This window comes from Oryza glaberrima, chromosome 8 (genome assembly GCF_000147395.1).
Source record: "Oryza glaberrima chromosome 8, OglaRS2, whole genome shotgun sequence".
In the NCBI taxonomy this organism is placed as follows: domain Eukaryota; kingdom Viridiplantae; phylum Streptophyta; class Magnoliopsida; order Poales; family Poaceae; genus Oryza; species Oryza glaberrima.
The window spans coordinates 4,902,774-4,963,721 of NC_068333.1; the positions used below are offsets into that span (position 1 = coordinate 4,902,774).

The 60,948-nt window shown below is 40.3% G+C and overlaps 5 protein-coding genes and 3 non-coding genes across 11 annotated transcripts in view; 4 read left to right on the forward strand and 4 right to left on the reverse strand.

Moving 5' to 3' along the window:
- The window catches only part of LOC127783357 (photosystem II 10 kDa polypeptide, chloroplastic), a 1,760-nt gene extending 1,433 nt beyond the window's left edge, over positions 1–327 (reverse strand). The window contains exon 1 of the mRNA XM_052310613.1: positions 64–327. Coding sequence (XP_052166573.1) covers positions 64–199 — 136 coding nt within the window. The 5' untranslated portion in view covers positions 200–327. The remainder of the gene's footprint in view (positions 1–63) is intronic.
- A 1,733-nt stretch (positions 328–2,060) lies between these two features.
- LOC127782141 (KH domain-containing protein At4g18375) lies at positions 2,061–8,060 on the reverse strand. 2 transcript variants are annotated; one of them, XM_052309212.1, is made up of 8 exons: positions 7,864–8,060; positions 6,739–7,322; positions 5,532–6,032; positions 5,209–5,448; positions 4,856–5,137; positions 4,701–4,756; positions 4,221–4,311; positions 2,061–3,634 (listed from the first exon to the last, which is right to left on the reverse strand). In XM_052309212.1, exons 1-8 carry the CDS (start codon positions 7,880–7,882, stop codon positions 3,503–3,505), a joined length of 1,905 nt encoding a protein of 634 aa, XP_052165172.1. In that variant the 5' UTR covers positions 7,883–8,060; the 3' UTR covers positions 2,061–3,502. The 2 variants fall into 2 exon arrangements, with proteins under 2 accessions (XP_052165172.1, XP_052165171.1); XM_052309211.1 differs by having other exon boundaries at positions 4,662–4,756.
- Positions 8,061–19,180: 11,120 nt separating this feature from the next.
- On the forward strand, positions 19,181–22,646 carry LOC127781347 (cold-responsive protein kinase 1-like). Of its 3 annotated transcripts, XM_052308291.1 has the most exons (8): positions 19,181–19,411; positions 20,450–20,498; positions 20,855–20,952; positions 21,053–21,159; positions 21,256–21,466; positions 21,547–21,784; positions 21,873–22,023; positions 22,132–22,646. In XM_052308291.1, exons 3-8 carry the CDS (start codon positions 20,895–20,897, stop codon positions 22,474–22,476), a joined length of 1,110 nt encoding a protein of 369 aa, XP_052164251.1. In that variant the 5' UTR covers positions 19,181–19,411; positions 20,450–20,498; positions 20,855–20,894; the 3' UTR covers positions 22,477–22,646. The 3 variants fall into 3 exon arrangements, with proteins under 3 accessions (XP_052164251.1, XP_052164250.1, XP_052164252.1); XM_052308290.1 differs by lacking the exon at positions 20,450–20,498; XM_052308292.1 differs by lacking the exons at positions 19,181–19,411; positions 20,450–20,498 and adding an exon at positions 20,517–20,767.
- Positions 22,647–25,475: 2,829 nt separating this feature from the next.
- On the reverse strand, positions 25,476–29,389 carry LOC127781277 (NAC domain-containing protein 21/22-like). Its single transcript, XM_052308211.1, has 3 exons — positions 28,959–29,389; positions 27,637–27,935; positions 25,476–26,186 (listed from the first exon to the last, which is right to left on the reverse strand). The coding sequence occupies exons 1-3, from the start codon at positions 29,152–29,154 to the stop codon at positions 25,800–25,802; spliced, it is 882 nt and encodes a 293-aa protein (XP_052164171.1). The 5' UTR covers positions 29,155–29,389; the 3' UTR covers positions 25,476–25,799.
- On the forward strand, positions 28,049–28,123 carry TRNAV-AAC (transfer RNA valine (anticodon AAC)). Its single transcript has one exon. It is a non-coding gene; the product is annotated as a tRNA-Val (tRNA).
- A 16,618-nt stretch (positions 29,390–46,007) lies between the features above and the next one.
- On the forward strand, positions 46,008–46,093 carry TRNAY-GUA (transfer RNA tyrosine (anticodon GUA)). Its single transcript is given in 2 exon segments — positions 46,008–46,044; positions 46,058–46,093. It is a non-coding gene; the product is annotated as a tRNA-Tyr (tRNA).
- Positions 46,094–51,942: 5,849 nt separating this feature from the next.
- LOC127782917 (uncharacterized) lies at positions 51,943–53,130 on the reverse strand. The gene has a single exon (XM_052310197.1). The coding sequence runs from the start codon at positions 53,001–53,003 to the stop codon at positions 52,392–52,394; it is 612 nt and encodes a 203-aa protein (XP_052166157.1). The 5' UTR covers positions 53,004–53,130; the 3' UTR covers positions 51,943–52,391.
- A 7,169-nt stretch (positions 53,131–60,299) lies between these two features.
- TRNAR-CCG (transfer RNA arginine (anticodon CCG)) lies at positions 60,300–60,372 on the forward strand. The gene has a single exon. It is a non-coding gene; the product is annotated as a tRNA-Arg (tRNA).
- Positions 60,373–60,948: the final 576 nt, after the last annotated feature.

Sequence of the window (60,948 nt, forward strand, 5' to 3'; positions counted from 1 at the left end):
ACTCAACAATAATCAGCAAAACATTCCGAAGTCTGAATTCTGAAGAAAGTTTCAGTTTCAGACCGTAGGGCTTGTCGGTCTTGATCTTCTTCCCACCGCTGCAGACGATGGCGAAGGAGGATCCCCGGCGGGAGATGGACGGAAGGCCCTTGGCCCGGGCCGGCGCCACCAGCGGCGAGGTGATCATGGATGTTGCCATCCTCAGCTTCAGCTCAAATTTTTCTGCACCTCACTCTCACTGTTCTACCTGATCTCTGATGGATGGATGGATGCAAAGCAGAGGTGAGAAGCAATGGCAGCTCAATATAATTGTGGCGCCAAAAACCTTTGGTGGCCAGTCACCCACAGGATGGTGGATGGGGATAATGCCAGGGTGCACAGCACAGGTGTGACCGCCGGCGCGCCACGTGGCGCGCCGCGTATGGTCCGGTCCTGATATGGCAGTGCCAGAACGTTATCCTCTGGGGATTTTCAGTGGACATGAGTAAATTTGTGTTGGCACTGTTTTAGCAGGGGAAATTATGTGGTGCCTGGATTGGACAGATGAGCTATTTACCATGAAAAATCAACAAATATATCAAGAAACAGTGAAAGAATCAGTCAAAACATGTGGTGCCAATGGATGCCATTGCAATCTGTATTCTGGAATGTTCTGATATGAAGGTGGATGAAGAACTGGATGTTAATTTGGCCATGTACATCCGAGTTTGGATATAGAGGCCAGGTTTTAATCCATTATCTAAAAGAACTGAATGTTAATATATGGTCACTAGCTAGGGCATCACATTCAGATGCTACTCAAATTTTTACTCCAAATCAGGAACGAGGGGACTTCAGAAGGTAAGAATCTGGGTTTCTCTGCCAAAGATGGTATTATTATTACTATCAAGGGGGGAAATAGATAAATTCTGAGCCTGTGACAATACAAGATAAGGTAAGTTATTTTCTTTCTGACTGGGTAATTTCAGCCACTGGCAATTATCCTATCCAGCAAGGAGACTGAAATCCATGGCTAGCATAAATTTTCTTCTTTTTCTTAAAAATAATAATAATAAAAGCACTCCCTCCGGTTTCATTTTAATTGACGTTTTGGACAATGACATGGTCTACAAGATACATCTTTGACCTTATTTTTCTATTATAATATATATAATAAATAAATGTATGTTTACTTTTATTATAATATTTTAAAAGACAAATCTATATATGTTGTTATAGTTCCTTTAAACTAAATATTTTTAAAGTTATTGATAGTCTAAGTTATAAAAGTTTGACCTCAACCTTGTCCAAAACGTCAATTAATATGGAACCGGAGGGAGTATATTTTAGGAGAAATAGATCAAATCCAGTTGTCTGGACCTCCTTGGATATGTACCCCACCCCCAAATCCCCAATAGAGCAAAGCTCCTCAGTATTTACCTCAGGTTTGCTTCCATCAGCAGCTGCTCTGTAAACTCAAAAGTCTGAAGAAGGGATTCATACGGCGCTCATTTCGATCAAGATAACAAGTCGTCACCGTAGTCAAATTTCCAAAATCACCGGAGTAACTGTTATTATTATACGTTTTCTGAAATATTTAGCTTATTAACCTGAAAAGCATAGATTTGTCTCGGATAATGCTAACGTGACAATATGAGTTTACCAGTAGTTGCAAATACGTCATACTAAATTTTTGCAGTGAAGGTTATTTTGTGTGCGCGCAGCAACAGTCGAAAGTTCAATTCTGAAACCTGCTAATGCCCAAAACAATATCAGTAGTAACCTGCAGTTCATGCATGATGCAGCATCGATGAACTGATATCAGTAGTAACCTACAAAAATTCATACATATCATGCATGATGAGCAGAGTCAGCTAGCCTCTTTTTCGTTTTGATAACTAGTTTCTGTGCATCTCACTAGCTTATGTTTGCAACTTTGAATATTGCTTTCACATAACATATCACGGAGTAGTTCTGTTAGTAATGTTTGGTTCGAACCACAGAAGATAAACAAAGATAATGACATCATATTATCTCAAACAATAGTCACGTTCGTAAACACAACCCATAGAATATATCGGTTTACAACCAGATGCGAATTGCTCAAAATTGCATAGCATGGACTAGTCCAAGACAACAGTTTACCAACAAGACCACATATTCTGCATTTCAGAAGAAAACCGTTGAAATTTATCCTCAAGAATACAGAACATGCGAATGCCACTCATCTACACAAGGGTGAAAAAAAATCATTGGCTATTTGCTACAAAAATTCAGAATCTCGTATCCTCTATTTACAAAGGAGACTCCAACTATTACGTTGCACCAGTGGCAACTGCATCCCCTAACCATCTAAAAAAACTGCACGCCCTAGTCAATGTACTCATGTTGTCAATTGTAACTCTTGCTTGAGTACAAGTTTGTACCCAGTGTTGCTATGACCAAAATTGCCTACTATACACAGTTGATAACAAACCAAATCTGAGAACATGCCAAAGGCTCCTGCCAAAGATGAGATTAAGAAATTTGAGCCAAAAAAACATTGAGCAATGGAACCTATCTGGAAAATGTAGGGCCTGTGTGGTAGGCCATGGCTCTAAAATCTGAATTGAAGTGGAAGTTCAAAGGAGATGACAGCTAAGTGAGTTATACTAAAATAATTAACTTCTCAAGTTAAATATTAGCGTAGTCCTTATATCCAGCGGAAACAATCGCAAGCAATATGCAGAACACCAGAAATTCTGTCTGCATATTGTGATTGAAGAGGTTGGCAAAGATTATACACAAACGATTATAGCTATGAAAAACCCATCATAGGACATGGGGTATTTGAAAAGAAAATGAAGCTTTGGTTCTGAAACAGAACAGTTAGAAAAAGGAACTATCCCCCCACACTAACAATGGAAGGAAACAGCCATCACTGCAGAAAGGACATAATCATGAGAAGGAATCAGTCATCACTCCTGAAAGGACACAATATGGAACTAATCGACTGGGAATATTTGAGCATGCCAAACAAGGCGACCAAATTCTTGTGATTGAAGAATTTGGCAAAGAGCATATACACATGTTCATTGGTAAGAAAAATCCACCATAGGGACATACTGCATTTGAAAAGAAAGGAAGCTTTGGCTCTGCAGCAGAGTAGTTAGAAAGAAGAGTTCTTCCCCTGTGGTAACAACTGAATGAATCAGCTATCACTGCTGAAAGGACACAATCATAAGTTAAACCACGATGAGATTGAACTAATCATTTGAGAATCATTTGAGATTAACCGGGTATATTTGAACATGCCAAATAAGATGGACAAGGCAACACAAATAGGTCAAGGTTGAGAACCTAAGGAACATAGAGTGCTAGGTTCACCCTGGGAACACACTTGGATAAGCATGAGATTCATCGAAACTTGTGTGGACGGGTATTTGATGCTCTTTCCTGGACCCAAGGAAATTATGGGATGGCACGAGAAGTTGAAAGGAACAGATTGAAGTGTCCAGCTATATTGAAAACTATAACAGGAACCTTAAGTAGACATTATGAAAGCTTTGATCAAATTCTCTGCTGATTGCTTCTGTTCAGTGGTGCCAGATATGCGAGCAACATGGTCATGACGAGACGATTTTGATTCAATAATTTCAATGTGAGCTCCAGAAATCTGCAATGGTACTAAAAAATTAAACATTGATGCAAAGGAGAGAAAACAATAGGCTACCTATAAGGCTTTATTCCCCTAAATTTATAAACCCACTGAAGATGTCAGATATACCAATTGCACTTTCATAATTTTTGTCCTGTTAATCCCGCTAACAGATTATCTCCTTTCCTACAAAGTCCACTTAAATGAGTGCAGTCTTGCAATTGTATAAACACACATCATACGATGCATTCTAATCATTTTAATAAAACAAGCAAAAAGATCAACTTGTGTTGAGTACTGGAAAATGGAACATATATTCATTTAAGAAAATTAATATAGTATTCAACTCACTAATAGACGAGATAAAAAGAAGCAATATAAGCGTTTGTGCTTGTCACCATTTTTTAAAATCTACCCCTTTCTCTAGACGCTGAATCCATATCAAATATAGAACAAAGTAAAAGTTATTACTCCCTCCTTCCATTAATGTATAACGTGAACTAACCAACATCATATATTAGTGGAAAGAGGGAGTACATTCAAAACGAGGGGTTCATTTATGTTGCAAAAGGAAAGATAGCACCAATATGAATGGCAAACTAACCTTTCTAATGTTGTCCAGGTTTGTGCCATGTTTCCCCATTACTTTTGACAGGCCACTAGCAGGAATAGTCATTTCCATATGTGGAGGACGTCTGACCAATGGTAGTTAGCGAAGAGGATTAAAACAGGAAGGATCAGATACCAAGTGCTCCCTCTGTCCCAAATTATAAGGCCTATATTTTTTTGCACGGTCTTCAATAACATACTTTAACCAGTATTTTATTTCATTCTATGATCCCAACAAATATGAAATTAGCAACACATGAAAGTACTTCAAAATATGAAGTGATATAACACGCATAATATTTAGTATAGATATAGCTAGTATGATTATTAGTCAAAAGATACCGAGTTTGATTGTACTTAAAAAGGGGCACCCTATAATTTGGGACGGAGGGAGTAATAATTAAAACGAATTATTAAATGGAAGAATAAGCAGTACTTGAGATCAGGGTTCATGGGAAGTTCTGTTCCAACATACCCTCCATATCCCTTTGATGCATATGACGAGACTGCTGAATAGCCATCATCTATAGCCTGATGGAAAATTATCATTGGCTAAGCTGATATCAAAAAATTCAATATAAAGATCAAAGGAGAAACAAGTATAATTGAAGTTAAACTAAAATGGTGTACCTGCAAGGAGCTGTACCCATACAAACTGCTATGCGGATATACTTCCAAACCACGTTCTATGTCACCCCTATGATCATAGCCCAGGGGAGTGATCTGTTGTCTGTAAGGTAATAATGCAGGCAAAGGATAACTGCTTGCATACAAAGGATCAGTAGTGGCAACAGTTAGCTTCCCATCTTTCTCAGAATTTTGCCTGTCCACACTGTCCCTCAAAACATCATCCCTGAGTCTTAAAACTATCTGTACAAGAGCATCACGCAGATTTTCCACTTCTCCAAACACCTACATGCAATGACAATTTAGACCCAAGCTATCACAGTAACAGACTCTTTTTAAATGGTAAAATGAGATACCTCGACAAGCTCATCACTGGAAGATGCCTTCCGTGGTTTTTCACCCTTTGATATGTAGATAGCTGCCTTAGTCTTACTCCGCATGTCATTGACAATCGAACCGCCCTTGCCAATAAGACAGCCTATTACCTTACCTGGAACAAGAAGGCGAAGATTCATTTTACCTTCATTGTCATCATTGATCTTCGATTGCAGAAGCAGAACAGCTTCCACTGCTGCAGACTTAGCATCATCGGTGGCCTGAAACAGAAGGTAACACCCCAAATAAAACACCACACTGTAGGGCAGAACCAACATAACTTTAGAAGGAAGCGTGATCTAACCTCATTGGATGTAATGGTGATTATACTTTCCTCTCGGTCATTTTTTGAGTCATCAACATCTATCCTTGCACCACTCTCTTTCCTTATACTCTTTATGGTCACCCCACCTTTACCAATAACCAACCCAATCTTGCCAGCAGGGCATAAAACACGCAATACTAGCTCCCCAGAACATTTCGGTGTATTATAAGCAGGAATTACAGGAAGCACAGATTGGTAAATGGGCAGTCGACTATGAGCATCAGCCGATACTGTAAGTTCAGGAACATGAGGTGTTGACCCTAAGATTGATAGACTTGGATGTCCAGAAGATATGGCAGCATCAGAGGGTGAGTAGAAGTTACTAGATGGGTAAACAGGAAGCTCAGAAGGAACTATAATGCTTGGACGAAGGTCTGAAACAGAAGTTTCAAGAGGAATGGTCTCTTTTGATGGGCACTTGTAAATGATGGTTGATACTGCAAATAGTGCCTTTCTGACAGCTCTAGCATCACCGGTTATCTGTTTAGCATATATACATTACACATAGCAATTAAAGAACATATATATGGAAACACATCATGGATATTGCAGAAAGTGGAACTTAAAAAGAGTGGTTACAAATTGTTAAGCATGATACAGTATAAAGGTGTGTACAACACAAAGTATGATAAACAAATAAAGAACAAAATCTGATAGAAAGGCATTTAGCTTCAGAGCTGCATTTACTGAACAGATTGTAGGTATTCAAAATATTGTACTGGCATGTTGTAACTAATAAGATCTTTATTCTTTTTATATGTGTTGGTGGTGACTGCAAGCTTTACACCAATCCTCTCACTCCATAAGTTATATGGCTCTGAATAAACTTAGGCATGTATATTGTTTGCAGGATCTTTTCTTTAAAAAATGGATTCCTCGCAAATGTCTATACGTAGGTGGCTAATTGATCTTATGCAATGATGTATACAATTTCATGTTCGAGCGTAACTAAGTTTTACATTTTTAAAATTTACAATTTATAGCATATTTGTTTGGCAAATGCCATAATGCATGGTCACTCACAAACAAAGAATATATATGATGATATTATTACAAGTCGTATGAAAGTCAAGGAAATTACTGCAAATATGCTGCTCAATATCCTCAAACTGTTCAATAATTGTTAATCTCCTATTATGTTGGCAAATGATTTAAATTAAGAAAAGTAAAAGATGAGAGAAATTACCTGAACAAAATTATCAAAGCTCATAGCACATGAATGTGTAACTTCATTTGGATCTTTTGGGCTCACTTTAATAAATGCTTTCGAAGTTGACCGAAGCCTCTTGATGACAGCACCAGACTTTCCTATGACACTTGCAGATTGACTAGCTGGTACAAGGATATTTGCTTCTTCATCATCAGAGTCCCTAGTGATTGACAGAGCATCAACAATTGCATCATGTACCTTGAGTAATGCATCTTGTGCTGTGCAAACAGGCTCCCTGTCATCGTCGTCATTAACATCTAGGTTTCTATGCTTGACAAAACAATATACCAAAATAACCCTCTTGTCTGCACCAGGGTGAGGGTCGACAACCTTGACTTTAGCACTCGTCTGTTGTCGGATAGAGTTTATCACCTTGCCGTTCTTGCCAATTACATTACCTATTACTCTGTCCGGACAGAGTATGCGGTAAACAACCAATTCATCATTACCAGAGTTTTCCTGGGCACGTGGCACTGGCCTCCTCTTTTGGTCCCTCCTTTCTTCTCTGTCATGGTCCCTGTGTTGCTGAGGGCGTTTGCCAGTATGCCTCATTTCGTTAACTGCAAAAGAGGATGCAGGATAAAAATCATATTTTTAATGAACTGCAAATGAAAAATGCAGGCTTAAAATCATGGGACGCATTATAGATGAACAGAGAACATCAAGCAATTAAACAAGTTGAATTACTAAGCGATGGATGTGGCAGCCGCAGCAAGCAAAACACGACAAGAGCTAGTCGAAACGCGGAAAACGGGATCCGGTCTACGGATTAATCATCACAACAACAGGATTAGAGTTACGGATTTATCAGAGAAGGATGACGTTGTCATGGCAATAATAGCACCCCCAGTCTGCCTGCAGCTAGCAGGAGCAAAAGCTGAACATGATGTTAAAAAGAGTGAAATTCTACGGGATTTGCACAGCACAGGAGAGGCCTCGGAGCAAGAACCTAACGCTTGAGATTCCAATGCCCAAATCTCCTCCAATCCGCGAGTCCACGCAAGCAAGAATGTTTCGACTGACTGTCCCATAAAAAAAAGAAGACGAGGCGAGAGAGGCGATAAATGCATCGGCGGGCGATTGAAGATCGCGAGGACGTACCGAAACCGCCGCCACGCATCGACGGCGGGGGTGGGGGTGGGGGTGGGGGTGGGGGGAGGAAGGGGAGGGGCACTTCGGCGGCGAGACTGGATCGAGGAGGAGCGGAAACCCTAGGGAGGAAGAGGATCGAGTCGAGGGGAAGCTCTGCTCTGCTCTGCTCGGGTCGTCTCTCTCCGTCTCCGTCTCCGGTCTCAGCCTTCAACTGCTGCGTGTCACGCTCACGGACCAAGGGTTTCGTTATCTACGACTACCAAGTCTTCTGGGCCCACTCGTCATTGGAACCATTTTTTGGGAGGATTTTTTGTGTTCTTGAGATCACACAATCACTTCATTAAGCAAGAACAGAGATTATATGGAATAAATTAATAAACCCAGTACATTGCCAGAAGACAGAAGCTGAAAGCAAAGAGCTATCCTTTTAAAAGGAGGATTAACTAAACTAAAGAAGCAACTTTTCTGATGAAACCGAGCAGCAGAGAAAGAAGCAAGTCAACAGGGAGCTGCGGCATTGCCGCAACAACTGTTTCCTTGGGCCTCATTGGGCGTGCACTCCGCTTGACAGGCTGGTAATCCTCTTCGGCTGCCTCCACGGAAACGGCACAATACAGAGGTTTTTTTGCTGAGCCGTAGAATTTGATTCACCGGACTCAGCACAGGATTTTCACGGAGTTCATCATTAAATCTGAGGAGCTCTAACAACAAGCCTGTCAACCAAGGTCGCACAGGAAGTCTGAGCTCAACCCGAATGACAAACCCCCATATAGTTTATGCTGCAAGGGAACAAAAGAGAAGACGAATCCGAAGTCCAGCCAACCTTCAACATAAAAGAGTTTGAATGGCCGCAAAATGATTTCTGAACTATATGAAAATATGAAAATATGAAAAAGGGAGGATCTGAACTGACCATAGAAAAGGGAAGTCATTGGTGCCTATCAGTTTGTGAGGATCAAATCCTATCTTATACTATATGAAAATATGAAAAAGGTACAGCTCACTAAATTCTAAATCTAAATATACAAAAATAACACTCACCACTACTCCCTCCGTTTCACAATGTAAGACTTTCTACCATTGTCCACATTCATTTTGATGTTAATGAATCTAGATATATGACTTTCTAGCATTGTCCACATACATATAGATGTTAATGAATCTAAACACATACATATGTCTAGATTCATTAACATCTAAATGAATGTGGACAATGCTAGAAAGTCTTACATTATAAAATGGAGGAAGTAACAATTATTACATTTAGGGGCTGTTTGGATCACATGGACTAATTTTAGTCACTGTCACATCGGATATTGAGACACTAATTAGAAATATTAAATGTAGACTAATGACAAAACCCATTCCATAACCATGGACTAATTCACAAGATGAATCTATTGAGCCTAATTAATTCATGATTAGACTAGGTGATGCTACAGTAAACATATGCTAATTACGGATTAATTAGGCTTAAAAAATTTGTCTCGCGAATTAGCTCTCATTTGTGCAATTAGTTTTATAATTAGTCTATATTTAATACTCCAAATTAGCGTCCAAACATCCGATATGACAGAAACTAAAGTTTAATCCCTCGATCCAAACACCACCTTAAACATCATGCAAGCATGGTATGTTATTTATAATTTTATAATTTATTAGATTTTAGAGCTTTGAAATGTAAGAATGTTAAATCATAATCCCACATAATTCACATAATATTTCAATATATTTTTTTCATTATTTTCTATAGTATACTATATACCTATATAGTTAATTCACACACAGTTAATGTTATTTCTCTATTCTCTCATTAAGTCATATCATATCAATTTTTTGTAGTCCTTAAATAACTAATATATGGTCCAAATTATCATCCTCATTTTCTTCTCTCATTAAGCCATATCACCTCAATTATTTTAGCTATTAGATGATGTCATCTCGATCGGGCTCAGGACATGCTAGATAGTTTGATCCCGCAACTAACAAGATGGAAAGAGATCTATGATCAAGGAGTCGATTAGCCAATAAGTCGATGTGATGTAGCGAGGTCAGCTAATGTCGATAGGATTTTGATCAATCGACTTTAAGTTCTATGTAAACTCAAATAATCAGATAGATAATTAGATTCATGAAATCATTGGCTAGAACCAAAAATATGCATAATCATCACTGAATCGTTCTTTATCAAAAACAATCATAATAGATCGGACCGGACCGAGGCAATATAAGATTGAAGTTGATTTGAGATATTTCATTAGTGAGTATAGGAATCTGAATATGAGTTGTGCGGCACTTAGAAACCGTAACAACTCATTAGCTAAAACTCTGATGAAATATTGCATAAAAACATATTGGCTTAGTAGAAATAATAAACTTATTAATAACAATCTAATTGACCGGACCTAACCGAGATAGTATAAGATTGAAGATAATAAGAAAAACTTATTTAGCTGATAGATCAATTTAAAACAACAATGTGATTAGAAGAACATCAACTTAGTCAGAATATCGGACCTAACCGAGAAAGTCCTAGCTAAGCTAATACGACTCTAATCAACAATGTAGTTAAAGGAATCAATATATCTTATAGGCAATGCTTGCATCAACTTAGTTAGAATATTGGACCTAATCGAGGATGTCATAACTAAGCTGATACGACTCTAAACAACGATGTAGTTAAAGATAGAATCAATATATCTGATAGGCAATGTTTGCATCAACATAGTTAGAATATCAGACTTAACTGAGGAAGTCATAACTAAGCTAATAAGATTATAAACAACGATGTAGTTAAAGATAGAATCAACAAATCTGATAGGCAATGCTTGCATCAACTTAGTTAGAATATTGGACCTATCCAAGAAAGTTCTAGCCACGCCGGTACAAGCGAAGTTGACGAAACTTACTTCCTCGCTGGAGATCAAGCTTAACCAATGCAGCCCAACTCGATAGCAAGGCCCCAAGCTTGATTTGGCTAGAGATCAAACATAACCGATTAGCCCTGCTCGAAAACAACCTGTCGAAAGGTTGGCGATGCACCCAAAAAATTATTATATTGATATGTGGATGCCCTAACAAAGACCCTGGGTGTACATGTTTATACCCTCGGGCTGATACAAGCCCTAATCGGACATGAGATAGGATTTCCTAACAAAAAAAAAAGGAAAATAACTCATCATGCCTATTTAAGAGATATACTTAAGAAAATATAAAATTGTATTGCCGCGGTCTTCACGATTCCTCCTTTAGCTCAACTTGATCTGAATAAACTTTCATCTATGAAAAGACCTTGATGTGGACTAGAGCGGGGGTGAATAGGTGTTCCTAAAATTATCACAACTTCATAGCATATTAGAATGATGCTATGAAAATATAAAATTGTATTGCCGTGATCTTCACGATTCCTCCTTAAACTCAACTTGATCTAGATAAACTTTCATCTATGAAAAGACCTTGATGTGGACTAGAGGGGGTGAATAGGTGTTCCTAAAAATTATCACAACTTCATAGCATATTAGAATGATGGGAACTTTCGGTTCAAATCGGAACTTCCGGTGTGGAATTGGAAGTTCTGGAAAAACGAAAAAGTTCAACAGATAACAGAATAAAACAATAGTTATGAACTTGTAGCTCAAACAAAGAAAATGTATATGAATCAAAATGTGAAAATAAGGTACCTAAGCAAGATAAGGTCATGAACTATATCAATTAAGCATACAAGTAGATCGGGTAAAAGCAAGCTCAAGCACAATATGAGAGAAGGTAAGAATGGGCAAACCAAGAAAGGAGATGTGTGATTTGTTTCCGGAAGTTCGGATTCACGGATCCTATATCTCTTTAAGGGGCCACAACGGCCGGGTCTCTTTCAATCCTTTCCTCACGAGATTACACAAATGTACTTATCAATTTCACTCTTGATTTCTTCCCTTACAGAGGTGAAATCGAAGCATTCACAAACTTTCCGAGGCACATCACAACCTTGGGTGCTCACCGGTGACGTCTAGCCGTCTAGGAGATCTTAGTCCCCAAGAGTAACAAACACAATCGAAGATTTGTTTGCTATGAACTCAAGTGCTCAAAGAATGAAGTGAAGCTCACTAGTTCTCAATTTCTCAATCTCTCAAACCAACTCTTTCCTCTTCTTAAATCCCTCTCACAAATAGACACTCAAATGCAGAAGGCTATTCGGCTTTGGATGTATCTAATTTTGTGCAAGAACAGTAGCCACTCAAGGAGGGATGAAGGGGTTTAAATACCCGAACCCCTCAAAACTAGTCGTTTGAGGCAACGATTCCATTTTTAGAAAGTTCCAAAATGCATTTTTGGAAATATCCAAACATCACCAGAAAGCAATTTCACTTTCGCAATCATTTTTCAGAATTTCTGAAACTTTTTTGAGTTTTTCGAAATTTTTCGGAAAATCCGAAAAACACCAGAGAGCAAAACGACCATAAATTTTTACAGGGAAATCCATTTTTTATGATCTTGGACTCTATGGAAAGCTTACTCAGAAGACTACCCAACTCAACCAAAACCAAGGTCTAAAACCATTCAAAGGATAGGTTGAATTTTGTGTTTCTCTCAAGATAGCACTAGGATAGGTCACTTTGAGCACCGAGACATACACAAACACATCGACGTTGTATCCCTCTTAATAGTATGGTATTCCTATACTCAAATGTAAATAGGAAGAGAACTATACCAATAAAAATATCTCCATGCTATCTTTCTTTCTTTATCTTAAAGAAATGTCAACGCCGAAACAGTTTCACCTTATATTTTTCGAGTGAATGATATGAGCTCCTTGTAACTTTGAATGGCCTCACACAATCCATCACGATAAAGCCATCAGACGCTCTTCACCATCGAATTTGGTCCTTCGGTGTCAAGCCCCTTGCTTGACCTTCACCGCCGTATGGTCCATCGCGGCTGAGCATCGCTTGCCCTTTACCGTCTTGTCATGGTAGCCACTTCGTACCCTACATCTTCAATACCTTCACTTTATCATCATTGATATCTTTAGATGTCATGGTCTCTCTTGAGCATGAACACCTTTTCCAATTCATGGGACCTATTTCTCTCATTCAACTCAATATAATTGTTAGTCCCATTCGGTTGTCAACCTCCACTTGTTGAACAATTGATCGTATGTATAAAATGATATGAATAAATGATCAGTATTAATCAAAACCACAAGTGCCATATTCAAATGTATGCTCAAATCTAAATATCCCAATTAAATGACAGTGAATACCTTACATCAAATACATGCATAACTAAAGTATAGGATTTGCTCCTCCTAAATATATACATACAAAATATTTGTGTGAAGCAAGAGTACTCATAAAAAGATATGAAACATTGGCAGCTCATCCTATACAAGAATAGAAGGCATTTTTATCAATGCAAACATTCATCATCTCCATGTTCTCAATGTAAAGAGTCTAAGTAATTAAGAGATAAGACTCAAACAAAACATTAGTATCACATGCATATGTCAATCACATGAAAATATTATAGGAATATTAACATGTGCATGGAGAGAACGAATGACACATATAACTTATCTCTGAACACTTCATCCTTGTTGTGATTTAGGTCCACCATCAACGAATATTTCTATCTCAACTCATATAAAGTCCGAGAACCAACCTCTCACAATTTTCACTTTCATTTCCCATGTGAGACTAGACAATGAAATGTTTATAAAAATATTATTATCATATAATTAGATTTATCATTAATCACAAAAAAACAAATTATGACACTTAACTTTCAATCTACCAATCAGCTTCTTTCCTTAACCGAATCTACTAAAGAATCATATCATTTGTTTTTGAGAGGGTACAACTCAAGACGCACACGAACACACACTACACTCACACCACAACACACGCACACACACGCGTGCGCGTCCCTAACACACACTAGGATTGAGATTGGAGGCCTAGAGTCCTAGTGCACGGGAAACGTGTAGGCCCACTAAACACACATGCGTGTGTGTACCCCTTACCTAATCGGGACTAACCGAAGTCAGTCCTAAGAAAGCGATAAAATCCGGGTGCAAAACCCGCACCGAGCGGCCCTCGAGCACGGGTGGTGGGCGCTCCACCAAGCTAACCCATCCACCGAGCCGTTCGCGAATCGTATCAAATTTTGGTGTTAACACCCACATTCCTCAAACGTTACATCTGAGGAACCTCATCTGTCATCGGTCCTTAAGGCCCAATAAAAATGTTGGAACGTGAGTATATTTTAGTGGCTGATAATTTTGGGAAGCTACTCTTTATTGCTTATGGCACTTCATGAAAAATTTATAATGGTGTTTGTTTGAGTAGGCATTATTGTAGGATTTTCAGAGATATTAGTTAACTTTCCATGATGTTTTAAAAATTTCAAAAAACATAAACCAAAGGGGCCTACGATTATCTTATGGTAATGTTTACAAACTTTTTACCTCTCTGTTATACCTATAACAGTTGTATCATCCTGAAAGGTACCTCACAAAATTCACCCTTGGATTTGGTACTGTGTTTGGATCTGTACACATCCTATCTTACTATAAAAGTTGATGTCCACTAACTCCTAAAGCTCAATATGCAAGTATGCCACATCATCACCCACTAGCAATTATTATTTAGAGTATTTTAAATCACATACAAGTGTACCACATCATCACCCACTAGCAATTATTATCTAGAGTATTTTAAATATCATGTAAATAATATGCAAGTAATGTCAAATCATTATCTCCATATCATTTTTACATTATTTTAACATATACACATACCATTTCTATAATATATAAAATGTATTCACCTACATATCCCATGGCAAAGCACGGGGTATCAGCTAGCTATACTAATTTCAGTGTTCTTATTGTCTTTACATATCAATATTTATTGTTTGTTCAGTGACATTCTTAGAAACGGAAAGAGGAATCAATCACATACTTCCTCTGTTTTACAATGTAAGTCATTTTAGCATTTCCCACATTCATATTGATGTTAATGAATCTAGACATATATATCTATCTAGATTCATTACCTTCAATATGAATGTGGAAAATACTAGAATGACTTACATTATGAAACGGAGGAAGTAGCTAGCTAGGCTACGACAAAGGCATTGGAATTGACAACGCAAAAGCTTAGACCCATCTAGGACTAAGCTTTGTAATTAGGCATATTGTCAAATTATTGTGGCGGTTAATGTTTTTATGTTGTCTTTTAGTAGTAGAGATTTATGCTGTCATGGTGATCAAGACCCTTTAGATCTGGTGATGTGGTCGCGGCACCATTCTCACCAACTGAGTTAGCTGACAAAGGTGCCGTCAATGTTCGATGGATACATGAATAAATTATTCTTAGCATGTTTAAGGTTTGTTATCTATTCCTCTGCATTTTTTATATCCAATTCCCTCCACGGTAATTAATTATTTTTAGGAGTGTTTCAGTGTGTGGTTCAAGAACTATTTTAGTATTGATTTTCATTTTGCCGAATATCTGTTAACAAATTTATACACGGGAATTTAGTATATTCAAAGTTTATACGTCTAAAAGTCTCTATGCAAGTATAAAATATTGGTGTATAAAGTTTTATGTATAAATATTTTATCTATAAAGTCTATGTCTATAATTCTTTTGATTGCCCGCACTCTGTTCGTGGTCTCAAATGCCGACTAGGAGAAAACATCCTCCCACCATCCCATAAAAATCTAACCTACAAATCTAATACTACGAATGTGATATATTCTAATACTACGAATCTGGATATACCTACGAATCTGCTCAAGGTACAAGCAAGAGAGAAAATTTGCAATCGCACGTACACTGTTTTGTCTTTTTCACCGCGTGCTCGTGATGTGCGTAATCACGCGCCCATCAGATCAACCCCTCAATTAGTCTTGCAATGAAGAACGAAAGGCAATAATTGATACTCCCTCTACTTTTGATAGTCATATTTCCAAATATGAAAACTTTATTTTTGATAGGCATATTTCAATCCAACAACTTATCATCTTAATGACTTTCTTGTATTTAATGCGTGACTCTCCTTTCTTTTACATAAGATTGGCTACATGGGCATCGAGAAATGTAAATATTAATGAATCGCATGTTTACGAGGAATGATTAGTAGCATGTTTAAATGGATGATAAGTAGAATCACTTATCCTTGGTCTGTGTGCCAAGATGAAATATGACTATCAAAAGTAGATGAAGGGAGTCCTAGGTTTCTATTGGTTTCCGAATTTATCCCAAGTCGCCGGAACTACATGTAAATTTTAATGTTAATGTTACTGTATATGATTTCTAGCATGATTTTCCAATGGTTTGTATTAGTTTGTAAGTCTTTCGATTATGACTTGTATTGTGAAGTCTTTGGGATAATAAGTAGTGGATTTGCATATGATTTTCAAATATCTTGCATCGGTTTTATATTTCATAACATATATCGCCATAACGTGCATTGCATGTGTATGATTACTAGTAATAAGTAAAGTACAATCATAAACGTTAAACAAGGAAAGATAAAATGCTCCCTTCTAATATTTTCATAAAAAGAGGGAAAAGAAAATGAGATAGAAAGAAACAGAGTTAAATTTTGCTATGGACCAATAAAGGAGTCAAGGAGAGATCTTGTATGTGATTCCCAGTTTTGTACACAAGTGATGTGAAAAAAAAAAGGTTGAACCCAAGGAAAGACTTGAATATCAATTATTTCCCCTGGTTAGGGCGTTCGACAAGGGTCGAACCCAGGCTGGTGGGGTGCATGCCAGCGTCCCCTGCCACTGCGCTACACCAGTGATGTGATTCCCAATCTCAAGACTGGAATTGCACTCACATGATCTTAGGCCTTCAATCAAACGCAATAACTTTATAGAATTCGATTGGGATTTTCATATGAATTAGTTTAATTTTAAAAAAGAATCAGAAGAAATTATAATGCGTTCAAAAGAAAATCCTAGGGTGGACGTGAGAAGAGAAGACTTTCTTTTTCTCTGCAGTCATTTTCTTATATGACTTCTTTTATGACTCCGACAGTTGGACAATTCAATACGAGGGAAATCAGGGCCCCAACATGACTACGCTCTGTTGATGCATGTGCATATTTATTTTCACATTCCCTATATTAGGGGGAAATGATAAAATGATTGATCTATTGGTGGATATGTGAATGTATCACCTCATGAGAAAGATGGCAGGACGCCAGAACCTAGTAGAAATATACTGTGTATATATATATATACACATGAGTGATCTTTAGAAAGTCTTTACATGAAAGAAGATAATTAATTCTAGGGCTTGTTTGGTTTGTAACCAAACTCAGCCACGCCAAAATGATTGATAATGCCACATCTGTTTGGTTTGTAAAGAAAAATTGACATTGCCAAATTATTTATTAATTGTCTTTTGGTTGAATGTTAAAATTGGCAAATTCTTACAATCGCCAAAAAGAAAATGACAAGGCTAGGATTGCACGCGGAAGCCAACGATCCAAAGAAGCCCCTAGTCCTCTAGAATCACTATGTCCCCATATATCTTCTTGGATTTTTGACAGTTGTTTATTTCGTGGATATAAATCTTGCAACATGGTGAGAACCTCTCAAGTAATCGTCCGTACTTCAAATGGACGTATTATAATATACACTCCCCGTTTTATGTTAGACTTTAGTCAAAATCAAATTACTTCAAGTTTAACTAAGTTTATAGGCAAATGTAGTAATATTTACATTTTCAAATTAGTTTTATTAAATTAATAATTAGATATATTTTTATAATAAATTAATCTTGTATCGAAAATATTGCTATTTTTTCTATAAATATGGTCAAACTTGACTTTGATCAAATCAAAACATCTTATAACCTAAAACGGAGGGAGTATTGTCCAAAAAAAAAAAAAGCTAGATAACCTAGCTTTTACCTATAATATATGTGTAACCCCATACCAACTTTTTCGAAACACAAGATCTCATCATAGAAGCACTCCAGCCTCTACAGGCCAAACTTATTACAGGTTTTAACAGCAACTTGCGTAAAGCAAAAAAAATAAATGGTGTTAATTATATATAAAATTGCAACAAGTTTTGGCCTCTGCAACTTCGAAGAGATTAAAATCTTCAAAAGTACAAAACAACTTGGAATGAAGTCATGAGACCACGTTACTGTCGAGCCTCCTATTTGCCCTTGTGTGCTACATGGATCACATACAAAAGTTCAGCAATATGTGATACAGTATAATACTACTCCTATCATCGATCACAGTCCACAAAAGACAAACAACATGAAGCCTATAATACTATGTGCTCCCATTCATCATACCCGTATTTTCTTAACTGTCATTATTCTTGTTTTAATTTGCAGCAACCATCTGTGATCTGCCCTAGGGCCACGTGATAATTACACGTCGGCCACGCGCGAAAATACCCAAATCCAACCATTTTTTATCACTAGTATTAGGCCCGTTTGAGTACACTAAATATTAGGATTAAATACAGACACATAAAACGAGAAAACTATTAGTACATAAAACGAGAAAACTATTAGTACATAAGTAATTAAATTTAATTATTTTAAACTTGAAAAATTAGTTTATCTAACATTTTTGAAGTAGCGTCTATCTAAAATGTTTCCGTACCATTAAGAGCTCCTTTGAATCATAGCATTGGAAAAATGGAGTAATAGAAAAAAACACAGAATAGGAATCCAAGTGTAGTAAAATAGAGAATTGTAAAAACATAGGAAAACACACATGGAAGCGTATGAGAGAGATAGATCCAAAGGAAATTTTCCAAGAGATTTGAGCTTTTACTAAGTTTTCTCTAAAATCTATATACAATGAGCCATTTCATATGAATTTTTAGAGGTGAAAACGGTCGGAAATGGTCACAAACGGTATCATTATTTTATTATTTTTTAAAACAGACAAAAATGGTTGGGAAATTTCCATATTCACCAATGCCAAGCAGACAGAAATTGGAAAAACTAAATTTTAAAAAGGTAACCATCAGTAAAAATATTATTATCATATTAATTTTACGGAAACGATATCGATAAATTTCATATGATTCGGAAAGCTTAAATCTTTTAATCAAATGACCATATAGCAAAAATTTCTATAAAATCTGAATCCTATAAAATTCATACATAAAATACTTTAATTTAAAGGGGCGCTAAGCAATTTGAAAAACGCGCTAACAAAGATGGAGATAAAATTTGTACGAGCGAAAAGAACTACGGATTACAACTGCTGATGGGCTCCCATTTGCTAGAGAGAGAAAGTCACTATCCAAAAAAGCATATATAGAGAGAGAGAGAGAGAGAGAGAGACTCATAGGGGAGGAGACCGGCAGAGGAGTAAAAGTCAACCATTGGCTACACACCCACACCCCACTATAGCTGGATGATTCGCGGAGCTCACCAACGTCGCCACGCCCTCTCGCCGACCTCCTCCTCCTCTTGCCTCCTCCGCTGAGGCAGCCAGTGCGTGCGCCGCGCGGGCAGCGTCGGCATTAGAGGGGTGGTGGCGGGCGGCGCGCCGACGGAGACGCCAGGTGATTCTTCTTGATTTGAGAGGGTGTGGTTGGGTTTCTATTTCTTGGCATCCGCGAATTTTTAGTTAGTGGGATGAGAAAAGGGGTGACCTAGTTGGTTCGAGATCGAATCTTTTTATATAGCATCTCGGTGGAAGAATGCGGGTCTCTCTGTTTGTTGCTGCGGGGATGATCTCTGACGACCACCATTGATGCTGATGCAGTCCTCTGTTTGTTCGAGAATCTGTGTTTGAGGCTGCCTGGCTTTGTGATTCGGATTGAATTCGCCTCCCTTCGGGGTTTCGTTTCTTGGGTTCTCGCCGCAGAATTTGTCGGCCTCAGGGGGAAAAAAAGGGTTTGAAGTGATCTTGATTCTTGAATCATTATTGTGTGCTGTTTTGCCATTTTTGCTGAATTTTTGGTCGGTGATTGTTCTGCAAACGCTCAAGTTGCGTAGGAGCTGGAATGCTGGATGTATAAAATGATTTTTCACCTTAGAAACATGATTAGTGGATTAGTAGCATGCAGTATGAACCATTTAACTCGGTGTTTCCCCCCTGATTGAGTAATTGCCTGAAACGAATGGGAGTACTTCTTGCAATGTTAAGGAAAAAAAAAACTGTAACTTTCAGAAAAAAAACTCACTCTGTATTTTCAGTACATGGGTCTGATAAGATTCAGATTAGTACAGAGTTATTAATGGATAAGTAACAGGAAGTATGAACCATTTAACTCGGTGTTCTCCCCCTGATTGAGTGATTGCCTGAAATGAATGGAGTACTTCTTGCAATGTTAAGAGAAAAAGAAAGAAACTGCAACTTTCAGAAAAGCTCACTCTGTATTTTCGGTATATGGGTCTGATAAGATTCAGATTAGTACAACGTGTGCTTTGATGAGAAATATACACATTTGTTCGGTATGGATCTGAAGGAGTGCCCACCTTGTGCCTGTCAACTGGATCCAATCCCCTTTGACTTTGAAATAGATATAAATTTTGCCAGCTGTGGCAATTGCTGGAATTGATTTGTAAATTGCTCCCTTTGTTTGGCTGCCACGCAGGGTGTGGAGGAGGGTCTGACCCTTCACTTGGTGGTGTGATGTCGGTTGGGTGCGCCGATGAATTGCATTGACTGGTTTCACCATTATGTTTTTTTCCCTGTACTCCACTGGACATGCTTTATTGCAGTAAACTAGTGATGCAGCAAGTTGATTAGATAGTGTAGAACTCACTAACTAAAGAATTTTATATTACTAATGCTGATGCCAGTTTCTTATTGTGTGGTCAACCAATTTGTTTTCATGGTCAAGTGGTACTGGTAAACGGACATACATTTGTTTACACAACAATGGTTGTGTGACATGAGACTACTTATTACAGTAACTCTGAGTCTCTGACTGGTTGTTCCTCATCACAAAAAAAAAAAAAAAAAAAAAACCGTTTTGATGTTCCTCTTTCTTCTGCAGATATTCAGCAGAAGGCGCTTCCTCTGTTTGATTTGCAAAAATGGCTTGCTGCTTTATGTTTGGGAACGATACAAAACAAACTAGTGAAGGTGAACAAGGTGGGCATGTCTTCATTTAGTTCTATAGTCTCTTCTGTATACAGAATGCTCCTCATTCTGATACATTTGTTGACTTGCAACTTGTTTCTGGCGGTTTCAGGAGAAAAAGCGGTCAGGATTTTTTCTTACAATGAGCTGAGAAGAGCTACACATGATTTTAGTGGGGCGAACAAGATTGGTGAGGGCGGCTTCGGTTCTGTGTTCAGGGTAATGTACCAAAGCCTTTGGTCGCTTCAACTAAGTCTAATATCCATTCTATATTACATCGACCTCACTTGCTTAAAATTCATTTTGGTTGATCAGGGAAGGCTCAGAGATGGGACAATAGTTGCAGTAAAGGTGCTCTCTGCTACTTCAAGGCAAGGCGTCCGTGAGTTCATTAATGAACTGACAGCAATTTCCGATGTGATGCATGAAAACCTAATTACGTTAGTCGGCTGCTGTGCTGAAGGGTCTCATAGGATCCTTGTATACAATTATCTTGAGAACAACAGCCTTCAACATACACTACTAGGTAAAATACTGGTCTACCTAGTCTGTCCTTGCTTAATCAAGACACTCTTTAACAGTAACCTCACTCACATGGCAATGCAGGGTCAGGCCGTAGCAACATCCAATTCAATTGGAGAGCTCGTGTCAAAATCACTGTAGGTGTTGCCCGTGGGCTTGCATTTCTTCACGAAGAAGTTCGTCCTCACATAATACACCGGGACATAAAGGCAAGCAATATTCTTCTCGACAAGGATATCACCCCCAAAATATCTGATTTTGGGTTGGCCAGGCTCCTCCCACCAAATGCGACTCATGTGAGCACCCGAGTTGCAGGAACAATGTAAGTTTAACCGTGTTTAGGGGGTCTTTTGGAAATTCCTGCGTAGATATTCCCCATGTTGTCTTACTCTGTCCTTTTATTTTATCAGAGGGTACCTAGCTCCTGAATATGCACTCAGAGGACAAGTGACTAAGAAGTCAGATATCTACAGTTTCGGTGTTTTGATCTTGGAAATTGTCAGCGGCAGATGCAACTATAATTCTAGGTTGCCTTATGAAGAACAATTTCTGCTTGAGAGGGTAAGCTCTACCATAATACCATACTAAAGAATACTGATAATTATTATGTTTATGCATTGACGTCCGGACTCCAGACTAACCTGTAAAGGTTTGCCGGTGCTCTTGCAGACATGGACATGTTATGAGCAAGGGCATTTAGAGGAGATTATAGATGCAGATATAGAAGATGATGTGGATGTCGAGGAGGCATGCCGGTTCTTGAAGGTTGGACTACTATGCACTCAAGATGCGATGAAACTCCGTCCCAACATGATCAACATCGTCCGGATGCTGACCGGAGAGAAGGATGTCAACACAGAAAGGATCACCAAGCCCTCTGTTGTTGGTGACCTGGGAGACCTGAGAGGTAGCAGCCAGCAGAGACCAAGTGATCCACAGTCTCTCCTGATGAGATCCTTTGCCACCACTGACCCATCCACATCATCAGACACGACTACACGATCATCGCTATGAAAAGAAAAAAAAAAGAACTTTGTATCAACCAACTTATTCCATTTGTAAATTGTTATGCTAGATAGAGAAAGAGGCTGTTATGATGCACAGGCCAGAGATGTAATTTGATCTTCCTTATCTGAAAAGATGAGAGGTTTGTGCTGGGCTGATGGATGCCGCAGTGGTGAAAATTTGGCATTTTTCTATATCTATGGAAATGCCACAGCCAATAGCGATTTTGCATTATTCTTTTTTTTTTGTTCTTTTGTTCTTTCATCATATGTAAACTAGTCAAATGCCATGTACTGTACTGGAATATAACTAGTCAAAACGCACTCGTGTGTGCGCGTAATATTCGTGGCACCAGGCATCAGGTGCTTCCCATAGTAGTTTCTATGTGTTATAATATGTGAAACAGAATTGACTAACATTTTCCATCAGTGCTACTTTGGCTCTCACTTGTACTCCCTCCGTCCAAAATAAACCCAATCTTGATGAGGATGGGATATTACCTAGGATAACGAATTTGTTCAGATTCATTGTCATAGGTTATGTCCCATCCTTACCAAGGTTGGGTTTTTTTTTTGGACGAAGGAGTAGCGTTTAAGGGGAAAAAAAGGAGTGTAGACAGACTAAGATAAGTCAAAATGTGGCCTTCAATGCTAAGTAGTTTGACAAACAAAAAGCAAAGCAAAAGGATAGCACGTAAAACAGCTTTCACATTGCAGTGCTAGAAGATGACTTTTCAGGAATTATTGAAATGTCAAAAGTGTGACCTCTCGAGAGGAATTTGACCCTACCCACCAAACCAGAGGCCAGGGCATATATGAGGCAGGAGACGCGAATTGGAAGAGCAATTTAACACAGTTTTGTCTTTTTCGGAAACTTTAAATTCAAAATATGTAATTAAAAAAAAATCTTTTTTCTGTGTGTTCTTCTGGATCTTTATCTCCATATACAGTCCAAATCTAGGATTCTAAACGCAATCCTTAGATCAAATATTGAATTCAATTGCACATTCCAAATCAATCTCCAATCTGAAATTCTGTAAAGTTCTAAATTCCCTGTTCTTCTTGTTGGGCTGAATCTTTTCCCAAGCCAAGCAGCCCATCCATCCTTTTTTTAAAAAAAAAAATTGCTTTCCAGCCAGAGGCCCACTGCCTTTTTCCTGGCCCAGCCCAAGCCTAGGAAAATTGGAATTGGAACAGTGTTCAATAATTTATATTTTATACTCCCTCCGGTTTCATTTTAATTGACGCTTTGGACAATGACACGCTCTACAAGATATATCTTTGACCTTATTTTTCTATTATAATATATACAATAAATAAATGCATGTTTACTTTTATTATAGTGTTTTGAAAGACAAATCTATATATGTTTTTCTAGTTTCTTTAAACTAAATATTTTTAAAGTTATTGATGGTCAAAGTTATAAAAGATTAATCTCAATCTTGTCCAAAACGTCAATTAATATAGAACCAGAGGGAGTACATATTTTGGGTAAATGATCCATGAAATGGTTGCATTAGAAACTAATGTGAGTTTGACGCATCCCATTTGATATCTTTGTATCCAAGAATCAACAAATTCTATTCCGCATTTTTGGCAAAATCTTTCATCTTCGTTTTCAGCTCCGCTCGTTCGAGAATTTCCACAAGCACAAAATCTGCTTTTTATGGGTCCAAAGATTCTTTCGCAAAACAATCCATCTTTTTCTCGTTTATCGGTTTTAAAATGAAAAGTGGAGGGCCTTGTGACTTTGCCAACGACTTACCCATTAGGTTGCGTTTAGTGTTTTGTTAGTCCAAGCCTTTATTTGTTGAGGGGAAACAAGACCAATTTGAAGTTGTTGGTGTTTATATTGGTCAATCATAAAATATAAATAAGAAAAGAATTTATATTTATTCCGATCAGACTTTTTCCCTATTAACCTCGAAGTTCTTCTGAGATACAAGGAAATGATTCAGTTCTAGAGCCAAAGATCGTATGATAACTGTGATTGAAGATTATTCTGTACACTGTCACACTATTTTCAGATTATATGTAGCAGTTAAGGTTGAGAAGAATTCAACTTGATTAACTTATCAGTACAATGGATAATGTTGATGCAACCAACATAACTACTTCTACAACAAGTTGCATGAATAAATCATTGTTAGCAAGTTTATATAGTTACTTGAAAAGTTGGCAATCATAGAAACCTGAATGTTTAAGTGGCAACTTGGAGTAAACAAATACTCTTGGACAATCACATCCTTTTCGAGGGAATGTTTACGACATTAATCTACTACTTCAGTAATCTGATGGAGCCATCTGAACAACTCTAGAATGGATCAAAAACTATGGTATGGATCAAAACAAGAGTATTTTTTCTAGGTCATGCAACTAGAGAGCCCTGGCAACTTGCAGGTAGTTTATCAGGAAAGAATGTTCAGAGAAGCATCGTTAGCCTGAAGATCATTTCAGGCAACAGGAACAGTTAGAAATCATGTAAAATTCAGGCTTGCAAATCGTCATGGTGGGTCACTGAAATGTGCAGGTTGACAAAACAGATGATGAGCACTCAAGAACACTCCCAAGAACACACAGCTTGAATTCGATGACTTGAAGGTTGTCAAACATAAACCTTCTGCAGGCACATGGTGCACCATAATTTTGTGGCTGCAGAGTTAGTGTGCTGTTGCAATGAACCTGAATTAAAATCAGAGTATGTAATTTTAAAAAAGTGATTCTTTTGGTGTTACATGGATCTTAATCTTAGTCCAGTTCAAATCTAAAATTCTAATCCCAATCCTCAAAACAAATATAAAGTTCAATTATACATCCCACACCAATCTCTAATCTGAAATTCAGTAAAATTATAAATTCCCTGTTCTTTTTCCTAGGCCAAATCTTTTCCCCAGCCAAACAGACCATACATTATTATTAGCTTGTTTGCACTAAAGGCCCACAACAAATGGTCAAGCCCACAAAAAATGGAAATGGAACAGTAAATGGAAGTCAAATGGTGTTGAATGGTTTATCCACACAATGCCTGTCTCTGAAATCTTCATTCATCTGCAATGACAAATACATCTAGAGAGTAAAGAGAAAGGGATAACCCTTTTCTGCAATCCTATGTACAGATTCTACACCAAGCCCTTTTCACTACTCTACTGTGTATGTCACACCCCTAATCAAATTTTCCAATCAAATACAAAATGTATGCACAGCTACTACTCCAGCAGAGGAAAGAATATGTCACCTCTTTACAAGTTATTTGCCACACTGCATTCAGTAGTAATCGCTATCTAGCAAGTAGCAACAGAAACATCATCAATATCAATATCAAGATCAAGATCATTATTGGGGGTTCCACATCTGTGACAGGCCACTCTCCTGTCCCCAATCTGGGGAGAGCTCCAGCTTTGCAGTGTTGCTGTTGTGCAGTACCCTGATGGCCTTCTTCTCTGCAGAGGTGTCCATGGCCAGCAGGTCCCCAAAGCTGATGGAGCCCTTCATTGGCAATGCCGGCAGGCCGGAGAAGCAGGACACTTGCTCGTAGCTCCCGACCATCGATGGCGTCGTCATCGGTGCGCTATCGAAGGCGATGTAGGCATCGATGAGGGGTGGGAGCGAAGGCGTGGCAGGCAGGTCTAGCTCATTGGGCAGTGTGACGGCCTCTTCAGATGATGGGCTTGGAATTGTTTGTCTGGTCTTGTAGAACACCCTGCATAGCACCCAGTCCTCCTGTATTTTGTTTTCGTGTAATTAGGTGATGTTCATGTTTAACATGGTATTAAGTGCAAATGATCTATGAAAGGTTAAAATTGTAATAAGTAATAACTGTAACTGAACATTATTCTGTAGAGAATCAAATCATTTTCAGGTCATATGTAGTGGTTAAGGACAAGAAGACTTCAAATTTCATTAACTTATTAGCACGATGGATAATGCTGATGCAACCAACATAACAGACTCTGCAGCAAGTTGCATGAGGAAATCATTGTTGGCAAGTTATATAGTTGCTTGCTGAGTTAGCAATCATGGAAGCCTGAATGTTTTAAGTGTCAACTTGGAGTAAACAACCACGATAAGACAGTCAAATCCTTTTGGAGGGAATGTTTATGACATTAATCTAGCTCAGTAATCTGATGGAGCCAGCTGAACAACTATGGACTGGATCAAAAGAAGACTAAACTTTTTGTAGGGTCATCCAACTAAAACTAGAGCCCTGGCAACTTGCAGCTAGTTTATCAGGAAAGAATGTTGAGAGAAGCATCGAGTTAGCCTGAAAACGAACAGTTAGAGACCATATTGTTACAAAATTCAGGCTTTGCCAATTGCCATGGTAGGTGACGGCAACACGCATATGATGACACAACAGATGATGATGAGCTCACTGGAGGTATCAACATGACAATAAAAAAAGTCTAATTTTTTCCCCTAAAAGCTGATTTTTTTTTTCTATTTGTAACAGAGCTTTCTAAACATGTATAATCTGACAGTGAGACAGGTATTCTCACTGTAGCAAACAGAAACATCTACAGCAACCAATCAATCTTTTCATTTCCCCCTATCTTTTAATAAAGTTCATGACAGTTTGTGAAAACAAAACAGAAAAAAGAAAAGAAACTCAGCATCATCTTTTTTCCCCTAAAAGCTGTTTTTTTTTCTATTTTTAACAGAGCTTTCTGAACATGTATAATCTGACAGTGAATTCTTTGACAGGCATTCTCACTGTAGCAAACAGAAACATCTACAGCAACCAATCAATCTTTTCATTTCCCCCTATCTTTTAATAAAATTCATGACAGTGTGTGAAAACAAAACAGAAAAAGAAAAGAAACTCAGCATCATTTTTTTTCCCTAAAAGCTGATTTTTCCCCCTATTTGTAACAGAGCTTTCTGAACATGTATAATCTGACAGTGAGTTCTTTGACAGGTATTCTAACTGTAGCAAACAGCAACCAATCTTTTCATTTCCCCCCTATCTTTTTAATAAAACTCAGCATCATCTTTTTTTCTTCAGTAAAAAAAAAAAGAAAAATCAGCATCAATCTTCTTCCTCCGAACATGAACACGAAAACGGCGTGCTCTGATCTTGTCGGATCCACGCAATCCGAACGAAGAACAACAACAAAAAAAAAAAAAGAAAAACAGAAGAAGAGAGAAGAAGAAATTCAGAATCTGTCTTCACCTTGAGGTGGAGAGGCTGCGGTTCGAGCCGGAACTCGTGCATGACCCACTCGGTCTTGCGGCCCTTGGGGGCGCGGCCGCGGTAGAAGACGAGCGTCTTGCGCATGCCGACGGCGGCGGCGGCGGCGGAGGAGGAGGGCTCGCCGGAGGAGATGGAGGAGCGGCGGGTGATGGAGCGGTCCTTGCCGGTGGCCTTCCAGTAGCCGGAGCGGGTGGCGCGGTTGGTGCGGTGGCCGGTGGCGTACTTGCGGTCGCGGAGGCTGAAGAAGTACCACTCCTTGCCTCCCACGCACGCCGCGTCTGCAAACAATGGCGGCAGAGAATTGAAAGATCGATTGGAAAAGACAAGAGAAGATGATCATGAACAGATCAGACGAAGATCGAATTGGGAAGAGGAGATGATTGAACAGCTCGGTGTCGTGGTGTAGTTGGTTATCACGTCAGTCTAACACCACTGAAGGTCTCCGGTTCGAGTCCGGGCGACGCCATTTTATTTTTTGTTTCATTGAAGTATAAATCTTCGTGTTATGTTTTATTCCATCTTTTTCATCAAAATCTGAATCCGTGTTTATGTTTTATTCATCATTTTCATTTTTAATTTATCTCTTCTTATGTTTTGTTCCATCTTTTTCATCAAAATCTGAATCTGTGTTTATGTTTTATTCATCATTTTCATTTTTAATTTATCTCTTCTCTTCAATTCAAAATATATGATTTTATTCATCATTTCATTTTTCTTTTATCTCGTATCTTCAATTCAAAATATATGATTTTATTCATCATTTTCAATTTTTTATCTCTTCTCTTCAATTTAAAATACATGAGAAATTCTTTTCTGTTACAATTTTATCATCTTTTTTCATCAAAATCTGTGAGAGGCCACTTTTGTGTTACCTTTTTCATCATTTTCTTCAAAACCTGTGAGAAGCCACTCTGCTTCACTTTGATGGAAATTCTTCTTTATTTCCAACTTTTGAAGATAAAAAACTAAATCTTACAATTTTTTGCCATCTTTTTCTTCGGAAAGAGTCCATCTCTTTTTTTTCTTCAAAATGAAAAATGTCGTGAAGGAAAAGATTCCATTTCCCAGAAAGAAGCTAGATAAACAACACGAACCAAACAAACACCACCAATAATTACCCCCAAAAACCTAAGAACAGGGACCAATCAACAATACCAATAATGGAATTTAAATCTTCTTTCTCGAAACGAATCAACCAACAACATCCCAACACAAGAAAATATTCCTTCCCCCCCTCTTTCTTTCTCCAAGAGAATCAATAATCAATCGATCGATCAAAACGCATATAAGCATATACAAACCTGGAAGGTCCCATGGCTCGCACTTGTTGAGGTCGACGTCGACGATGGCGACGCCGCCGCCGCCGCCGTACACCCCTCCTCCCCGGCCGCCGGCGGCGAGCTTGTGCAGGAGGTAGTCCAGCACCAGCTCGTCGTCCCTCGGGTGGAACCTGAACCCCGGCGGCATTCTCGCCTCCACCATGCCTATGAAACTCATCTCCTCCTCCACCTCAATCACACCAAGAAGAAGAAGAAGAAGAAGAAGAAGAAGAAGAAGAAGAGAGAATAGCAAGCTAATGGCGAGCTCGGCGGCTACGCGTGGTAGCGGTATTAATACTACTCTCGCCGGTCAACTAGAGCTAGAGGCTAGTATATAGCAATAGCAACTGATGGGTTTTTCATGGATAATATGCAACTTGCCGGGTTTAATTTGGGAGTGTGCTTACGGATTAAGGATTTGGATGTGAGCTAATTATATGCTACTAGTACGATTCTGTTGCTGAATATATAAACCGGTCTAAATGGTTTTCAATATATATTGCTTGTTGTTTCAGGGTTGCATTGCATTGCATGAGCTGGAGCTGTTAATTAGTAGCTATAGCTCAGTCAGGTCAGAATGGAATGTGCGTATGTCACAATCCATTTTTATATTTTACATGATGGTAATTAATAATATGTCCTAATCATTAATGACTATGATATAGTACTCCCTCTGTACTAAAATATAACAACTTTAGCCTTTAGGATTTGTTTTAAAATATAACAATTTCTCCACCAACATTCTATTCTCAACCAATCACAACCCTCCACCATTCAATTTCCTCACCAATCTCCACTTCTCAACCAATGATAATCTTCCACAATTTTTTTTTACATACTTTCTTAGTAACCGTGTCTAACTCTAATACTTATATTTTAGGACGGAGGTAGTACATATTTTCCTCTTTTTCTCTAAAGATATATAATTCATCTGCCCTAAAAATATAACAACAATTTAAAATTCAAAATTTGTTCTAAAATAACACCTTAGTTAATACTTGCAAAAGGTAAAGCAAAGATCAAAATAAATTCCATTATTAAAAAACTTGTACTATTAAACTACCCACGCTACCGCATGGTTATATTATAGCCCTAATTAATCTGGATCTATACCTCACTCATCCCAACAAGGCAACCAATTTGTTTTACTACTCTTCTTACTATTGGTGTCAAAGATTAAAATTTACTACTACCTCCATCCTAAAATATATATATCAGATGGGACACATATATACAAGTATTACGAATCTTGCTAAGGAGTCTGTCTTAGTCTGAATTTACAGTATTAGAATATGTTCTCTCTAATTCTATATTCTTATATTTCGGCGGGGAGAGAGTATATTTTAGAACGGACAGAGAGTACAAGATTCCATATTATCATTACAATTTTGGCTACTAATGCGTGAGGGCCGCAACACATGCATGCATATAAATTGGTCAAGCTATGGCCTATAGCTACATTAAGATTAGATTTGGGTGGAAGAATAGTAAGCATAGATCGGTTAGCTGAAGGGGTGTGTGATCGATGGAGCTGGCCATAATTAATAAAGAGCTAGTCAATCTATATAGTATAAAATTTCAAATATTCTGATAAGGAACAATTAATTGTTCTAAATCATCCTTCGAAATGAATATATATTCTCGTAAAAAAATGAAGATATATATTTTATTCACATTATGACCTTTCAAGCTCGAGGGGAGTTGAATTGTACATTATCCTCACGTGTCCACGCACAAGTTTGAGTACACTTGTACTTGACGACTTTGGACGCCTATGTCTTCTTTTTTTATTCTAATAAATGAACTACCAAGTTCTTATTTTTTTTCTACATGATTATTTATTAATTTACACAATTATATTATTTTTACTATATTAATAATCAAGATGAAAAAACAACATATTTCAATTCCTCACATACATACCAATTAATATATTTCGGTTTCTAGCTGATAAGCCAAAAAAATGTTATATATAAGCTAAAAAAATAATTTGTGAACAAAAATCTTATATTTATTTTATGTAATTTAAAAGTCAATGCTTAAAAATAAACTAAGCTAAAAAAGATTCCAAAATCAACTCAAAAAATTAGTTTTAATATTTAGATTTTGGACGCGACTTACAAGCTGAAAAGCAAATGACAGAAAGTGCTGGTGAATACTAAATATAGTAAGAAATAAAGAGAAGTAACAAAAGAAGATAAAGTCACCAGCTAGGAATGAAGTAAACTGCGCTATACCTGTTCTTGTCAAAATTAGGTAGTGTTGGCCAGATCAAACAGATGGAGCCTTATGCGTACGTGGAGATGCATGCATCTTCACCGATCGTAAAACCACCTAATTAAAAGTTGAAATTGAAATAGTATGGATATACTCAGTCACACCTTAAATTTTCTTTTAGGAGAATTCCAGAGCTTTCATTAACCTATAGGAGAGAACAATATAATTAGTACATGACTACATGAGAACCAGCCTACGAGAGACAATTGAATGATTCAAGAAAGCTGTATACTCTCATCCAACCAGCCTAGTATAGACCAACTAAAATAGCTATAAACCAACTAAAATAGCTGCCTTGGCACAGCAAGGGGTCAACTACAATTAATCAACTGAACTAAATTTGAGGTGGTTGTATATGTACATGAATAGATAAATTCAAACTAGTTAAGCTGCAATTGGGATCTACATATATATAGATACTTATATGTATATGTAGCAAATTTGTACTGAAAATCCTGCGGCATGCAGATGCAGATTGATATGCATGCATAGTAATTAACTAATTATTGATATGTACAATGTTGTAAACTATTACATACACCATCTGTTTTTAATAAACTATACGCCGTTGATTTTCACACATACATTTCACCATTCATCTCATTAAAAAATTTACATAATTATTGTTTATTTCGTTGTGGTCCGTTTTACTATATATAAAGACACTTTTATGACTTGTGCATTTTTTATTTGTACAAAACTTTAAAACTTTAAATAAAACAAATGATTAAACATATATATGTCTAAATGTTAACAGCATCGTATATGGGAAAACTGAGGGAGCACATTCCAGGCAAAGAAAATTATTCAATACTCCCTCCAGTTTCATTTTAATTGACGTTTTGGACAATGACACGGTCTACAAAATATACCTTTGACCTTATTTTTCTATTATAATATATACAATAAATAAATGCACGTTAAATTTTATTATAGTGTTTTGAAAGACAAATCTATATGTTGTTCTATTTTCTTTAAACTAAATACTTTTGAAGTTATTAATGGTCAAAGTTATAAAAGTTTGATCTCAATCTTATTCAAAACGTCAATTATTATGGAACTGGAGGGAGTACTACTTTGTATATATATATATACGCAATGCGTATGTATGCGTACATGTGTAGCATACGCTTGTTTGGGGAGCGTGCCGTGCCGTGCCGTGCCGTCCGGAATACGGTATTTAATCGTCGTCGTCGTCTCTCTCTCTCTCTCTCTCGGATCATATCAGTATTCAGTTCAGTTCAGTTCGCTGCAAGCCTCTCTCTTTATCATGCCATTAGATCAACTCGGCCCAACTGCTCGATATCGATATATCCATCGGAAATTCGATCGGAACGATACATATATATATCATCAATAATTTTAAGCAGCAAAAATGTTTGCGGCAGAGGTTAATTTGGACGTCATAGTAGTGCAAAAGATAGGGGAAAAAGACATGCATGTTGTGCATTATTGATAGGGCTGAATTTATACCGCACGTACCACATTTATTGAGGTGGATATTAATTTAAATTGGTGGCACAATTTTCTGGTCTTAATTAAATAGGTCGTTATATATATATGGAGCATGTCGACAAACAAGTAATAAATTGTTATAGTCAAATTTGTCGCCAAATGAAATGACAGAAAATTTTCTATGGTTGGTGTGGAACTTGTTGATATATATCCCTTTTCAGACACTCGAGAAATGCCATTATCTCTCTCTCCATTACACTATTTGCATCCTTGTCCCTTTGCCGCTCCACTAAGTCAAAAGTTGGTTATTGACCGTCAATTAATAAAAACACCAAGAATCATGTAAAGATCTAAAAATAAATGAAAGTATCATTTATTCTTTTTTTTAAAAAAAAGTATGACAACTATATCATAAAACGCGTGTTCCATGTGGAAATATTCTCCTTAATTAGCCATGCAACCTCTGGTGGACAAGTTCTCCCATCGCCTCCCTCCGTAGAACGGTAGAAGGGTCAGCTCACCAACTTAGCCGGCTGTTCTGTGCTGTGCTTATACAGTCTCTATTTCGATCCATGTCTCCATGGCAATCGTACTACCAACCTGGGTCATCAAGTCAATTGATAAGAAGCGCCACGCTTTCCTGTGGTCGGGGACGGATTCGGTTTAGGGTGAGCGTTGCCTTGTGTCTTAGACAAATGTTTGCCGCTCTAAAGTCGTCGGTAGCCTGGGCATCTCGGACTTGCGGACGGCGGGTTTCACTCTCCGCCTGCGCTGGCTCTGGCTTCAGCGCTCCGTCCACCCCTACTAGGCCGACCTCAAGGCCCCCCTTGAGTGGACCGTCTCTGACATGTTCGTGGCCTCCACCTTTCTCGTGCTGGGTGACGACGAGTCGACCCTCTTCGATCTGGTTGGACCAGTGGATTCAGGGCCGCTCTGTGACCTCCCTGGCTCTAGATCTCATCCTAGTGGTGTCCCCTCGCCTTTGGGCAACGCACACGGTAGCCTCCGCTCTTGTTGACAACTCCTGGGTGGGCCACATCCGTGGCGCCCTCACAGTACCCGTCATCTCCCAATTTCTGGTAGTATGGGATGCGGTGCAACTCGTCCATCTCTCTCTGGGCACTGGGGATTGTATTGTCTGGCGCTAGACAAGCGACCAGCATTACTGCCCTGCCTTACCTTACCACACCTTCTTCGTGGGGCATCACTTTTTCCCTTGCGTCGATCTGCTTTGGCAGGCTAAGGGCCCTGTCAAGTGCAAGCTTTTCCTTAGGCTTGCGTTCCAGCAGCGTTGCTGGACGGCATATCTTTTGCATAAACGCGGCATTGACAGACACTTGGCTTGCCTCTTCTGCACTCAGGAGCTTGAAACAACGAGCTACATCCTACTCGACTGTGTATTCGCTCGCCAAGTCTAGTATTGCATCCTATCTCCCCCTCCCATGGCGATTCTCTATAGGTTTGGTGGCTGGCAACTAGAGTTTGCCTGCTTGCGAATCTTCGCAAGGGCTTCGACTTGTTGGTCCTTCTGGTGTTCTGGTAACTTTGGAAAGAGCGGAACGCCAGGGTTTTCGATTCTTTCTTTCGTTGATCTCAATAGTTCTGGGGTTCATCCACAAGGAGGGTCCTCTCTCTACTCTCTCGCTGGTGCCGCCTCGTTTCTGTTGGGAGTATGTATGATTAAGCCATCCAATTAATTACCACTTCTGTTCTAACATACATATGCCAATAAAAGAGAGATCACCAGGAATTATGCATTATTAGCTGGTCAGCACTCACAGAAGTCTAATCGCGCACATAATAATTAATTAAATTAAATTCTTCTTTCCAAAGCTTTAATTAGCTTCAACATTGATCCCCACTACTCGATCGATCGACGACGTACTCATCTTATCTCGCAAGATAAACGACGGCGACGGCGACACCGGCCGGAAACTGACCGCCGGCCGGCCGGCCCTCTCTTCACGTGGCATGTCACGTGCCCGCCGGGCGACGTGTTGCCGCCGCGGCCGCCCGATCGGCCGCCGACGGCCGGGACATCGACGGCCGGTCGCCGTCGAGGGCCCCGGCAATGCTGGTGCTGAGATTATTAAATACTGGACGAAAGGGGCCTCGTCTTTTATCTGAAACCAACTCCTAGTGCTTATTGGCTCCCATTATTGGCTGCACTTGCACATGAGATGAGATGAGATGAGATGAAAGATGATGAGATGAGCAGATGTGAGACATCGACGAGATGGGACAAGACAGATCGATATGGATGGTTGGATGGATGGATGGAGATGCTATCTTAATTTTACCTACAGCTTTCTTATTGGCTTATTAGCCGTAGTTAAAATTTAAATTTAGGAAATTATTATTGGAGTTGATTTTGAGAGTTTTTTTTATTATAGTTTATTTTTCAATATTAACTTTTAATTCGCTAACAACACATGTATAAAAGTTTTTTGTCTAAATATTTTTTTTGTTAATTGCGACATTTTTTTTCCATGGCTTGTTAGTCGTAGAGCAAATGATGGATTGTAGCTACTCCTTTATCCCAAAATATAAGTATTTCTTTTTTATTGTTGTTTAGCAAAATACAAAGATTAAGAAAAAAAACCTCTCTTTCAGTCGCCTCAATGGTCGAATTTTGAATTGCTTAGATTCCATTCCCAAGTACCCGATTGTCCAAAAATATATGAATTTCTATGCATTAATAAAATAAATGCCAAAAATACTTTGTGGTACAAATTATGAGTTGTAGAAATATTTATATTTTAGTACAGGGGAGTAACCATGTACTATTGGAAATAAAGGCCTTGTTACGGTGTTGCTACTCGAGCTTAATTATCAGATAATTAAAGTGTGTGTTAAGGATTTACTCGTGGGTACGGCCGGGATCAAGGCTAGTGGGTGTGGTGTGTGCGTATGTGTCTTTCGTGTAATCTAAAAGACAAAAGAATATATATTCACGTATATATTTGGATCTACTCCAAACATTAGCTCAATGTTTGATTGAATGACACATAAATCTCATGCATGCATATTGGATAAAAAAAGTTACGCACATACATATAATTATTTCCATATACATGCTAAATGGCGAAATTTTAGAAAGGTCACAAAATTCTAATGTAGTATCAGGTTGTAAGGAGTTAATGTAGGTAATTGGAAGAGTAAAGTACACGACCGGTCTTTAAAGTTGGAGCGAGTTGTCACTTAGGTTCATGATGTTATAAAACCGGCCCCGAAATCATATCGGAAACCAAACGTGGAAGAAACACCATAGAAGATCCAAACACGATGACGACACCGAGGCACGATATTTGATAACGGAGTTCAGCCGAGGCCTACATCTCCGGGGCACCGATTATGGGTGCTCCTCCCCGATCCAGTATATTACAGCGTATCAGAGTTACAACGACTCACGGCAGGTCGCCGCCGGCAGCCGCTCCCTCTCGCTATGCTATGTCGTCATGCGGTTACAACAGGCACGCCCCTCTATTTATGAGAGATCCTAGGACAGAGTCCGACTCTTACTCTAGTCCTATACCTAGTATAACTCCAAGTCCTAAACTGTAACGGACTATGTACACATATTCGACACACATGATCTTGAAAAATCGACATTAAGATCCGTGATCTTGTTTAAGTGACTCATTGAGGTCTAAAGGACCTCTAACCGGGTTGACTGGCTTACGTGGCCGTCCAGAGTGGTAGCATATTTGCATTTTGCCCCTGCATCCGATCCAACCCTTCTTCCCCAACTCTTCTTTCATTGTGATTTCTATGGTTTGCGGTTGCACGGGCAATTGGGGTGTCAGTGGAGACGCGACGGCGGCAGTGACGATGACAATGATGATGAGGAGGGAGGCGGGTACAGCGGCGGGTTGGCGAGCATGCGCAAAGAGGGTGAAGGGCGGCGACCAGGGGGAGAAAGGCAAGGGATGGCGGCCAGCCCTTCTCGCCGTTGCTTGTGGCGGCCGCAGCGGGACCTGCAAGCACTGGGCGGGCCACCTCGAGTACTCGGAGTTGGCCGAGTCGAGGTCGCCCCAGGCGAAGGGGAGCGGGAAGGGCGAGAAGGGTAGTGGCGGCGGCTGGCCTGCAGAGTGGGGCGGCGGGCGGCTTCTAGGATTTTGGAGGGTTCGACTTGCGGTGGCAAGGGCGAGATGGTGTCGGAGAGGGTGAAGGGGACGATGAAGGGGTTCGACGCCACCAACGGGTTCGGACAACGGCGGCGAGGACCTCTTCGTCCACTAGTCCTCCCTCAAGTTAGACGACTATCGGAGCCAATGATTAGCCCGGTCAGAGGTCCTTTGGATCTTAATGAGTCACTTAAATAAGATCATGGATCCTAATGTTGATTTTTCAAGATCATATACCTAAGTGACGGCTCGCTCTAACTTTAAAGACCAGCCATGTACTTTACTCTAATTAGAAATTAGTTACTAGTACTAATCCTACTTGGTTTGACTAGTTGTTACTAGTACTACTAATTGTACTTTGTCTCACTAGTTAGCTAGATATCATTGCAGCCATGCAAGTATATATGCATGCATGATGATGGTGAAAAAAGCATGCAGCAATTGTTTGTTGGGTTCTGATGATTAGGTGCACTGCATGCATGCCTAGTCGTTGTCGGAACAATTCCACCGAGTTCGATGCTTTACATACTTAATTCATGTACTGCATGTATATGATTCTCTGAAAGGATGAGATTATATGGGAATAATGGATATGTATTGGAGTATCGCTTTCATCTGACATCTGCATTATTCCAATCGGTTAGTAAAAAAAGGCTAATTAATTAACTAATAAACTGGTAATAATACATATATGAACTTCTCTTTCCCTTTCGATACTGCTAAAATATATTTTGAGGGTGAGACGACGTACGGATGCTTGCATGAACAGTAGGCAGATCTTGACATGACAAATATCTTGTCTTAATGTTGCTACTATTGGAGATTATTGTGCAGATAACAGATGTTGACACAGTATCAGACTAAACAAAAAAACTACCACTACATAATTAATTAGCTACATTAAATTACCTTGAAAACAATGGGGAGTTCATTCTTCCAGCTGAAAACCCAGCAATTAAATAAACTAGCTAGAACGAGACAGGTTTAGTATGCCAATTGTGCTAGCTAGTTGCTTGCTAAATTAAGAGCTGGTCAAAGTCAGCAGTTGATCAGAGATCACATACTAGTAGCTGGGAAAGTAGGTCTAGCTAGGTACTCTCCCCGGTTTCATTTTAATTGACGTTTTGGACAATGACACGGTCTACAAAAATATATCTTTGACCTTATTTTCCTATTATAATATATACAATAAATAAATGCATGTTTACTTTTATTATAGTGCTTTAAAAGACAAATCTATATATGTTGTCATAATTTTTTTAAACTAAATATTTTTAAAATTATTAATGGTTAAAGTTATAAAAGTTTGACCTCAACTTTGTCTAAAACGTCAATTATTATAATCAGAGGGAGTACATACTAACCATCACAAGTTGATGTGTCCACTTGAACAAACTCGTGTCATTATATATGCCTCGATCTAACACTGTCAAACAAACGTAAGCAAAAATTCCGATCCATCAGAATTGTATTCTTTTCCCTCCATTTGATCAACACTTGATCAAATAACGTCTTGATGTGATCTTAAATTACATGCAAATTTGACACTGTCAGGAAGTAGTCAATATGTGCTTGTTGGCACCTAGTTATCCATTTAATCCATGCATGCATGAATTAATGTAATTAAGATGGATGCAACATGCATAGTGGATGACAGATTAATTAACTTGACACTTGGCAGCAATGAGGCAATGCATAAATCAGCATCAGCAGCTGTGATTGCATGGGTCGATCTTATGATCAGTCTTGCAAGGAAAGTGTTGGAATTAATGAATGGGCCTTAGCCCACTCGAAGATTAATTCTTTGGAAAATCACAAAAGCCCACCTCATGGGATGGCATGCATGTGGAGTTTAGTACCACCTTGCTTATTCTAGGAGAAGGGGACCTCCTTAAAAGGGAGGATGCCTTCCTAGCCATTTGAAGCATGTGTGGTGGAGAGAAGAGGGGAAACACACGCGCGCGCTCGCTCGCCTCGCCTCGCCGGACCGGGCAGGCGGCGCGCGTGCACGACGTACGCGTCGAATGGTTCGAAAAATTGGCTTCTCACCCTTGCGCAGATGCAGCCTCCTTTTGCAGTTTTGTTTTGCTGCAAATTCGGATTCGTTTTTGTTTTGGAAACGTTCCGAAAAATCCGGTGTGTGCAAACGGCATGGAGTCCGGATAAGTTACGCGCGACTTATCCGGTTCGGTTACGCGCAGTAGAGATCGTGCGGGCGCCCTGATCAAGCGACCCTTCTCTATATAAATCGACCCGCCGTCTTCACGCAACACACGCGAAATCAATCTAGGGTTTGCCTCCTACTCTGTACTGCGCCGTCGCTCGTAGACTACTCCATCTCGCTCGCCGGCGTGCACCGGCGATCGGGAGAGCAGGTCTCCGGAACCTCTGTCTTCGACGTCCTGCACCGGGAGAAGACGGCAATAAGGTTTTTGGGAAGCGCTTCGCGCGACTGCTCCCTGTTCGTTCGCGACGGCTCGTCTTCCTCTTCGCTCGCGTGTTTCGTGCCTTCGTAGACGCCTGCGAAAAGTTTCGACCAAGCAGCCGGTCTTTCCGTCACCTCGGTACGTGTTCAATATGTTGCGCATATTTGATCTGTTCATGTTATACTGTGTAGTTTACATGTGTAGATCTAATGATGCGTTTATGGTAGTTTTCATCTGTAATGTCATGATTTATTTATGGAATAGATTAAATCATTATATGCCTATAATCTCAACAATCCAAAAACCTTATTATAGGCACTGTGATTTTACTATGGCTGGTTTTGCCGATGCACTGAGGCCGGATAAATTCACCGGTGTGCATTTTAAGAGATGGCAGATCAGGGTCACTCTGTGGCTGACAGCTATGAAATGCTTCTGGGTGAGTACTGGCAAACCTGAAGGAATTCTTACTGCTGAACAGCAGAAACAATTCGAGGAAGCCACTACTCTCTTTGTGGGATGCATTCTTAGCGTTCTTGGCGATCGTCTGGTCGAGGTGTATATGCATATGACCGACGCTAAGGAGTTGCGGGATGCACTGAATACTAAATTCGGTGCTACTGATGCTAGCAATGATCTGTATATCATGGAGCAGTTTCATGACTACAAGATGGCTGACAACCGTTCTGTAGTCGAACAGGCTCATGAGATACAAACCATGGCTAAGGAACTCGAACTCCTTAAGTGTGTCTTACCCGACAAATTTGTGGCCGGGTGCATTATTGCGAAATTACCTCCATCTTGGAGAAGTTTCGGTACTGCACTCAAACACAAGAGACAGGAATACTCCGTTGAGGGGTTGATAGCATCTCTTGATGTTGAGGAGAAAGCTCGGGAAAAGGATGCCGCGTCTAAGGGCGATGGTGGGCAGTCTAGTGCCAATGTTGTGCACAAGGCCCAGAACAAGAGCAAGGGGAAATACAAAGCTCAGCAGACTACCAACTTCAAGAAGCAGAAGAAGAACAACAACAATCCTAATCAGGATGAGAGGACTTGCTTTGTGTGTGGTCAAGTTGGTCATCTGGCTAGGAAGTGTCCACAGCGCAAGGGGATGAAGGCACCTGCAGGGCAGACTTCTAAGTCTGCTAATGTGACTATTGGCAACACTGGAGATGGAAGCGGGTATGGTAATTTACCTACTGTTTTTTCAGTTAATCAGTCTACTAATTGGTGGGTTGACACTGGGGCCAATGTACATGTTTGTGCTGACATCTCATTGTTTTCTTCTTATCAGGTCGCACGGGGTTCCACCGTCCTAATGGGGAATGGGTCACATGCTTCTGTTCATGGTGTTGGCACGGTAGATCTGAAGTTTACTTCGGGAAAGATCGTGCAGCTGAAGAACGTGCAGCATGTCCCTTCTATCGACAGGAATCTTGTTAGTGGCTCCCGTCTGACTAGAGACGGATTTAAGTTGGTTTTTGAGTCTAATAAAGTAGTCGTGTCTAAACATGGATATTTTATTGGTAAAGGCTATGAGTGCGGAGGCCTGTTCCGCTTTTCCCTTTCTGATTTCTGCACTAAGTCTGTGAACCATATTTGTGGCAGTGTGGATGATGAGGCTAATGTTTGGCACTCACGTTTATGTCATATTAATTTTGGTTTGATGTCTCGGCTTTCCAGCATGTGTTTAATTCCTAAGTTTTCCGTTGTCAAAGGTTCTAAGTGCCATAGTTGTGTGCAATCAAAGCAACCTCGCAAGCCTCACAAGGCTGCCGAGGAGAGAAACTTGGCACCACTAGAACTCCTACATTCAGATCTTTGTGAAATGAATGGGGTGTTGACGAAGGGTGGAAAACGATATTTCATGACGTTGATTGATGATGCTACTAGATTTTGCTATGTGTACTTGTTGAAAACGAAAGACGAGGCTCTAGACTATTTTAAAACTTATAAGGCAGAAGTTGAAAATCAACTTGACAGAAAGATAAAAAGGCTTAGATCTGATCGTGGTGGAGAGTTTTTCTCGAACGAGTTTGACTTATTCTGTGAGGAACATGGCATCATACATGAGAGGACGTCTCCCTATTCTCCCGAGTCTAATGGGATTGCTGAAAGGAAGAACCGCACACTGACTGACTTGGTGAATGCCATGTTGGACACCGCGGGACTGCCTAAGGCATGGTGGGGGGAGGCATTGTTGACCTCAAATCATGTGTTAAACAGAGTTCCTAACAGAAATAAGGACAAAACACCATATGAGATATGGATTGGGAGAAAACCATCACTTTCTTATTTGCGCACATGGGGGTGCTTGGCGAAAGTCAATGTACCAATAACGAAGAAGCGCAAACTTGGACCTAAGACTGTGGACTGTGTCTTTCTGGGATATGCTTATCATAGCATTGCCTATAGATTTTTAATAGTTAAATCCGAGGTACCGGACATGCATGTTGGTACAATTATGGAGTCTCGTGATGTTACCTTCTTTGAGAGCTCTTTCCCAATGAAGGATACATATAGTGGTTCGAACCAACCCTCTGAAATAATTCCCAGTTCAATCACACCACCAGAACAAACTGAACATACACATGAACATGTCTCTGAGGAGGATGTCAGTGAAGCTCCTCGAAGGAGTAAGAGACAAAGGACGGCTAAGTCTTTTGGTGATGATTTCACTGTGTACCTCGTGGATGACACTCCTAAGTCAATTTCAGAAGCATATGCATCTCCTGATGCAGACTACTGGAAGGAGGCTGTCCGTAGTGAAATGGATTCCATTATCGCTAACGGGACTTGGGAGGTGACAGAGCGACCCTATGGGTGTAAACCTGTGGGGTGCAAGTGGGTGTTCAAGAAGAAGCTTAGGCCTGACGGTACTATTGAAAAGTACAAGGCTCGGCTTGTTGCTAAGGGCTATACTCAGAAAGAAGGCGAAGATTTCTTTGACACTTACTCACCTGTTGCTAGATTGACCACAATTCGTGTGCTACTTTCCCTAGCAGCCTTACATGGTCTTCTCGTTCATCAAATGGACGTTAAGACAGCTTTTCTTAATGGAGAGCTGGATGAGGAGATCTATATGGATCAACCTGATGGGTTTGTAGTTGAAGGTCAAGAAGGCAAAGTGTGCAAATTGTTGAAGTCTTTGTATGGTCTGAAACAAGCTCCTAAACAATGGCACGAGAAATTTGACAAAACATTGACATCTGCAGGCTTTGCAGTCAATGAGGCAGATAAATGTGTGTACTATCGCCATGGTGGGGGTGAGGGAGTTATTTTGTGCTTGTATGTTGACGACATACTGATATTTGGGACAAACCTTGATGTGATAAATGAGGTTAAATCATTCTTGTCTCAAAATTTTGATATGAAGGATTTGGGAGTAGCTGATGTTATCTTAAACATTAAGCTAATTAGAGGTGAGAATGGGATTACACTCTTGCAGTCCCATTATGTGGAGAAGATTTTGAATCGCTTTGGCTACATTGATAGTAAGCCTTCTCCAACACCTTATGATCCTAGCTTGTTGCTTCGCAAGAACAAGAGAATTGCTAGGAATCAACTGGAATACTCCCAAATTATTGGCTCGTTGATGTACCTGGCTAGTGCAACTAGGCCTGATATCTCCTTTGCTGTGAGCAAGTTGAGCCGATTTACCTCTAATCCGGGAGATGATCACTGGCGTGCGCTTGAGCGAGTAATGCGCTATCTGAAAGGTATTGTGGAATTGGGGCTTCACTATACTGGGTATCCTGCGGTACTGGAGGGTTATAGTGATTCTAACTGGATCTCTGATGTGGATGAGATCAAAGCCACTGGTGGATATATCTTCACACTGGGTGGTGGTGCTGTTTCATGGAGGTCTTGCAAACAGACCATTTTGACGAGGTCAACCATGGAAGCAGAGCTGACGGCACTGGATACTGCTACTGTTGAGGCAGAATGGCTGCGTGATCTACTAATGGATCTGCCTATTGTTGAAAAACCGATGCCGGCTATCCTTATGAACTGTGACAATCAAACGGTAATTGTCAAAGTGAATAGTTCTAAGGATAATATGAAATCGTCTAGACATGTGAAAAGACGATTGAAATCTGTCAGGAAATTAAGAAACTCCGGAGTTATAACGTTGGATTACATCCAAACAGCGAGAAACCTGGCAGATCCCTTCACGAAGGGACTATCACGAAATGTGATAGACAATGCATCGAAGGAGATGGGTTTGAGACCTATGTGAGTTATACTATGGTGGTAACCGAGTCTATGTGATCGGAGATCCCGTGAATTAGATCCTGGGAAGAACAAATCATTAGTAAACTAGAGGAGAGTACCAATATATACCCTCTCCAAGTGAAGATGCATGTACTCTCGTGAGCTGCAAGGCAGGTTGGCTATGCCTTAATGAGTTCTGTTGGCTTTAATTAGCGAAGATGTTGTCCTGCAGAACATTCTTGAAAGAACTCACCTTTGTGAGCTTGACTGTTGGTCGCAGTCTATGAAGATCTTGGGTGAATCTTCTAGGAAGCTTACTAAAGACCTAGGAGTATGACTTATACGCTCCAACCGAGGGGTAGTCTACAGACGGTCTAGTACCAGATAAGACTTTGAGTGAAACTTGCTTGCACAAGACTTGCAATTCAAGGCGTAGTCCATTGTTCAAGTTGTGAGTAAGTGTAGCTTGGAGTTCTATGTGGATGTTCAACCTTAATCGGTCTCCATCGAATCGTTGGTATATAAACAGTACATTGGAAAAGGCAAATCTCAGTGGGATTTTGAGATTTGGTGGGGGATTGTTGGAATTAATGAATGGGCCTTAGCCCACTCGAAGATTAATTCTTTGGAAAATCACAAAAGCCCACCTCATGGGATGGCATGCATGTGGAGTTTAGTACCACCTTACTTATTCTAGGAGAAGGGGACCTCCTTAAAAGGGAGGATGCCTTCCTAGCCATTTGAAGCATGTGTGGTGGAGAGAAGAGGGGAAACACACGCGCGCGCTCGCTCGCCTCGCCGGGCCGGGCAGGCGGCGCGCGTGCACGACGTACGCGTCGAATGGTTCGAAAAATTGGCTTCTCACCCTTGCGCAGATGCAGCCTCCTTTTGCAGTTTTGTTTTGCTGCAAATTCGGATTCGTTTTTGTTTTGGAAACGTTCCGAAAAATCCGGTGCGTGCAAACGGCATGGAGTCCGGATAAGTTACGCGCGACTTATCCGGTTCGGTTACGCGCAGTAGAGATCGTGCGGGCGCCCTGATCAAGCGACCCTTCTCTATATAAATCGACCCGCCGTCTTCACGCAACACACGCGAAATCAATCTAGGGTTTGCCTCCTACTCTGTACTGCGCCGTCGCTCGTAGACTACTCCATCTCGCTCGCCGGCGTGCACCGGCGATCGGGAGAGCAGGTCTCCGGAACCTCTGTCTTCGACGTCCTGCACCGGGAGAAGACGGCAATAAGGTTTTTGGGAAGCGCTTCGCGCGACTGCTCCCTGTTCGTTCGCGACGGCTCGTCTTCCTCTTCGCTCGCGTGTTTCGTGCCTTCGTAGACGCCTGCGAAAAGTTTCGACCAAGCAGCCGGTCTTTCCGTCACCTCGGTACGTGTTCAATATGTTGCGCATATTTGATCTGTTCATGTTATACTGTGTAGTTTACATGTGTAGATCTAATGATGCGTTTATGGTAGTTTTCATCTGTAATGTCATGATTTATTTATGGAATAGATTAAATCATTATATGCCTATGATCTCAACAGAAAGGACATCTGCCAGGAAACTAAAATACATATCTGCATGACATTAGTTAATTAGATGATGAATTGATAAGTAAATATTATTAACAATAGTCAAGAATGCCCTAGACACATATACACCTCGGTGTCCAGCGAGGCAGTTGTTTGTTCGTTGTGTCAACAACGCACGTATAAATAAATGTGATCATGAGTCGTCATAGCCCAACATATTTGGCAAACGAAGAACTAGTACGACATGTGTCATTTTCTAGCTAATTAATGAGAGACCATACGATATTGCGTGCCAATATATACGTGGGAATTTATATACCAGGAAGCAATCTTTGTTGAATGCATACATATATTCTTAATTACAAAAGTTATAGTACTTCAAATTCCTACATGAGTCAAAACCATCATTGAATTTGAACAAGTATTGCCAGTTTTGAGAGGATTTCAAAGACGGGCTGTCATCTGATTTACAGCAGAGATGAATTGTTAATTAAAGGACGACAGTAATATATATAAAATTTTTATAGAAATTTTAAAATGAATTATTATAGCATTAATCCTTAGGATCCACATACTATATCTCGAATGGGATTAATTAATCAGTGTATATGCATGTAGTTACGGTTGTTATTATGAAGTTGTAAGAAAAGTGGAACAAGAAATCAGTACCCAATGATCAACACCATAAATTTGTAGGTCCAACAACCCATTTAAGGGGGAATAAGAACTTAGGGGTAAAAAAAATATCCGCTATTTTCTTATCGTGAAAATTATTGTTTTTAACAAAATATTTTTTTCCCACTCTTGACTTGACAAGAAGGTTAACAATATTGACCTTGGCTTTAATTAGGCCACTGGCGCTGTGGTTGATCCTCAACGACTCTACCAGCTAAAAAAACACATGTTGAATGGAGCGAGACCAAAAACCTGGCTTCGTTAGGGAGGAAAAAGAGAAAATGACAACGTATGATACTATTAAATTTTCATGGGAAACTGAGAATTAAACCGACCTTAGCTCAGTTGGTAGAGCGGAGGACTGTAGTATGTGCAGATAAATCCTTAGGTCGCTGGTTCGAATCCGGCAGGTCGGAATGTTTATGTTTTTTTGTTTTTTGTTTTTTGTTCTCCGTGAACCGGCTTTGATCAGCGTGGTGCCAGTTGGCCCGAAAATTTGGCAAAATGGCCTTTTGAGGAAACTTATTTAAAGATTGAACCGTAGAAAAAAACTAATCGCAGAAATGAACCTTCTCAGCGTTACTAGTATTGGCGCTGGGATTCTAATCGTGGCACAAATTTACCAAATCATCCGAACCCAGCGCTATACTATTCGGTGTTGAGGTCTTCACAGATAAAAGAATGAGCATATGCACTTTCTTTTGAAAAACTCAGCTGTGCTTAGTGCTGCGCAACGGCACAACCTCAGCTTGTCACCAAAAGAGGTGCTGGGTTTGATCTCCAGTCTCCCCACACTTGTTATTTTTCTCCTCTTAATATTTATATGGAAAGAAAATTAGTCTCCTAACTTTTTCTCTTACTATCCTAATATTCACAGGGAAAGAACATTACTCTCCTAATATTTATATGGAAAGAACTTATAGTATACTTATTTTTTCAAAATTTTAAAATTCAGAACGAAAGAAGTTTACAAACGCCATATATTTTTTAGAAAAAAAATCAAAACAAAACTAATTTAGTTCTTTTATTTTTAAATTAAAAACAAATAAATTTACAACAAAAGTGGGAAAACGAAAAAACCTAAAAATAAGAAAGAAGCAAGGACGCCGATTTATAGGTATTAATACAAACATTATATTATATAATTTAAGTTCCAAAATTTTCCATATAATATACTTCTTTCATAATTTTCTATATCCATAAGAAATAAATTTCCAGATAAAGAGAGAAAACGAAAGAAAAAGCTAGATAGGAGAAAAAAAAGAGAAAAGAATAAGGGATAAAAAGAGGAAAAAAAATGAGAAAAATAGTTAAAATAGGAGGGAACGGGGCTTAAACCCGTACCTTTCATTCCACAGCTATAGTACCTCCACCGCTGAGCCAAGATGAGTTTTCTGAAAGTGAGAGCATGTCCATGCTTTTCTCCTAGATAGTATGACATGTCCATATTTTTCAAAAGAAAGTGCATGCTCAGTCTTTTATCCCGTGAAGACCTCATTGCCAAGTAGTTTGGTGCTGAGTTGGGATGATTTAGCAAATCCTCACCACCTTGGAATCTCAATGTTAATATTAGTGGTGCTGTGATGTTATAGCTCAGTGCCATCGGGGTTGGCCTTTAGCAAAAGGTTCATTTCTGATTAGGTTTTGCCACGGCTCAATCTTCAAATAAGTTTTCTAAAAGGGTCATTGTGTCAAATTTTCGGCCAGTGGGCCTCTTACAAAAGTGACAATTTGTAGTTGGGCCGTTCTTGCAGATTGGGCCTTGGACTCGGAATTGCTTGACTTAGAAAGTTTTATGGCCTGTTTAGGATTTCTGAATTACATTTTTCCTGCTTTTGAAAATACACCCGTAATTTGAGGTACCCTAAACTATAAGCAAAACAAAAATCTATTTTGGCCGTTTGGGATATGAGATAAAAACAGAAAATCTACTACACGGTGTCACGTTACAACGGGATAACCGGATAAGTTCTCCTCTGCCTTATCTCCTTCCCTTCCCCTCCACAAACTCACTCACTCTCTCTCTCTCTGGATAAGGCCGAGAAGGCCAAGAAGAAGCCGGCCAGGAGGAAGGGGTCATCGTCGTCGTCTCCGGCGGCCGAGGAGGACGACGACGGCACGGTGTTGGTGAGGTCAAGGGAGGATCGGGGGTGATCTCGCCGTGCCTCCTTGATGGCATCGACCGCCCGCTGCGGCGCCACCTTTGTGCGCACGCTCTACTTCATTCACTGGCGCTCCCCGTTGATGCCGGCGCCGGGGCCGCTCCCCTCCTCCCTCACGCTCCTCGCCAAGGTCTCCATCGCCCGATTCTCGCAAGCCACTGGTGCCGTCGTCCTTGCCCAGTGCTCCTGCCGCCTCCTTGCCAGTGAGCGCAGGTGGATACTCCGTTGCCACCACAGAAGTAGAAGAAGTCGGTGGTCCTGGTACTTCGGCCGCCGCAACACCGGCGGCAACATGCTCTGGAACCTCTACCTCCTCTTCTTCGCCATCAACTTCAAGATGAAGTTGCTGCAGCGCGTGTTCCTGGAGATGGTCGCCGCCGACTTCCAACCGGACCTCACCACCTTCAACGTCTACACCATGGCCTTCTCCATCAGGCATAAGTCGTGATACCTCAGTATCAAGCCTTGTATCCATAAGTATCAGGTCTGGTGCAAGATAATTCACTGTCAAGCGCTCTTCGTCGATGTCAACGCCATCCTCCTCTCATCAGTGTTATGTGCAGGTACATCACGACCGATACCTAGGTATCAAGCTTGGTACCAAGTATCAGGGGTCTGGTACCTCGAGGGTATCATGCCTGGTACCTACGTACCATCCAGTATCCATGGGTACCATGTGCATGGTATCAAGTACCAGATACCTATAGCTATCAAGTACCACCTGGTACCTGATACCTATTGTACCTGGTACCTCGAGGGTATCATGCCTGGTATCGTACCATCCAGTATTGATTATTCATGGGTACCATGTGTATGGTATCAGGTACCAGATACCTATAGTTATCAAGTATCACCTGGTACTTGATACCGCCTAGCTGACCGGTGGCGACACGTCGTTGCCTCCTCTTCTGTTCTCCCTTCCTCAGGTCCTCTCCTCAACGCATCTCTTCTCCATCTGTTGTTGTTGTTGTTGGTGGGGGCAAAGAGGAGGATTTGGCGGGGAGTTGTTGTTGCTGCCACCGGCGAGGTATTACGCGCGGAGGTGCTGGATTTGGGAGAAGAAGCACTCCTGCTTGTTGTAGTTGCAGGCGCCGCCGGCGAAGTATCGCGCGCAATACCGAGCTGGGTTCTGGTTGAGGGAAGGAGCACCTGCTCGGAGTAGTTGTTGCGGCGCTCCGCGCCGCCAGCGAGGTACGCGCGATACCGAGCCGGGTTCTGATCAGGGGAAGGAGCTCGGAGTAGACGGGTTCTGGTCGGGTTATGGTCGGCAAGGTACCGGGTTCTGGTTGGGGGAATCACGTTCTGGTTGGGTGCTGGTCGGAAAAGAGGAATCGGTATTAAATCTGCCGAGTGTTAATTTATCCTGTGACTGCCGTGTTGCAACGGAATCCCGTGGGGTAGCTGCCCTCGATAAAAAGCATTCCGATAGTTAATTTTATCGAACACCGATAGTTAATTGGGAAGAGATAGATCCCACTTATTCGTTTCCTAAAGAGGTGGAGTTAATTTTGTGATTGATAAAACTACTTCTCAAGACATAATTAGAGATATCCCCCGAGCACCACCATTATATAAAGAAGTTAACGCAGAGGAGAAGGGACACCGAGTTCTCTATCAAAACCCTAAACCCTAAATTGCGTGGGTGAAAGAAAAGAGAAGAAAAAAAAAAGAAGAAAAAGGAAGAAACAAAAGGAGGAAATCAAAGACCAATGACATCTCAAGCAGGTCAGTGAGATTAAGATTCCACATTAAACAGAGGTGATAATATATAGGCTAAATTTAGACTCCAACATCCCTCGAAACAGAAAACTAGCAAGACTACCAGGCACTAAGATTTGTGGAACTGTGACTCAAAATTAGCGAGCACAAAATTAACCTAGTTTGGGGGAATGAAGATTAGAAATCAACTCTTCAGATCTTACAGATTGGGCACCGATCTCAAGGACAATTTATCTGAGTACTGAAATTAATCCCTCTACCGATCTCAGATCAAGGTCGGCTGTGTGCTATCGACTTGGAGGGAAACAAGAGCCAGTGGAGTTGATATAAACTTATTCAAAACTAAAAGGTGAGATCATTTCTGGTGAGCCAGAAACTCCAACGAAAAAGATGCAGGCACAACAAATTTTATCCCGTTCGAGTTTTGACCAGCTCTACCAATAATATCAGAAATGAGAAAATCAGAACATACTAGGATGGATATCCAGCCAACATCTCTGTCACACAACTTGATTACATGGGAAATCAAATATTTTGACAAATAAACTTACGAATATCTTAAAACCAGTGGTTTGAGTAATTCAGTAGAAAAATTATTTTGAGAAAACGTATTTTTTGAAGCGTGAAGCAAATAATCCGTATTAATAATCCAATGAATAAGCGGAAAAGAACAAAGCTAGAGGGCGACCGAACAAAATATGATTCACAGTATCGAGAGCACCAATTAGCTGACGAAAATGGAATGCCCCCAATTTCTTTGAACTATTCTCTATTGTACATCTGATTGAATCTTATCATGAATTCATGATAAGCAAGCAAAACAAAATGCTTTATTTTCAGAAGCAATCTAGCATTCCCAGGGGCAGACCCAGAACCAAATTGAAGGGGGGACTCATCTCCTTTCTTCTTTAGTCCCCCCTACTCTTTATTTTCTCCCTCTTCTTCCTCTTTCATCTCTCCTTATCAATGGTGATCCAGCGGGGTAGGGGGAACTCGAGTCCCCCCAGCACCCATGCTGGATCCGCCCCTGAGCATTCCACAGAAAACTTATACGACTATCAATCACCCCACTGAAAATACAGGGCTCTGTACAACTGAATATTTACAAGATTTTTCTAAGGCCCAACTCACAATATCTTTATCCATATTCAGGTCCATAGATGATATTAAGGTCAACAACTCATTCTACGAATTAAGTTGTAGATATGAGAAAGGTAGCCTAAAAGACAAATCATGTGGCCATATCTTAGTAACCTCACTTACTAAGATATCCCAATTGATTGCAGATAGAGAACAGAATGGGAAAAAGTATCTTAACTGAACTGGAGCCACTTCATATATTGCATCAGAAGAAAATATGATTACCCTTACCCATTTCCATTCACCTCTGAACCAGAACCAATTTAAAAATAGAATGTAAATCTTTTTAAAATTGGGAGCCCCTTAGATCCATCGTTCTAAGAAAACCTGCGATCGCCCAGATACTTCTTTCTTAGCACCTCTAAACACATACTATTAGCATTAGACTCCAGGAAACAAATTATACCACTTGATAAATAGGAAAATATCCATTTTCCTAGCCTCGGTACAGCCCAAAGTTCCAAATTCTTTAGGAGTTCACAGGTCAATCCATTTGACCATGTGGCACCCTATTTCTGTTTTCATCCCAAGTCGGCCCAATAATAGGGTACATCTTGCTATGAAAGTATGAGTACCTTCAGTTAAGAAGTACATGTTCATAGTATGGCTGGCATATGATAAATTGCCATTGCTTCATGAGCCCAATCATTTTTCCAACTTATTAAGGATGTAATTCAGATCAGCAATCAAGATTCTTCCATTCTTCAAAACCCTATATGTTTTAAAGGACTGCAATTGGTATGTTTCAGTTCATGCAACACAGCACAATACCTCTAAAATATAAGTCCCAAGGATAGATGAATTTTGGGTTTGAGAATTGGCTGAATCTGCAAACTGTGTCAGTCTATTTGAAAAGACTTCCCTAATACTAAAATGCTCTATAGTATTCAGTATTCACATCTCCAATTTTTGGTATTAACAAGACAACACCATAATTCAGCCCATTTTTAGGTCCAAATCGCCTCTATACAACAACTATATAGACCAAATGCTAAAACAATTTGCAAATTTCACTGGGAACCTGTCATATAGGACCAAATCATATTGAGTTTTGAATCTAGCACCGCATAGTCCAACTCCTCCACAGTAAGGTTTGAGAATGATTCACTGTCCTGACTCCTGAGTCCAGAATATATCTATTCTCTCAAGGAAGGAATTTTGCACAATCAAAGACCTTGAACCCCTCAACCTAAAACCAAAAAGGTTCAACTCAAAAGTATCTGCCTTGAAAAGTGTTATCCTCACCAGATGTTAGAAGTCAGGAGAAATAATCCGAGCCAACTCATAACAAACTATTCAGAGTTGGCAATGAGAAGTGAGCTTACCAAGAGCAATTCAAAAACGTAACAAGATTCACAATTTCACAGCTAATTTTTCAACGAATCGACTAGGAGCACCTGCAATTTGATCAATCAAGAGTGGCACAAGCATGAATTCGACCCTTTCCCTGTAATCATTTTATTAGGCTATGAGGTAATGGTAACTAGTAGTATCTTTGTTGCAATCTATCCTAATTACAATCATGAACACGGAGATCAAAAGATCCTGAACCTGAAAGTTGCATTTTGTTTTTCACAGAGATATATCCCCTTTCTAATACCTTTTTCAGTAAACGATCCAGAAGAATCTGAACTATGTACCAGCAATTCCGCGTTGATTCCAGCTGACCAGAAATCGCTAACACGCCCGCAGCTCAGTCGCTGGCGTCGGAGGCCGGAGCGAAGCTCCCGGCGAAGAGGAGCCCGTCGAGGCCCCGCGCCGCCGCGTCAGCCGCCGGGCGCACGGAGCGCGGGACGCCGTCGTAGGAGGTGGAGGCCAGCACCAGGGCGGCGCCCGCCACGAACACCGCGTAGGCCCCGAGCACCTGCGCGAGCTGCCGCTGTGGCCGCGGCTCCGCCCCCGCCGCCGCCGCCCCCGCCGCCGGCCAATATGTGGGGGCGAGGAGAATGGGGGACCCAGCCAGCAGCAGCAGCGCGTGGAACCCCGTCCACCGGAGCCGCGCGGGGGAGCGGTCGACGCGCGGCGCTGCCCGCGCCGCCGCCGCGGGCAGCGCGACGGCCGTGCGGCGGTGGCGGCGGCGGCGGCCACCCATGGAGAGGAGGACTTTGGCGCAGCCAAGAAGCAGGAGGAGCAGGAGGGCGATGGCCCGCACCTTGCCGCACGCGGCGGGGAGGCCGACGAGGGCGGTCGCGGCGAGCAGCACGGCGTGCGCGCCGTTCCTCCGGTTGGCCGCCGCCGCCGCGGCGTTCCCCTCGCGGTGGACGTCGGCGTCGGCCCGCGCCGCCTCCTGCGCCGTCGTCGCCATCCAATCCCTCTGAGACCGCGCTCTGTCTCCCTCTGCAATCAGCCTTTTGTAGTGTGGGTAGTGGAAGACGAAGGCTAGACGGTAAGCTCTTCTAGTCTAGAAGAAGAAGAACAGGAGGAGGAAGGAGGAGGAAGAAGAAGAAGAATAAGCAGCAGCAGCAGGTGCTGAAATAGTCAAATCAAGAATATTCCCTCCATCCTTTAAAAAAAAAAAATCCTTAGTTTCGATATCCAACGTTTAACCGTCCGTTTTATTTTAAAAAACTATAAAAAATTAAAAAGACAAATCACGCATAAAGTATTAATCATGTTTTATCATAAAACAATAATAAAAATATTGATTATAAAAAAAATTCATATAAAACGGACAGTCAAACGTTGCACACAGAAACCCAGAGTTTGTCTTTCTTTTTTTTTGGACGGAGGGAGTACACAAGTGGATGCATTTCTCTTCCTCCTCGAATTAGGGTGTGTTTAGTTTCATCTTAAAATTAGAAATTTGATTGAAATTGAAATGATGTGACGGAAAAACTGAAAGTTTATGTATGTAGAAAAGTTCGATGCGATATTTTTGGGTTTCTGAACGCGGCCTTAGAGAAAATTCTATCTGTAGTATAGCACAGAAAATACAATCAGAAGTCCACTTGTTTTTCTTTCATCCGTAGCACTTTCGTCACAACTGCAGATTTAAATAAGTTTTTAGGCGTGAGTAGAGACAGTGAAACACCAATTTATCCATACTCCTCTCTACCTTCACACACATGAGTTGGTTGGCGGCTAGTGTCTAGCGCATGCTGTCTGGAGGAGGGATAGGAGCAGGTGGCAGCTTGGTCAAGCTCGACGGTTGCTGTTGGTTTGCTCCACGACATGAGCATGACCAAAAATTGCAAAGAACATGCTCGTACAGAACTAATCAATTTACAACTTTATTAACCACCATATACATGGAAGATTTGGCTGTGTAGATGTAGAGATCGGGTTTTTAATCTATTACTACATCCATATTTTAATGTATGACACTGTTGACTATTTATCAAACGTTTGACCGTTCATCTTATTCAAAAAATTTATGTAATTATCATTTATTTTATCGTGACTTGATTCATCATCAAATATTCTTTGTGCATGATATAAATATTTTCATATTTACACAAAAGTTTTGAATAAAACGAATGGTCAAACGTTGGTTAAAAAGTCAACGGTGTCATACATTAAAATACGGAGGCCATCTAATAAAAAAAAATACATGGTAGATGGAAACTTAAATTTCACAAATTGGACCTTGCCCCTAAGTGGCATCTCCTGTTCATATATATAGAGGTATGTGGTGACTGGAAGGACGAATTAAGAAGAGATTATAGTTGACTGGAATGAGGAAAAAGGGATTTTCAGGTCTTTTCACGTTCATGTTCTTGTTTGTAACGAACGGTTCAAAGTGGACGGAAGTGCTAAATTTAGAAAGTACCATTCTGCTGCAGCTGCTATAATTACTCCAGAAATGCAATCATCGTGATCCGACGGCGCCCACAAAATACACAAGAGATTGCAATCATGTCAGAGAGATATTTGCCTCCCCTTCTCTAGGCTGTGTTTAGTTGATGGCAAAGTTTAAATTTTGGTTAAAATTAGAGATGACATGACTGAAAAGTTGTGTGTGTATGACAGGTTAATGTGATGAAAAAGGACTGAAGTTGGATATAAACTTTGTATCTAAACACAGCCCTAATCTCATTTGATTACTGGGACTGTGGGTTGGGTGTGAATATAAATTGAATTGTCCGACTTTTGATTGGTGCATGCAACCCACTCCATAGTAAAAACTAAAAACGACTAAGATCAAAAGAGCAACATTTATACACCAAATCGATGGCTAAATTAGTTTCATGGCGATGCACCGCCGCGCACGCACACCGCTCAGGTACACTTGCTTTGAACATAACCCATATGCACACACTCCCTCCGTCCTAAAAAAAAAAAGACAAACCCTGGTTTCCGTGTCCAATATTGACCGTCCGTCTTATTTGAAAAAATTATAAAAAAAATTAAAAAGACAAGTCACGCATAAAAATATTAATCATATTTTATCATCTAACAACAATGAAAATACGAATTATAAAAAAATTTCATATAAGACGGGCAGTCAAGGTTGGATACGGAAATCCAGGGTTTGCCTTTTTTTAGATGGAGGGAGTACACGTCAGCTTTTATTAGGCTTCAAACATGGCTAGTACCATTCTGCTGCAGCTGCTATGCTAATTAATTACTCCCGTAAATACAATCATCGTGATCAGACGGAGCCCACAAAATCCTCAAGAGATTGCAATCATGTCAGAGAGATATAGTATCTCAAACACACATAACCCATATGGGCACCATGATACCCGGAGAATTTCCGATTTGCCACTCTCTCAAAATACCAGTGCTCAAATGCCACTCTTCTAAATTTTCATTCCTAAATACCACCCGGGCCCACATGATACCCTGACACGAAGGTATCAAAATTTTAAAATTTTTTAAATTGGGAGTATATACGTAGATATAAAAATTTAATTCATGCATATTCCTAAAAAACAACTCAAAAATCAACTTTATTTTACAATCCAATATCATATACCTAACTAATTATATGTTTAGATGCTATATACCTAGAATCAAAATATAATAAAAAAATTGTTCAAACTCAGTTTAAACTTGTTTAATAAAAAAGTTAATGTTTATACCTAAACAATCTTAAAAAATCTCATACTCATTTAAATTAGATATATAATCAATTTAAATCTTGAAACCCGGGTATCGTGGTGCCCCCTTCTCTAATCTCATTTGATTACTGGGACTGTGTGTGTGAATATAAAGTGAATAACTGTATTTTTGAGGGTGCATGCAACCTAATAAAAATGCAAGATCAAAAAGCAACATAATTAGTCGAGCTTATTAATTAGCAACATTATACACCAAAGCGATGGCTAAATTAGTTGGTGTTTGGATCCAGAGACTAAACTTTAGTCGTTGTCACATCGGATGTTTAAACATATTAAACATAAGCTACGTACTTACAAAACTAATTATATAAATGAGAGCTAATACGAAGGCACAAGTACGTTTCTCTTTCTCAAATTCTAGCGATAGTGAAGAAAATTCTAGCAATAGCTCAGAAAATACGATCGGAAGTACAGTACACTTATTTTTCTTTCATCTGTAGCACTTTCGTCACGGGGGGGGGGGGGGGGGGGGGGCTAATGGGCGGGCGATCGTGCGATCGGTTTGCCTCCCCTCCCCTATACTCCTCCCTCTTCTCTCTCTTCCTCCTCCCCTTCTTCTCTTTATACTATAGTACACCACACAAATTTTTTAAAAAAACAAAATTTAGAAAAATTTATGTATAGAAATACTATATATAAAAAAATTGAATTCAAATTCAAATTCAAATTTGAATCGGGTATGTAAACTTTTAACTTATAAACTTTGGGTCTAAAGTTTAGGTGTATAAACTTTAGATGTATAGAAATACTATATATAAAAAATATTTGAATTCAAATTCAAATTTGAATCGGATATATAAACTTTTGACTTATAAATTTTTGGTCTCTAAACTTTAGATGTGTAAACTTGAGGTGTATAAATTTTAGGTGTATAAATTTACTAAAATAGGAAAGAAGTGTGGAGATAGGGAGGGGGGAGGAGATCGATCGCCAAACATCATTCTCGTTTCGTCACAGCTACAGGTCTTGACAAGTTTTTAGGCGTGAGCAGGAACAGAGAAAAGACCAATTTGTCCGGAAACGGCAACGGCGACGGGCGGCTACTGGTGGCTTGCGCCGTTGCGCGACCATGTGCGGACTGCGGCTTCAAGGTCGCTGATGACGACACTGTGACAGGCCAATGTCGCTTTAGTCGATTAATTTTAGATCTCTTGAATTTTCTTTTCCTTCCTTCCTTCCTGCCTGTCGCCACGTTGGATCTTATTAGTAGTACTACATTGGACTAACTCGGTCTTCATAAGGAAATTTGTTCTAGCCCTGATGATGTACTCCTTTTAAAGTAAACACATACTCCTATGTCACATATCATTGCGAATCTTTCTGGATAAGGACAAGTATTCCGCTAGATTCGCACAGAAAGATTCTGAGTGGAAGACGGAGGCGAACGCTGGGGTGCATGAGCAGGGGTGGTCGGCATGTCCGGCCGCGAGCAGACGAGTTCGACGACGAGGCGACGGCGCCTCCCGGCGAGCGGCTGCGGCTGGCCGGCTGGTCCTCGTCGGACTTTGCTCTGCTTGCGTCGGCGTCGCCCTCGCCATGCTTCCATCACGCACTTGCGGCCCATGCGGCGGTGGGCTTTTTTTCTACTCAGACATTTGAGGCCCAATCAGTAACGACTCTTGCAAGTCTATATTAGGACCCTCATGTTGAGGTCGAGTTTGAGTTACGTCCTTTAACCACAGTAACAGATGTAACACGTCCCTCATCTTTTAAAATGGGTACAAATTTGTATTGTAGGCTGTTTTGTCTGAAGTGACGCTAACATGATACTAGACATAAAAATAATTATCTACTATTATAAAATTTAAAGATAATTTTATCGGTATTTTGGTACGTCATTCATGTGTGAGTCGATTTTTAAGTTTGTTCGCTTTTGGAAATACAGATCTGTATTTGAGTCAGGTTTTAAGTTTGTTCACTTTTGGAAATACAGGATGAGTCGTATAAGAAATCTCTTTAAAAAAATTTACGTGCTAACTTAAGATGATCAGACTTCTAATTGCAGCTCATAATTTTATAGAAAAAATATATATCCAAGCGAATTCTCACAGTGAATTTCACCTTAAATAAACCGTATAACAATAATAAAATTAAAAAAATCTTCACGCGTTGCAACACACGAGCATTATTTTTTTTCAGTACTACTAAAAATACCTTATGGGTCCCACACATGTCAGTGAAACACCATGTTCTTGCTCCTCTCTCCCTCTACATCTGCCTACCCATCCACGGGGGTTTTGGACTATTTGCCACACACTCTTCCGGATAGCATGTTCTTATATGCCACTCACTCGGATAATTTTGCCTTTTTGCCGCTGGAGAGAGAAAATTTTCTTACTCGTGTCTCATTTTTGAGCCCACGTGGCGCCACATCACTAGATTTGAGGCAAAATTTCTTAGAATTTCTGTAGTTACAAAGGCTCATACCGTAGTCTATAATTCTTCCCAGCCTAACCAAATTCAGCATCCTAATTCGATATGATTGTGTTTTGTGATGTACTATTGACTGTTGAGACTTGATAATTGAATTTGACACAGTTTGAAACTTAGTTTCAAGTTGAATTTGACACAGTTTGAAACTTAGTTTCAAGGGTTTTATATTCCGATAAATTTTCGTTACCGTAGCTACGCCAGTTCATTTTCGCTCCATTTTCGATTTCAACAATATTCAATCCGCTTTTGTATCTGGGGTTTCCGATTTCAATTATATTCCCAAAAGAAATTATGAAAACGAAAACGATTGGGATGGTTTTCGTCCGTTTTCGCACCGTTTCATTCCCAGGCGGGATATTATCCATTATCGAAGAAAGTTGTTGCCCGTGTTTTAATTTCTCATGCACGAGTATTTATTGCGAAATTCTTTTCAAGTTGGAGCAATGCCAGGGGTGCATGGACGAGGAGTTGCAATATATAATCCGGCCATCTCATTCTTCTCCCATGTGCTAATTAATTTTAGGGTTAATTGGATCCATAACACTGCAAATGTGACAAATAAAAAAATGCCACTACTATTCGTGTTATCGGCTAAATGCCACTGAAAATTTTTAAAATTATAACCATGCCACTCCGTCACTCTTTCCATCCACCCCTGTCCTCTATCACATCGCCGGCCGTCCTCACCGTTTCGCCGCCCAAGTCCTAACACACCGCTGCGGCCGACCTCGCGCACTCGCTGCAAAGCTCCTCCTCGTCGGGAGCCACGGCCGACCTCGTGCGCTCGCTGCGGAGCTTCTCCTCGTCGGGAATGGCGGCGGCGGCGACAGCCTCGCGGCTGCAGATCCTAGTGGTGGTCCGGACACCAACGCTATGGTATTGCTCGCCGACGAATAGAGACCGGAAGAAGGCACGCGACGCCTGCAGCTTCACGTGCACGGACCCGGCAACCTTCTTGCGCCGGCCGGTGGCGCCGCCTCCGGCTGTTGCATCCTCGCCGCTGACAGCGCGACCATCGCGGTGGTCCTCCTGTCGCCGCCACATCCCCTCTGCCGATTCTGTCACGGAGATGGACGCAAGCTGCTGCTCCATCACAGATCCGTTCTCCTTTATACTTTCTCCTCTTTCAGAGATTGGCTTGTTCGTCTGCCTTCTTGCAGCAGAGGGGACTAAGAACAACAGAAGGGTCCAGTGGTGGAGGCAAATCAACCACGCTGCCCAGGGATCGATCATCAAGCTAGCTGGCCGATCTACGAGATGAGCTAGATCCTGAGATGGGTCCATCGGTGGCGCATCTGGCCAAGAAGGAAGAAGGATGGGGGAGAAGGTGACTGCGGCGGTAGGAGGAGAGGATCAGGACGACGGTGTGGACGGCCAGCGACGTGCGAGAGGACGGGGAGGACGGAAAAGAGTGACGGAGTGGCATAGTTCTAATTTTTAAAATTTTCAGTGGCACCCAGCCGATAACGCGAATAGTAGTGGCATTTTTTTGATTTGCCACATTTGCAGTGGCATGGATCCAATTAACCCATTTTAATCACTTGCTAAAACTGTTCACTCCAGGTATAGATGGCCAAAAGACCCGCCCGGCACGGCTAGGCATGGCCCACCAGCTATCGGGCCATGCCGGCCCGAAGACACGGGTGGCCCATCGGGCCTTTTAAAATAAGTCTAATTTTTCTCCATCCTCTTTGAGCTGTTACATATGTATAGCTAAAATAAGTCTATTGTCTGTCCCTCCTCTTGGGCTGACAAATGTATATATAAATAAGTCTATTTTACATCCTTATTCTTTCGTCCATGGCATATAATATATCTATTTTTACTCACCTATTTTTTTATTGGGCCTGGCTGCCGGGCCGGCACAACGTGCTGGTGGAGGGGCTAGGCATGGCCCGGTGGTCGGACCGGACCGGCACAGGCCCAACCTCCGTTGGGCCGTACCGTGCTTGGGCCGGGCTAAAATACCGTGCCATGGGCCGGGCCGTCGGGCCTCGGGCCTTTTGGCCATGTATAACTCCAGGATCCGAGAGTGAGAGGGCTTCCGTCTGCTAATTAAATTCAGTATATATAAGTAAAGTTATTAACTCAAATTTAACTCGTATGACCGCGTGGCCTAATGGATAAGGCGCTCGCCTCCGGAGCGGGAGATTGTGGGTTCGAGTCCCATCGTGGTCGCTAAATTTATTTTGTTTTCTTATTTTCTTCTTATCATTTAATTTAGTTATTTTCTTCTTATTATTTAATTTAGCTTTCTTATTTTCTTCTTATTATTTTTATTCGTACTACCTCCGTCCAATAAAAACTAATCTAGTACTAGATGTGACACATCCTAGTACAATGAATCTTGGACATACATATGCTCCGTCCCATAAAAACCAACATAGTACTGGATTTGACACATCCTAGTACAATGAGTCTATACATACATATGTTCAGATTTGTTGTACTTAGATTCACTTTTTTTTTGGACAAAGGGAGTACTTGTGCTAAGTGACACTAGGCTTCTAAGGCTGAATTTGAGGAGGAGATTGAGAAGATTGGAAAGATTTGCAAAACAAGGTGAGCCATAAGTGTATAATTAATTGAGTATTAAATATTTTAAATTTTAAAAATAGATTAATATGACTTTTTAAAGCAACTTTCCTATAGAAAATTTTTACAAAAATACATCGTTTAATAGTTTGAGAAGCGTGCACACGAAAAACGATGTCTTTTCTCCCCTGAATGAACACAGCCTAAATCTTGTTAGAT

Bases quoted from the DNA above. Each gene is read 5' to 3' on its own strand.
- LOC127782141 (XM_052309211.1), bottom strand. The intron at 6,033-6,738 runs GTAATTTCTCTC...TATGCTAAACAG, and splicing joins GCTTTGATAATTTTGTTCAG to ATAACCGGTGATGCTAGAGC. The intron at 4,312-4,661 runs GTACTGCTTATT...ACCATTGGTCAG, and splicing joins CCCATGAACCCTGATCTCAA to ACGTCCTCCACATATGGAAA.
- LOC127781347 (XM_052308291.1), top strand. From the start codon at position 20,895: ATGGCTTGCTGCTTTATGTTTGGGAACGATACAAAACAAACTAGTGAA. The intron at 20,953-21,052 runs GTGGGCATGTCT...TGGCGGTTTCAG, and splicing joins AACTAGTGAAGGTGAACAAG to GAGAAAAAGCGGTCAGGATT. The intron at 21,785-21,872 runs GTAAGTTTAACC...TTATTTTATCAG, and splicing joins ACCCGAGTTGCAGGAACAAT to AGGGTACCTAGCTCCTGAAT.
- LOC127781277 (XM_052308211.1), bottom strand. From the start codon at position 29,154: ATGAGTTTCATAGGCATGGTGGAGGCGAGAATGCCGCCGGGGTTCAGG. The intron at 27,936-28,958 runs GTTTGTATATGC...CATTGTTTGCAG, and splicing joins CGAGCCATGGGACCTTCCAG to ACGCGGCGTGCGTGGGAGGC. The intron at 26,187-27,636 runs GTGAAGACAGAT...AACAAAATACAG, and splicing joins CGCAGCCTCTCCACCTCAAG to GAGGACTGGGTGCTATGCAG.
- LOC127782917 (XM_052310197.1), bottom strand. From the start codon at position 53,003: ATGGCGACGACGGCGCAGGAGGCGGCGCGGGCCGACGCCGACGTCCAC.